This window comes from Setaria viridis, chromosome 6 (assembly GCF_005286985.2).
Source record: "Setaria viridis chromosome 6, Setaria_viridis_v4.0, whole genome shotgun sequence".
NCBI lineage: Eukaryota > Viridiplantae > Streptophyta > Magnoliopsida > Poales > Poaceae > Setaria > Setaria viridis.
Window position 1 is genome coordinate 14,205,351 of NC_048268.2, and position 72,089 is coordinate 14,277,439.

Below are 72,089 nucleotides of genomic sequence, written 5' to 3' on the forward strand. Positions count from 1 at the left end.
GCAGCATTCCCAGAACTCCACATAGTTCTACGTCGAGCATATTTTGTTTCTCCAGGCAATCGCTCCTCCAATCTTTCGCGAGTTCCACCGGTTGGTTGCAGTTCGCCCCTGTGTGCGTGGTAAGAACGGATAAGAATTTGATAACAGCACTAGTGTGAGCGCCTTGTGAGCTATTACACCCCTGTTTTGTCGTCGGTTTTGTTCTTGTATTTGCGCTAACCATGGCAGATGATGTCGACGCGGGGGATAACCAGCTGCAAGGCATACGGGCACAAGTTGAAGGGCTTGTCGCCGACATTCAGACGATTCATGAACGGCTGGACTCGACGATCTCCTCGACGACCGAGCAGTGCAATCAGCTAGACCTTGCACAGACGACCGCTAAGGCCACACTCGACACAGTTGTGGCACGACTTGATGCATTGCACACAACAGTCACAGAGTTGTAGCAGGGTTATGGTGGTGACTCGGAACAGGACGATGGCGACCGCCGAGGCCGTGCCCGCCGCGTGCCACGCCGTCCCGGTAATGATTCCTTTTCCAAGATTAAATTTAAAATTCCACCTTTTAATGGCAAATATGATCCTGCTGCATATCTTGATTGGAAATTAGAAGTTGAACAGAAATTTTCATGCCATGATATTCTTGCTAATTCTCAAGTTAAAGCTGCTATTAGTGAATTTACTGATTTTGCTTTAATTTGGTGGCGTGAATATAAACACAAACATCCCAATACCATTGCAACCATTTGGGATCAATTAAAAGCTGTTATGCGCCACAGATTTGTGCCTTCTTATTATGCCCGAGATTTGCTTAATAAAATGCAACGTTTTCAGCAAGGTTCCAAATCTGTTGAGGAATATTTCCAGGAATTACAAATAGGCATGATTCGTTGTGGGTTATTGGAGGAAAACGACGCTGCTATGGCACGTTTTCGTGGTGGTTTGAACCGCGAAATTCAGGATATACTTGATTATAAGGACTACACAGATATGACAACATTATTTGAATATGCTTGCAAAGCTGAATGTGAAGTGCAGGGACGCCGCTCGAAGACATATTCTAACTCTTTTGCAGGAAGAAGCTCGACATCCAACTCCGCATCCGCTCTCCCTGCGCCACCCACACCCACCACTACACCGCGCGAGAGAACGGCCAAACCTGCAAGCGCTGCCCCTTCCACAGGCGCCGCCCCTCCCACAGGCCGTACACGGGATATTCAGTGTCATCATTGCAAAGGATTTGGCCACGTGTTTCGGGACTGTCCGAACAAGCGCACTTTGCTTCTTCGTGATGATGGTGAGTACTCTTCCGCTAGTGATTCTGAAGATACTCAACATGCGATGCTTGCCATTGACCATGCAGCTATGGAGGTACATGTCAACCCGGGCGATGCCGATAGGTATGAAAGTCTTGTTGTGCAGTGTGTTCTTAGTACACAGGTCGCTCCATCCGAGAAGAATCAGCGACACACTCTTTTCCATACCAAGGGCGTTGTGCAGGAGCGGTCGATTCGCATCATCATCGACAGCGGCAGCTGCAACAATTTGGCGAGTACCACGCTGGTTGAAAATTTGTCTTTACCCACTTGTAAGCATCCAAATCCATATCACATTCAATGGCTTAATGATGGTGGGAAAATTAGAATTACTCGATCAGTCCGTGTTCCTTTCTCCATGGGTGCTTATTCTGATTTTGTCGATTGTGATGTTATTCCCATGGAAGAATGCTCTCTGTTACTTGGGCGACCTTGGCAATATGATACTGATAGCTGGCATCATGGTCGTTCAAATCACTATTCTTTCATGTTTAAGGGTCAGAAAATAATTATACATCCAATGACACCTGAACAAATTCTTAAAGATGATCTTGCTAGAGCTGCTAAAACTGCTAAACAACTTGAACCATCGACATTTGTTAATTCTGAAATCAAGTTGAATGCTCCTGTTTTGCTTGCTACACGTGCTGATTTTGATGAGTTACGTGATGCTCCTTTGCCATGCTATGCCCTTATACGCTCTAGTGTGCTCGTTTCACTTGATGATGCACCTTCTTTGGATATTCCCCCTGCGGTTGCTAACATTTTGCAGGAGTACGCTGATGTCTTTCCAAAAGATTTGCCACCGGGACTCCTACCACTTTGTGGCATTAAGCACCAGATCAACCTCATTCGCGGTGCACAGCTTCCGAACCGTGCCCCGTACCGTACAAATCTGGATGAGACGAAGGAAATCTAGCGCTAGGTACAGGCGTTGCTTGACAAGGGTTATATTCGTGAGTCTCTTAGCCCTTGCTCCGTTCCCATGTTACTTGTTCCAAAGAAAGATGGCTCATGGCGTATGTGTGTAGACTGTCTGCTATTAATAACATTACCATTCGCTACCGATACCCTATACCACGCCTTGATGATATGCTAGATGAGCTTAGTGGTGCCATTATTTTCACTAAGATTGATTTGCGTAGTGGCTACCATCAGATTCGCATGAAATTAGGTGATGAATGGAAAACGGCTTTTAAAATGAAATTTGGGTTATATGAATGGTTGGTTATGCCGTTTGGTTTGAAAAATTCTCCTAGCACATTTATGCGTTTGATGGATGAAGTTCTGAGGCCCTTCATAGGATTCTTTGTAGTTGTCTATTTTGATGATATCCTCATTTACAGCAAGTCTATGGAAGAGCATTTAGAACATTTGTGTGCTATTTTTGATGCGTTGCATGCGGCCCATTTATTTGCTAACATCGAAAAATGCATGTTTTGCACACAACGTGTCTCGTTTCTTGGCTATGTTGTTACTCCATAGGGCATTGAGGTGTATAGCAGCAAGATCGATGCCATTCGAGCATGGCCTACACCGATGACGGTCACACAAATTCGAAGCTTTCTTGGCCTTGCAGGTTTCTACCGCAAGTTTGTTCGTGATTTTAGCTCCATTGCAGCGCCTCTACATGAGCTTACAAAGGAGGATGTCCCCTTTGCTTGGAGTGATTCGCAAGAGGTTGCGTTCAGCACCTTGAAAGATAAGTTAACCAATGCTCCTCTCTTGCAGTTGCCTGATTTTACTAAAGTGTTTGAGCTTGAATGCGATGCTAGCGGTATTAGGCTAGGTGCTGTTTTGTTACAAGAAGGAAAACTGCTTGCTTACTTTAGCGAGAAATTAAGTGGTGCTAGCTTGAATTATTCTACTTATGATAAGGAGCTTTATGCTTTAGTGCGCACTTTGCATACTTGGCAGCACTACCTTTGGCATCGCGAGTTTATAATTCATTCTGATCATGAGGCTTTAAAACATATTCATACCCAAACAAACCTGAACCATCGTCATGCTAAATAGGTAGAATTCATTGAGTCTTTCCCTTACATTATTAAACACAAGAGCGGGAAGGAAAATGTCATTGCTGATGCTTTGTCTCGTCGCTATACCATGCTGTCACAGTTAGATTTTAAAATCTTTGGCTTGCAAACTATGAAGGATCAATATGTGGACGATGCTGATTTTAAAGATGCTTTCGCCCATTGTATTCATGGCAAACCATGGGGCAAATTTCACATACAGGACGGGTTCCTATTTTGCACTAACAAGCTGTGTGTTCTAGCTAGCTCGGTTCGTCATTTGTTGTTACAGGAAGCGCATGGAGGCGGTCTCATGGGGCACTTTGGCGTCTACAAGATGCATGAAGTGTTGGCTGCCCACTTCTTTTGGCCCCGGCTGCTCGTTGATGTTGAGCGCCTTGTTGCACGCTACACTACTTGCTAGAAAGCTAAGTCATGATTGAACAACCATGGTTTGTACATGCCTTTGCATGTTCCTACTTCCCCTTGGCTTGATATTTCTATGAACTTTGTTTTGGGATTGCCTAGAACTAAGAAGGGGAGGGACAGTATTTTTGTGGTTGTTGATCGTTTCTCTAAAATGGCTCATTTTATACCTTGTCATAAGACTGATGATGCTAGCAATGTTGCTGAATTGTTCTTTCGCGAGATTATTCGTTTCCATGGTATTCCAAATACAATAGTCTCTGATCGTGATGCTAAGTTTCTCAGTCATTTTTGGAGATCACTGTGGAATAAAATGGGAACTAAATTGCTGTTTAGCACCACTTGTCACCCTCAGACTGATGGACAAACTGAGGTGGTTAATCGAACTTTGTCAACCATGCTTCGGGCTGTTTTAGATAAACACTTGAAATATTGGGAAGATTGCTTGCCTCATGTTGAGTTTGCTTATAATCATGCAACGCATTCTTCTACAAAGATGTGTCCCTTTCAGGTTGTTTATGGTTATATTCCTCGAGCGCCTATTGATTTGTTTGCGCTTGATGCTGAGGATGCCCCACACATAGATGCCGCTGCACATGTTGATCAAATGATTAGCTTGTATGAGCAAACTCAACAAAACATTGCTGCTGCTAATGCTAAATATCAGGTTGCGGGTAGTAAAGGGAGAAAACATGTTACTTTTGAACCGGGTGATCTGGTTTGGTTGCATTTGTGTCGCTGTGAAGATTTGCGGATCAAGACTCTAGACTAGTAAATTTCTTTTATGCGCGTAAGGCTTTGGATGGTGGCGTGGGAGACACGGGGGTAGACTGGTTCGGGCCAAAGGAGGCCCTACGTCCAGTATCGGGGCTGCTCATGTTACCCACGTGGGGTTCTATAGTAGGGGTTACAGATGGGCGAGAGAGGGAACTGATCCCAGGTCTCTTGAGTATGCTTGTGCTCTAAGGGAGTGTGAGTGTGTACTGTTTGCTTGAGAGGAGGCCCCCGTCTCAGGATCCCCGGTCCTCCTTTTATAGCACAAGAGGGAGCTCGGGGTTACAGTCGAGCCGGGCGTCAGGAAAAGAGGTAGAAAGGGTAAGCCAAGTACAAAAATAATACAAGGGGAGAGCCCCAAGGCCGCCGTTCTTGCTCCTGCCTCTGGTCCCTGTTAGCGCATCTGACGAGGAAGGGCGATTCCTTCCCGATCTCGTCGATGATCTCCCTGGTCATCGTCGCCGTCGAGCATGATGATGAGCCTCAGCCTCAGCATCCGTGCCTGCCAAGGAGGAGGTCCGATTTTGTTGCCCTGCTGATTACCGTAAGACCCGAACGTCGCATCCCTGAAACTGCCGTTGGGAGCACGCGGTGCGAGAGCAAGCGGTGTGCCCTCCTGTGCCGTTCGGCGCAGCTCATGATTACTCTGTGGCAAATCAGAAGGAGCCGCGGCCACTGCAGCTCGCGCCGCACGGCCGCACATCGGTATTCGGGACCAATTACATTGGGGACGCTGCTCCCTTTTGGCTTGACAAGGCCGCGGTGCATTTATGGCGAGGTTGATAGGGGGACCCACAAGATCGTCATCCTGATCCTCCAGTCCGCGCCCGAGGCGAATATTCGTCTTGTGGACCCGAGCGAGTCCGACCCTCGCGCCCAGGGTTGGGCGAGGCGGAGTTTCCGTGGTGGGGGTCGGGCGCTCCGACCCCGGTCCCCTGGGTCGGGTGAGGCGGAGTTTAGTCTTCAAGGGGTCGGGAGCGTCCGACCCCGGGACTCCGGGTCGGGCGAGGCGGAACGTGACCTCTCCCTTCCATATTGGGCTGACGGCAATTTTGCTACCTTAGATTGGCCTGGACCTTTAAGTTCTGTTGATTTCGTGGGCTAGAGGAGATCTTTAATATTTCCCCCCAACAATTTGAGAAAGGATCGTTTTCCTTCTTTATGTCATTCTAAATTGATGCCACGTGTTGCTGGTCCTTTTAAAGTGCTAACCAAGATTAATGATAATGCTTATATCCTTGACCTGCCTGCGGAGTTTGGTGTTTCCATGAGTTTTAATGTTGCAGATTTGAAACTGTATGTGGGCGAAGATCAGGAGTTGCCGTCGAGGACGACTTCAGTTCAAGAAGGGGAGGATGATGAGGACACCACGAGTACATGTACACCAGCAGCACCTCAGGCGCCTCCAGTTGCTCCTCCACCTCAGGCGCCTACAGTTGATCATCCAGTTGGGCCAATAACTCGGGCCCATGCGAGAGAATTAAACTTCATCATGTTGTTAAGGAACAAAGGCCCAGCGGAATAAGAAGATGGCCCAACAGGGCAACCTAGGTGGGGCGCCTAGGGTTGGGAGCCACGGACCTCCCCCTAGTCGCGCGTGCCCCCCTCTTGCCGTGGCGCCTCCTCCGGACTCCAGGGGCTGTGCCCCCTTTATTTAGTCGGAGTCCCTTTTGTTTACAACTTGAGTTTTGTTTTACATCTAGCTTTAGCTCCTCTCGAACACGCGCAAATACGCGTTGTCCTTGTGTGATTCAGAACTCCACCTTCGAGTGATATTTAGATTGCTCGCCTCTTTTTCTTGTTCGTTCTTTGATTGCAGACAGGAATCGATCTTCGTGATCAGGCTGATCTTGCGCTGGCAAGGTTGGTAACCACAGGGAGTTGGTTCAGCGATTGCATTGGCGCTTCGGGTTCGCTCGTCGTAGTCGGATCGTGACGGTCTACTTCCACCAAGTCAAATTTATCTCCACTCACCGAAAGATCGGGCACTCCGACTCTATCAGAGATTCTACCCATTGCATCTCTGTTGTGAAGGATTTCGTCGAGCGGGAAGTCGGTGATGACGGATATGTTGTGTTCTTGAAAGTAATGTTGTAGCTTTCATGAAGTAAACAGGATTGCGTAGAGTAGCTTATGTACCGGTGGATACCGGGTTTTTGAGTCCGAGAGTACTTCACTGATGAAGTAGATGGGTCTCTGAACTTTGTAGACGTGACCTGGTTCAGACCTTTCGACTACTATTGCTGTGCTAACGACATGAGTAGTGGCAGCTATGTATAGGAGCAAGTCTTCATCCGAGATGGAGCTGTGAGGATTGGTGGTTTTGACAAGAAGTCCTTGAGCTGTGTCAAGGCTCTGTCTGCTTCCGCTATCCACTGAAACTTGTCGTTGTCATTTGAGTAGCTTGAAGAAGGTAATCCGCGTTCTCCAAGTCTTGAGATGAACCGATTAAGGGCTGCCATGCATCCTGTAAGCTTCTACACATCCTTGATGCCAGCTGGGGCTTGCATATTTTCCTGAAGGCACACTGAAAACGCATTTGTAGGGTTAAGTTTCCACCGGAATGCTCATAGACTTGCAAAGGTTTCTTCTAAGTCTGCAACTAGATCATCCAGATTTCTTGTTTTGACGAAAATGTCATCTACATAAGCTTCTACATTGCAGTGTAGTTTCTTCTCGAAACACATCTATATGCCAAACGGGGTGATGAAAGTTGTTTTGGCTTGATCCTCTTCTTTGAGGGCTATTGGATGATAGCCTGAGTAGCAGTCGAGAAAGCAGAGTAAAACGCACCCAGCTGTGGAGTTTACTACTTGGTCGATTATGGGTAGCCCAAAGGGGTCCTTTCAGCAATGTTTGTTGATGTCTGTGTAGTTGATGCACATCCTCCACTCTTTGTTTTTCTTGCGTACGAGTACCAAGTTGGCTAGCCAATTAGGATGTGAAACTTCTTTGATAAACCCTGCTGCAAGTAGTTTGGCTAGCTCTTTTTTGATTGCATCTCTTCTGTCTTGGGTGAATCTTCGTAGTCGTTGTCTTTTTGGGCTGGCTTTGGGGTCGACGTTTAGTGAATGCTCAATCAGCTCTTAGGGCACACCGGGCATGACAGCTGGCTTCCAAGCAAAGATGTCATGGTTAGCCCGAAGAAAGCTGACGAGCGTGTTTTCCATTTAGGGTCTAGCCCTATTCCAATCAGGGCTGTTTTTGATGAGTCACCAGTCTGGAGATCGATGGTTTTGAAGTCCTTCTCGCTTGCTAGTTTTACTTCCATTGATCCTGTCTTGTTTTCTAGGATCTCAAGTTCTGTGGGGCTGAGTTTCATTGAAGCCGAGAAGACTTGTTGCATGGGGCTGGGTGCTTGAGAAGTCGCTACGATTTCTACAACTTCTGTGTCGCACTCGTATGATCGCCTTAGGTCTCCCCATAGTGTCAACTCTCCCTTAGGTCCCAGCATCTTGAGTACCAGGTACACGTAATGTGGTATGGCCATGAATTTGGCCAGGGCTGGCCTGTCGAGTATGGCGTGGTAAGAAGTTTCAAAGTTGGCGACCTCGAATCTAATGTACTCGGTTCGGTAATGTTCCTTGGTGCCGAAAGTGACTGGTAGGACGACTTGTCCTAGTGGTATGGCCGCATTTCCTGGGATAATCCCGTTGAAGGGGGAGTCCTAGTGGTATGGCCGCACGTTAGTGATGTCGAGGCACATTTTCCTTAGTGTCTTGGCAAAAATGACATTGAGTCCACTCCCGCCATCAATTAGTACCTTGGTCAGTCTTGAGCCTGCAATGACAGGGTCGAGTACTACAGGGAAACGGCCTAGTTCTAAGAAACTTTTCCATTGGTCCTTTCTGCTGAGAGTTATGGATACCTCAGACCATTTGAGTGGTGTGGGAGCTGCTGGCTCGATAGCCATAATCTCTCTGAGTACTAGCTTATTGGACCGCTTGGATGCAGTACCCGGGATTCCACCAAAAATGACATTGACCATTTTAGAGGCAGTCTAGAACTCACCTTCACCCTCGTCATCTTTGTTGACTGTGCCCTTACCCTTGTCCTTCTTTTGACCAAAGTTGGACCAATGGCCAGGTTGAGCATGCCAATGGGATGGTACTAGAAGCTCTTAAGAAAAGGTTGCATGGTATCGAAAACGCGAAGGGAGGCAAGTGGCTCAAAGAACTATCCAATGTCCTCTAGGGGCTCCGTACCCAGCCATGCAACCCTACAAGGGCAGTCGCCCTACGTCCTAGTCTACAGATCCGAAGCTGTCCTAATTGCCAACATCATGTGGAAATCTCCAACAGTCGAGCAATACGAGAAGGGTGTAGTAGAAGAAACAAGGAGTATAGACTTAGACAGCCTCGAAGAAGCTCGCTGTGCTACACTCATCCAGTCTGCAAGATGCATTGAAGGAATCCACCACTATCATGATCGCAACGTCAAAGAACGTTCATTCAATATAGGCGATATGGTGCTCAAGCATATCCAAGACACCAAGGGGCTGCACAAGCTCAACTCACCATGGGAGGGACCATTCATCGTCTCCAAGGTCACTGGATCTAGGTCGTATAGGCTCCAACATCTCTCTGGTGAAGACATCGACAACTCGTGGAACATCGAGCAACTCTATCGATTTTACCCCTAAATTTTAATTTACATATTCATGTAGATCAGCCATCGGCCCCAGTTGTAGAATTAAAATTCAATAAGGCAGTCATATTTTTGTTGTAAGTTCGACTACTGATTTCTGCCTAAATTATGGCCTGCAAAAGCAAGCTCGCAGAGCTATTTAGCTCCTTGGGCAAAATCGCCCAAAATGCAGCTTGTAAATACAAGTCAGCACAAACCACAATAGGAGATTTAGCTCCCTGAGCAAAATTGCTCAAATGCAGCTTGCAATAACAAGTCTGCAAAACCTTAAAGAGTTATTCAACTCACTATGCAAAATTATCCAAATCCTAGCTTGCAAAAGTGAGACTGTAGTAAACTTCATTAGTTAAGTTAAGTCATAAGACAAATCTGTCCTCTTACGGCTTGCAGAATAGAAGCTATCAGTACTTCAGGGGTTAACTAAACTACCTCAGATACTATCTAATAAACAAGTCTATCTAGTCGCGGCTTATAATAACAAGTTTGCAGTTCCAGGTTTTCAAGAGCACAACATCATACAACCCAGCGAGGTTGTACAGATAGTATGAAGCCTCTGAAGAGAACTCTAAATAAAACTATCCAGATACCTTGAGTACTCGTACTCTACAGAAAGGAGTCACATTCTAAGTACTCTACATCTTGTATCTGAAGAGGCTCATCAAAGTAGCCTTATGCGTAGACACTAACATCTACCGTACGAGCAAATATTAGGGGAGATCGTGGGATGCACTATAAACAAACAAGTCAAAATCAACAAAGATTGCAACAAGACTTAGAATTATTTACATTTCAAAGCCTTCATATTATGTTTACAGTACAAGAACTAATGTTTGTAATACAAGGCTACTCAAGGACTAGATGATTTACTACTTCTTTAGCGACAAGGTCCATCTCTTGCAAATAGTGCAGAAAGAGTTCATCCAAACAGTCCTCCGCTATTCCCTTCGCAACGGGAGCCAGATCAGCTTGCAGATAGAAGGACTAGACGAAGCTCAGCAGCTGCTTGGAGACAGACTTCACCATCTTCTGAATGTAGCTGGTGGATTTCACTGGCACGTCCTTGAGTACTTCGGACAGCGGGTGAGGCTCTACACCCTCAACTGGGGCCTCCACCATGTTCGCTATCAGCTAGGCTGCTTCGAAAATCTCCTTCATAGCAAGTTTTGCAGCTTCCAGCTCGTCTTCGCGCTCTTGAATGGTATTCATGGCATTGATCAAGTCAACATTACCATCTTCGCGCATCTTTTTCTCTTTCATTAGGTGATGACCCAGGTTCCCATATAATGATACCAGCTTATCATGTTGATCTGTCATCCAGTAGTTCTTCCAGTTGGTGAGTTGACCCTGGAGATCTTCTTTCGACTTCTCGAGTGCTACACAAATAATACACAAGAGGATCAATATTAAAAACAAGAATTAGTACTCAAAATCAAAGGATGAAGAGCAATTACCTTTCATCTACTGGTTCAGCGACTTGTTACGCCCCTTGAGACGGTCTTTTTCCTCCTCCAGCTATTGGATGCAGTTCTGATATTCAGCGGCTTGTCCGTCATACTTCATCTGTAGTCTGGAGGACTACTCTCTCTCCCTGGCAAGTTCCTTTGCAAGGGCCTCAGCACGGAGTACTGAGTACCCATAGCCTTGGAGCATCTACGACTTTTAGTGGGAGCGTGTTGGCGCTAGAAATCAGTGATCGAATTCCTAGCGTCGGACACACGACCCAGGAGAATCTGCTTAGCTCCTGTTCGGGTGATCGCCCTGGTGCGGTTCGCGTGGCGTGCTAGCCAATCTAACCTGTTGATTGGCAAGGAAATAAACGTATCAGTCCCCAAGGGTTGCGATCGGCTAAAGTTCCGATCTTAAGAAAGCTTATCAGCGAATTAGCCGATTTGCGGTAATGAAGGAAATCGGCTATGGAGCAACCGATTACCAGGCGACGTTTGTAAAGAAAACTACTAGAGCAATCTAAACAATGCTAAGGTAGCAACACTAGGAACAAATCCGATCGGCTATGTGGAAAGCGGTAAATTAAGTAACAAGATATAATAAAGCCGAAGGTTCTAATTCCAAGCTGGATAACTGGTGATAAAACTAGAACAACAGGTAAAACCTAGAATTCTAGTGAATATCGATAACTAGTGAATAAATCTAAACGAAACGACAGCAATGCACCCGAAGTTAAAGCTTAGAAATTACTCGATAAACGGAACTTACAAGATCAGCCGGAGGTCAAGTTGATGCAGCCCCGCCAACCCGTACGAACTCGTGAAAAAGAAGAAAAAGTGTTGGCGAAGTCGCCTGCTTGAAAGTAAGTACGAGGAAAAAGTAGTTTGTTGTATTGAGTTGATTGTCTCGTTACAGATCCATAAGGGTGGCTATTTATAGCCCTGTACAAATGACTTCTTATCCAACTAGAATTCTATCTCTAAATTTAAACATAAAAACTTCTTATCCGACTAGAACTCTATCCCCAAATCTAAACAGAAAACGAATATTTACAAGTACGATTCGTACTATCTTTACGCGCTTCATGGGCTGACCCCCTCTTCATCTTCATAATCCTTTTTAAGCCCACATCGGCCCAACTATTCTTAGCCTCCTAATCGGCCGATCACCTCTTTAGCCAGGGGGTAACCGATCAGGACCCACACATCAAGGGCTCAGACCCATCCCGACCCTGGGCACTAAGGTCGGACGAGGCGGAGATCCTCCTTTGGAGGGGTCGGGCGCGTCCGATCCCAAGCCTCAAGGGTCGGGCGAGGCGGAGATCCTCCCTTGGAGGGTCGGGCGCGTCCGATCCCAAGCCTCAGGGGTCGGGCGAGGCGGAGATCCTCCCTTGGAGGGTCGGGCGCGTCCGACCCCAAGCCTCAGGGGTCGGGCGAGGCGGAGATCCTCCCTTGGAGGGTTGGGCGCGTCCGATCCCAAGCCTCAGGGGTCGGGCGAGGCGGAACTCCAAGGATCAATCGGCCGATCCTCGACTGTAGCATTGACCGATCCTTGACTGTAGCACCAATCGGCCGATTTCCAATCACCGCCCTTGTATCTCGCCGCATCTCCCGATCTCTTCTCCTGCTAACGCCGATTTTACACGTGTCAAAATCTGGCGTCAACACATGCCCCCCAGTTTCGGAGTAAAACACAGTCTTTACTTCGAAATTCTTTTCAACTTCCCAACCTGCTTTCGTCGGTGTGCCTTTCAGTCATGTCTTCTTCATCCTCTTCCTCTTCCTCTGTTAATCAGGTGAAAGTTTTGCCTTCATCCTTTTTCTTAGTTTTGATCTTCTGAAGGGAATCACCTTTTTGATCGTTACTTTCCGCAGCCACGGCGCCTTAGCCCTGAACTCGAATGCACCATCGAACTCATGCACTCCGACGAACTGTTGTCGCAAGAAGACAAGGACTTAATCAGGGCTCATCATGACGAACTCCAAGAGCACGTCCCTGCTGACATCCAACGGATCTGGGATTTTCTGGATGGCAACGCCCGCCGGCGACCTCAAGCCGACAGAAGTCATCTGCTTCCTCAATAAATCATCCTTGAAGATGCAGCAGCAGGAACATCATACCCGGCAATGGACCGGAGCCACCCTCTCCCCCATCAAGTCGAAGCGGAGGCTGCGGTGAAAGAGATAGAAGAAGAGTACATCCGTCTTCTGATAGAACTAGGTTGGGCTGAGAGAGAGCGTAAGAAAAAGCGTGATTAATTATTTTTTGTTCTAAGGGTGACTTGTACCTTGTCGGCCGTGTAACCCACCATCCGTAACGAATGAAATACATCGGCCGATTTGGACGATTACGTGTTTTCTCTAAACGAATACTTTTGTATCGGCTGTGTGTTGTTTATCGTGGTCGATCCTTTATGCTCTGACCCATATACTAGGGTAGTACCTTTTCAAGTATCTTCCGTTCAGAGCCCTGGTAAACTCTTCTCCTTCGATTGTTTCCAGAATATAAGCGTTTCCTGGAGCACATCTGCCAATTTTATATGGCCCTTCCCATGTAGGGGACCACTTACCGAATTTAGGATCTTTTGACCCAATCGGCAACACTAACTTCCAAACCAGGTCCCCTGGAGAGAATTGTTTGACTTTGACCTTCTTATCATACCACCTGGCCACTTTCTTCTTGTTTTCCTCGATGCTTATCAAAGCTCTCAATCGTTGGCCAGCCAAGTCATCAAGTTCCCTTTTCATGAGTGAGGAGTAGTCATCGGCCGTTAACTGGTCCTGGAGCGAAGCGCGTCTCGACCCCGCCCTTATTTCCCACGGTAGTACTGCATCGTGACCGTACACCAACTGGTAAGGGGACAACTTGGTGGCCCATGGCAAGCCATCATGTATGCCCATAGGGCTTCAGTTAGACATAGATGCCACTTTTTCGGCTGCTCCTCTATCTTCCTCTTGATTAACTTTATTATCCCTTTGTTGGAGGACTCGGCCTGGCCGTTAGCTTGGGCATAATACGGAGAGGAATTTAACAATTTGATTCCCATATCGGCCGTGAACTCCTCGAATTCTCCTGACGTAAATATCGTCCCTTGATCGCTTGTGATAGTCTGGGGAATGCCGAAGCGGTAGACGATATGGTCTCTTACGAAGTCAACCATGGCAGCCGATGTTACGGCCCTTAACGGAATTGCCTCCACCCATTTGGTGAAATAATCAGTGGCCACCAGAATGAACTTGTGCCCTTTGCTTAATGGAGGATAAATTTGGCCGATGAGGTCTATTCCCCATCCTCTAAACGGCCATGGTTTGATAATGGGATTCATGGCCGACGCGGGCGCACGTTGGACATTCCCGAATTTCTGACAATCCTGGCATCCTTTATAATATTTGAAGCAATCCTCGAGGATCGTTGGCCAGTAATACCCATTATTCCTGATCATCCATTTCATCTTATGAGCCGACTGGTGGGCTCCACACACTCCTTCATGGATTTCTCCCATCAGAGTCTTAGCCTCCTCCGTTCCCAGACACTTGAGTAGGATGCCGTCAATTGTTCGGTAGAACAAGTCGTCTTCCAGTAGTACGTATTTGGTAGCATGGAAACGCACCCGCCGATCCACTTTCTTAGATGGATCTTTCAGGTAATCGGCAATTTCTTTTCGCCAGTCATCGGCCGCGAGCTCTAGAGCCATAGCCCCTTGAATCGGCCGATACCCAGATGCGTGTTGGGCGAGCTTGTTGGCATCCTCGTTGTGATTCCTTGGGATGTGTTCGATTACTACCGATTTGAACTCTTTCAAAAGCTGCAGGCAATCTTCATAATAAATCCTCAACACATCGTCCTTGCATTCGGACTTCCCTGTTAATTGATCCATAATAAGCATGGAATCTCCAAAAATTTTGACAGAATCGGCCTTGACTTCTCTTAGCAATTGTAATCCCTTCAGTACAGCTCGGTACTCTGCTTCATTGTTAGTGGCGGTCGCTTCTATCGGCAGAGAAAAATCATAGCTTGCCCCCCGAGGCGATATGAGGACGATGCTGATTCCTGATCCGACCCCACATGACGATCCATCAAAGTATAAAGTCCAAGGTACCGGTTCCACGAAGGTAGCCTCTGGTCCGCAGTGTTGGGCGACGAAATCGGCCATGACCTGACCCTTGACGGCTTTTGCCGATTCATATCGAAGGTCAAACTCTGACAAAGCTAAGATCCATTTGCCGATTCGTCCTTTCAAAATCGGCAGTGATAGCATGTATTTTACCGCGTCGTCTTTGCACACGACCACACATTCCGCCGATAGCAAATAGTGCCTGAGTTTGGTACATGAGAAGTAAAGGCATAGGCACAACCGTTCCACTGGAGGATACCTTGTTTCGGTGTCCAGAAGTCTTCTACTGACATAATAAATTACCCATTCCTTCCTTCGAACTCCTGGACCAGAGCCAATCCAATAGCTCGTTCATCGGCTGATAAATATAGTTTAAATGGCTTACCAGTTTGAGGAGGAACCAAAACTGGAGGTGAAACCAAGTACTGCTTGATATCTTCCAATGCCTTGCGTTGCTCTTCCCCCCATATGAACTCCTGGTCGGGCTTCAACTTTAGTAATGGTGTGAAGGCTTGGATTCGCCCGGACAGGTTAGATATGAATCTTCTGATGAAATTCACCTTGCCGATTAAAGATTGCAGCTCGGTTTTATTTTGTGGGGCCACGACTTTGTTGATGGCTGCTATAGTCTTCTGATTGATTTCTATTCCTCGCTCGTGCACCATGAATCCTAAGAATTGTCCGGCGGATACGCCGAAGGCACACTTGTTCGGGTTCATCTTCAGCATATGTTTCTTAGTGCATTCCAACACTTTTCGTAAATCGGCCAAGTGCTCCTCATGTCCTTTTGACTTGACTACGACGTCGTCGATGTAGATTTCTACCAGTATGCCGATGAGTTTGTAAAATATGTAGTTCATGGCTCTCTGATATGTAGCGCCGGCGTTTTTTAAGCCGAAAGTCATTACCACCCACTCGAATAAAGCAAGGTGACCTGGGCATCTGAAGGCCGTTTTGGGTATGTCTTCTTCGGCCATAAGTATCTGATTGTACCCAGCGTTTCCATCCATGAAACTAATAACCTTGTGTCCCGCGGCGGCATCTATCAACACATCGGCCGTCGGCATGGGGTATCCGTCCATTGGTGTGGCCTGATTAAGGTTCCTGAAATCGACGCATACGCGTAGCTTTCCGTTCTTCTTGTATACTGGTACAATGTTGGAGATCCATTCGGCATAACGGCATTGCCGAATAAATTTTGCTTCGATTAGCCGTGTTATTTCGGCTTTTATATCTGGTAGGATTTTAGGATTGAACCGTCGTGCAGGCTGTTGATACGGCCGATACCCTGGTTTTATGGGTAGCCGATATTCAACAATAGATCGGTCTAATCCGGGCATCTCATGATACTCCCAAGCAAAGCAATCCTTAAATTCTCTTAACAAACTTGTCAGTTTACATTTATATTATGGATCTAAATTTGCACTAATATATGTCGGCCTTGGTTTGGTGCCATCGCCTAAGTCTATCATTTCTAATGAATCGGCCGACGTGAACCCGTGTCTCAGCTTCCCATCTTCTCGGGCAAACTGATCCATTTAATCTGAGTCTTCGGAGCCGACTGCTCGGATCGGCTGTAGGCCAAAATCGGACACCTTCAAGAAGTCAGTATCCCATACTCTCCCGGATATGCACCTGACGGTTTCGCAGCTCCACTGCTACGTGTCGGCTACTGCGATGCTGTATGCGGAATCGGCGGTGACCACCTCGATGTTGTCACCGACCCATTGTACGAGGCATTGATGCATTGTCGATGGGATGTAGCAATTTGCATGTATCTAGTCTCGGGAAAGTAGCATGTTGTAGGGCCCCTTGCCATTAATAATAAAGAAAGTAGTAGGAAGGGTCTTACTGCCGATGGTGAGGTCGACGCAGAGGGCGCCGCGAGCGGGGGATACGTTGCCCTCGAAGTCCTTGAGCATCATATCTATCTTGGTCAGGTCATCATTGCCCTTCCCAAGCTTCCGGAGCACGGCGTATGGCATGATGTTGACTGCAGCTCCTCCGTCTACCAGTAATCTGGTGAGGGGTCGGCCGTTGACATGCCCTTTAAGAAACAACGCTTTCAGGTGTTGCCGTTTGTCGTCTTCGGGCTTCTCGAATGTGGCTGTCATTGGCTCCAAAGCCAATTGCGCCATCTATTCTTCTATTGCCGATATGTCCTGTCGGTCGGCAGGAGTCATAAACTCCATCGGCAGTATGAAAACAATGCTGATGTCGGCTGCCGATTCGTCGCCTGCCGATTCGTCACCTCCTCTGTCATTTCTTTTGGGGCGCCATATCTGAGACCTGCCTTCCCTCTTGTCCGTCGTGTACTGTTGTTCTTCCTCTTGCTGTTCCCACTGGCGGAGACGTTGGATACTTCGTTTTTGAGACTTGGTCAATCCATCGGGGCACCACCTGGGGTTCACCGGTTTGGTTCGTGGTCTAGCACGTTCCCATTCCGGTCCGCATCCTAAAGGGTTCTCGTCCAATGTCCGAGCATCGGCCATCTCTTCAAGTCGCCTGTGGACGCTGACTCTGTTCTCTGGCCGATCATGTGGATCGAATCTGCCCCCCGGCCCATCATCGCGCCTACCTTCCGACCGGTCATATCGGTCACTTCTGCCCCCCAGCCGATCACGTACTGGAGGGCGCCGGTCGTCTTGGTCGCGCCAGTTCCTGCTGATCGGCTCTGGTCTCCCATCTCTGGAGCGAGACCTGCTGAACGGCCGATTGTTACGATACGGGCCGTTGCACTCTGGGTAATTATCATCTGAAGGTAACCTGAGGTTGCTTTCCCAACAGTGGATGAAGAACGGGCATCTCCAGTGATCTTCATGTCGCCTTATTGCTTCTTCCCGGGATCTTGAGCGTTCATGTTGCCGCTGATATTTGTTGAGCAGGAATTGGGAAGTAATGCGTGGTTCTCCTGATTCGCCGTCGTCGTCCTCCATCCGTCGCTTCCCCTTGACGTCTTCAGGCGCTGCTTGATTTCTGGGGTCTACGACGCCACTCTTTTTAGCCGATTCGGATGTCAGTACCTTGGTTTGGAGCGAGTTCTTTCCTGTGTCAACCATGTTGGTGGGGAAGGGGTGCTGATCGATCTTCATCAGCTTGGCTGGTTTTGTTGGCACTTCAAATTTAAGTCTGCCCTGCTCAATGGCCGTCTGTATCTGCTGCCAGAAGATTTTGCACTCATTAGTGTCATGGGAGGTAGCGTTGTGCCACTTGCAATATTTCATCTTCTTCAGCTGTTCGGCAGAAGGGATAGTGTGGTATGGCGAGAGCTTGATCTATCCTTCCTGGAGTAGGAGGTCGAAGATTTTATCGGCTTTTGATGTGTCAAATCCGAACGTTTCTGGCTCCTTCTTGCCGAACGGACATGATATCGGCTTCTTCCCTTTAACCCATTCTGCAAGACCGACTTCTGCATCTTCTTCGGCCTCAACCTCTTCTAAGTATGCCACCTTCTTCTGGAAGTTCCTTCGTGGATCGAAAGAACGTACCTCTTGACCAGACAATCGGTGGACGATTTGGCTCAAGCTCTCAAACTCCTGTGAGGCGTACTTTTCTTTGATGTGAGGCAGGAGACCTTGAAAGGCTATATCAGCTAGCTGTGCATCAGTCAGAGCTAGAGAATAGCATTTGTTCCTAATTTCCCGAAACCTCTGCACATATGAGGATATCGGCTCGTCCCTTCTCTGCCTGAGGCTGGTCAAATCGGACAGCTTCATCTCATGTACCCCGGCGTAGAAGTATTTATGAAACTGCCTCTCCAGATCAGCCCATGTAATTATCGAGTTGGGCGGTAAGGTTGTGAACCACTGGAAGGCCGACCCAGACAAGGATGATGAGAAAAGCCGCACCCGTAGAGCATCTTGCGCCGCTGCTTCTCCGCATTGGATGATGAATTTGTTCACGTGTTCTACGGTTGAGGTGTCGTCCATCCCCGAAAACTTGGTGAAGTCAGGAACTTTATACCGATGAGGAAACGGCAGTAAGTCGTATGTAGACGGGTACAACGTCTTGTAGGTGTAGGTCTGCGCCTTCGGCTTCAAGCCGAATTGTTCCTGAATCACCTCTACTATACGTGCCGACTAGTCCGGCTGTTGCTGGTAAACCATCGGCTGAGGGACTGGTACGTGCTGGTATATCAGCGGCGAGATGACTTGATGCTGAGTGAAAGTATGTGGCATTTGACGTGTTATAGACGGCTGCGTATTCAGGGTTGGCTGCTTGAATGAGCCACTCGTTTCATCATATAGTACGAGATCGGCTGCTTTGCCCATCTCTGGTGCGACAGGCTGGTACAGCGGCATAGTTGGTCGAGTGGCTGCCTGGAAAGACGCCTGGAATTGGGGGCTTCCCTGATTGGCCGATTGATCCTAAACGGCCGTCGCTGATGGTGCCCCCCAAGGCGCTGGATTAACCGGAGGGAACTGCACAGAGGACAACTGAACGGGATGTGGCTGGAGGTGTTGCGTGCCAGTAAACCCCATAGGGATCGATGATGAGGAAGCGCCTGAACCCCCAACTGGAAATTGGATCGGCTGAGAAGCCGAATTCGGATAACTCTTGTTTGGTGAAATCGGCGGAGCATATGCCGGTCCCTTGTACCCTTGAGATACTCCGCTAGCCAAGGAGCTGATGACGGTATTGTACACTGTATTCGCAAGCACCGGGGATTGATCGATGAAGGCTTGATAAACGGACTACTGAACCATCTTGGACATCTTGTCCGAGTCCTCGGTGATTGTGATCTGACGGGGAGTTGGAAACGGAGTCTTTTTGATAGTCTCCCCGCTCCTGGTGCGACTGAAGGACTGCAGGCATGCCTTCCGGTAGTATGCCGTCTGCCTCTCTAGTTCTTCCTTATGGTCGTCCCTGAGATCTGCCTCTGCACTTCGATGACATTATCTTTGAAGACTTCAGCAGCTTTCGACATGGTGGCGGTTGTATTGGTCCCACTGGGCGTGCCAAAAGTGTGTTGGCGCTAGAAATCACTGATCGAATTCCCAGCGTCGGACACACGACCCGGGAGAATCTGCTTAGCTCCTGTTCAGGTGATCGCCCTGGTGCGGTTCGCGCAGCGTGCCAGCTAATCTGACCTGTTGATTGGCAAGGAAATAAACGTATCAGTCCCCAAGGGTTGCGATCGGCTAAAGTTCCGATCTTAAGAAAGCTTATCAGCGAATCAGCCGATTTGCGGTAATGAAGGAAATCGGCTATGGAGCAACCGATTACCAGGTGACGTTTGTAAAGAAAACTACTGGAGCAATCTAAACAACGCTAAGGTAGCAACACTAGGAACAGATCCGATCGGCTATGTGGAAAGCGGTAAATTAAGTAACAAGATATAATAAAGCTGAAGGTTCTAATTCCAAGCTGGATAACTGGTGATAAAACTAGAACAACAGGTAAAACCTAGAATTCTAGTGAATATCGATGACTAGTGAATAAATCTAAACGAAACGACAGCGATGCGCCCGAAGTTAAAGCTTAGAAATTACTCGATAAACGGAACTTACAAGATCAGCCGGAGGTCAAGTTGATGCAGCCACGCCAACCCGTACGAACTCGTGAAAAAGAAGAAAAAGTGTTGGCGAAGTCGCCTGCTTGAAAGTAAGTACGAGGAAAAAGTAGTTTGTTGTATTGAGTTGATTGTCTCGTTACAGATCCATAAGGGTGTCTATTTATAGCCCCGTACAAACGACTTCTTATCCAACTAGAATTTTATCTCTAAATTTAAACAGAAAAACTTCTTATTCGACTAGAACTCTATCCCCAAATCTAAACAGAAAACGAATATTTACAAGTACGATTCGTACTATCTTTACGCGCTTCATGGGCTGACCCCCTCTTCATCTTCATAATCCTTTTTAAGCCCACATCGGCCCAACTATTCTTAGCCTCCTAATCGGCTGATCACCTCTTTAGCAAGGGGGTAACTGATCAGGACCCACACGTCAAGGGCTCAGACCCATCCCAACCCTGGGCACTAAGGTCGGACGAGGCGGAGATCCTCCTTTGGAGGGGTCGGGCACGTCCAATCCCAAGCCTCAGGGGTCGAGCGAGGCGGAGATCCTCCCTTGGAGGGTCGGGCACGTCCGACCCCAAGCCTCAGGGGTCGGGCGAGGCGGAGATCCTCCCTTGGAGGGTCGGGCGCGTCCAATCCTAAGCCTCAGGGGTTGGGCGAGGCGGAACTCCAAGGATCAATCGGCCGATCCTCGACTGTAGCATCTATTGACCGATCCTTGACTGTAGCACCAATCGGCCGATTTCCAATCACCGCCCTTGTATCTCGCCGCATCTCCCGATCTCTTCTCCTGCTAACGCCGATTTTACACGTGTCAAAATCTGCCGTCAACAAAGCGTTTGATGACATCTTGTGACACAGAGTAAGTAATCATATCAGGGCATAGGTACTAATTACTAATTACAAGTTCTGGAAGAAGCTGGAATAAGCATACCTCTGCATAAGTATCAATACGATGGTGCATCTCCATCATTCCGGCTACCATATCAATGTTCAATAGCGGGTCGTTGATCAGTTGGATATCTACAAGAGTAATTTCCCCAGGTGCCAGTGCATCTACACGAGCTTCAGAATCTGATGTATTGAGTGGAACCATGACAAGTCTTGTCGATGGACCTAGCTCGAAAGATGGGTCTACTGCCATGACTTCCAGCACTTTCGCTGCTTCAATCTCTACCTTTGGCTTAAGGGCTACGAGAATAGCCATGGTGCTAGAGGTAGCAGCCACCACGTCGTCGAGCACTTGTTGCTCGGGGGCTGGCATTATGACATCAATCAAGGATGATATAACATCCTACATCAACGTTCCAACAAGAGATACAACACATGGATTGCTTATCGTTGCAGGGTGTTCCTCTCGCTACGGGCTTGCTTGAGCTAGGGAAACGTCCTGGATCGAGTGGCTACTACCATCAATCCTAGGCTTCAGGCTAGGCCCTCCAAGTTCCATGTCAAAGGATTTTCTACATACGACAAAGTTTTAGCAGATATAAGACAAGTCATTCATGAGCTACAATTAGTACTCAAACGAGTAGCAAGGCATACCTTGTAGATCTCCTCAATTTCAGAGAAGGTTCCCCTGTTAGGCGTAGTGGCTTAATGGTCAAAGATGGCTTCTTTGGTGTGGCTTGTAGGGTCGTAGCACGATCATTGCCAGCCTTTGTCACCGCCTCTGTTCTTTCAGTACTTCTTGCACCAGTAGGGTCCGCCTTAGAGACAAGAGGCTCTAGATCATCTTCGATTTTGATCACCTCCTTGATGACTGGCAGTTTGTGTTGAGCGGCCTCAGCAGCCGCCTTCTCTGCCTCGGTCACCTCTTCGAGTACCTGCAAACCACCAATGCCATCTTGAGTAGACATTGTGGTATTGGAATTACCTACTGGGAGTACTCGATCCTCAGGATCTTATCCTTCCTCATAAGTTATTACTGTGGGAGGTACATCTTCTATGGTGATAGACTTCTTTACAGCCCGCTTCACAGCAATGGACCGCTTCTTCCTCGGTGGCGGAGGATTGCAGCTTCAAGATTTTTCGCAGCTGCTCGCTTCGTCAATCTAGAGGATGACCCGACCTTATCAGATAGCCGGGCCTTAACTTTGAAATCCTCCACAGCATTAGAACTAGAGCTGCTAGAGGCCTCGAGTATTTTTTCCTCCTTGTCATCACTTTCCACGCTCTCCACTGTATGAATGTGGGGAGCAGCTTTGAAATGTCTTCCGATCCGAGAGGAGGAGTAGAGCAGTATAAATGGACATCTTCCTGCACAGACAGACAAGTTAGGACACCCAAACATTAACAAAATAAGTACTTAGGGGCTACGGCAATGGGTAGTTATAGCCTTTGGCAGGTTGGCAGCGCATAATTCTCGCACAATGGTGGGGATCTCGCCCACATTCTTGAACAGCCACTTCAACTTTACCATAATTCTCCTCAGGAGATAATCTTGATGGGTCATTGACACCTGAGTACTCGTAACCCCAGTGGCATCGCTACTGCAGGGGCTAAATTTGACGCTTCGTGAAGCTGAACGTTACTCTAACTCCAGTCAATCCTTCTTGCTTCAACTTGGATATCTTGGCTAGGAGCTTGGGTAGTTGCAGGCAGTCTCCATGGGTTGGCTCACTACTAGATTTTTGGTCTAATGCAACGGTGGAAAAACGTTGCAATATGCCCAAAATCGATGCAATATCTAGCAATTGCAATGGTGACGGGTTGGTTGATAGGCGTGGCAAGTACTGGCATGGCAATAGCTCTTTGCAATGTTTTTTGTGGGCCGTTGCAACTTATGGTAATTGCCACACACATTTTTGTTGCATTATAGAGTATGGCAACGGAGGATTTTGTTCCATTAGCATGTATTGCAACGCAAGCAGTCATTGCTATAGTACGTAGTTGCAACGTACAAACTCTGTGGTAATATGGTATTTCACAATGATTTACATGGTGGTAATAGAATATATTGCCATGGAAATTTGACGTTGTGACATATCCTATGGCAACTAAATTTCTTTCGTGAAAATAAACTATATTGCAAAGAAACCATTTTCGGTGGCAATAATTAGTTTTGCAACGGAAACTATTACGTGGGGACTGTTTCTATGGCAACACAACTGCTTTCGTGGCAATAACTTATATTGCCACGGAAACATGTTTGGTGGCGATAATTCAGTTTGCAACGGAAAATATTACTTTGTGACAGATCATATGGCAACACAATTGGTTTCATGGAAATAAACTATATTGCCATGGAAACATATGTGGTGGCAATAACTCATTTTACAATGGACAATATTTAGAAGCAAGATGATATGTTGCAACGAATTAGCGGTGAAGGTTATTATGTATTATTGCAACTTTTATCTTCCATGGCAATAAGTTGTTGTGCAATTGAAAGTATATAGATGCAATAAAAGATGTTGCAACGAACTGGGGTTGCTGCAATTATTTGTTTTTGCAACAGGTGGATGTATTTATTTTCACAACTGGAAGACGTTTTTCGCAACAGATTACATTTTATATATTTGTATATCGAATCGTTTGTGCAACGAAATGGTTTCACCAAAATATGAATTGCATCATCATGAATATAAAACCAAGCCATCTCGACATTCATAAAGTCAAAGTGCCAAATACATATTCCAAATCGAAAATAGTTCGTAACTAGTGTTGGTATATCAATAATACAAAATCCTTGTAATGTAGGCTACAAGAATCATGCAGTACATTGATTTTCCTTGAGTCAACCATGTCATGACTCTGAGCCCATGCGATCCATTGAACAAGAATGTTCCTATCCAAAAAAAAAAGAATGCAGTGCATCAGCAAAAGGGTCTCATAGTGCAGTAGTATGTACTAAACAAACATGATCTTGGTAATTTGTCTTGTGCTTGTGGACACGTGGTCTGGCATAGAGCATATTATTCGCACACAGGAGACTACTCTAAGTTTACTGATGCACTTGAACATAGATTATAATCAGGTTTACTTCTGCATACCTGTTGGCTTCTTGTGCGCACACGTTTTGTAGCAGCATTCAGTAGTTGCCGTGTACTAATATATGCTCCTGCAACATTGTTGCTTTTGCTATTTTGAAAAAGACCTCGAGACACTGTACTAGTTCTATGTTTGCTAGCATTTTTCTCAACTGTTGGCGTAGCATCACTTGGGATGATGCTCCTTGGGTCAGTCTGCGTAGGAAAAATAGGTGGAAGTAATTTAGGGAACAAACACGTTCCAATATGCTAATTTGTGTAACAAATATCCAAATTGCCTTTACCTGTAGTAATGGGGTTTCTCTCTGTTTAGCAAACTTTGATAGCATCTCTTTCATGATATCTCCCTAAGTGCTTGCCTTTTGTTATTTTCCTCTTCTTGAATCTGTAGCAATTTTTCTTTGAATATCCTTTCCCTTTCAGCCTTTTCATTTGCAAGTTGTTCTTCTAACTTGTCAACCTTTTGTTGGAGCGCATTATTTTTCTGGTTGGCCACTTCTGTAGCATGGGCTTGCTCTTGGATTTGAGCTTTCAGCAATTCACTGCGTGATGGAGTTTTAGACAAGTAACCATGACCATGGGTTCTGTGGGTTTTGCATCCTGTACTTTGCTTGTAGCATATTTGGAAAACATTGTTTTCCTCTGCAGTGGAGATGAGATTTGTATCATCATTGCGATCTCTCTCGGAAGCCTTAGGAATGCATTGTCCTAATTTAAACAACAGCATTGGTGTCGGTATTGGACATTAAAAATAATAAGAATAATGTTGTTAACAGTGTACTATGTAGATTACTTACATAAACAGCCTTAGATGCTTCATCTGACCATTGTCCATTCTTCATATGAGTACTCAACCAAAGATTTAAATCACTTGGTTCTTCTCCCGTATCCGGGTCTCTCTAAAGATGGCATGAATGAAGCACATTAGCTTGACATGTATGCAAAAAGACCATACAACAAGTCTAAGCATTACCTGCTCATGGCTCATGTTGGAAAATAATCTGGACCCCATGACATGGTTCGTCTTTGCTTCTTTACGGTTCTTGGAGTTCTGGTTGCTAGCTTTCTGTACAGGGTGTAAGTAAAAAAGTACATCAGTAGTGCATTGATCGAACTAGTAATAAATACATGGGATATATGGAATGCCGAAAAGGAAATGCTATGAGACCTTGAAATCTGGAGATCCAAAATACAAGATAAGGTAGTGCCATTCTGCAATGTCAAGGTCTTCTGGCTTGTGTTTCATTCTTGCTGCGTAACTGTCATACGCCTTGTACGTGGCACTGAGTTGATCTCCATCCTTTGTATCACGCCATCGCGATGGCCCAAATCTTTTCCTTTTCATCATCAACGTCTACAAGCTCCCACCTATTCTGTTTATGTGAGAACACATTCAGACGGAGAAGTATTTGGCTATTTGAGGATTATTATAGCAATCATGCAACAGAATTAAACATCGTACGTACTAGTATGTCAAATGCTATAGAATTTTTCACATTTTCATGTATGTCTTTCCATTTGTTGACTCCAATAAGAGGAGCCCTTTTCCTTGTAAACATTACAATTTCATCCATAAATGACCGAGCGTTAGGGCCTATGGGACCTCCCAGCTTTGTGGAAAATTCGATTTTAAGTTTCTGTGAGCCGCTCCTTATCCTCTTTATGGCTGCTGATAAACCCTTAAGGGCACCACGTCCTCCTTTTATTGCTTTTTTGTCACCCCGAGCATGAGTTGGCCTATCTGATGGTGGTGATTGCATGGCTGCAAGACCTTCATCATCAAGAAGGTTTTCAACTTTGTCATTGTCATCTTGATCTAAATAAGATACTGCATATCATACAATGGATCCACATCAGTCTATACATTTTTTGTTCGCAAGTAATATTAACTTTAATTGCTTAATGAATGAATAGAAATTACTAATGTCTTGAAGATACTCTTTACGCCTTAACCATTCTTTATATGTCTCAATGGTTTCATCCCTGTAATCATCTTTAAACTCTGCACGTAACGAATATGTAAGTGCAATGGATAATACAACACATAGCTTATATAAATTGTGACTGGAGGAATTGTACCTACCTGTGTCCGGTTCATCCTGCTGCAGGTTTTGAAGCCATATCTTGTAAGCATCTATTTGTTCTCATGTCCGTCATCCTTCTGTAGTTGTTTCCCTTCGTCGCTTCAAGGGAGTTATGGTTACCTACAAGTTAGTCTGTTGATCCCTTGTTAGGAGGATCCTGATTTTCCTATCTTTTGAATTGGTTTGTAACATGGCTGGGATTTGGTGGTCATAATCAAGAGGGACGAGGGCTGCTGTGTTCCTACCACATCGCTCCTTATAGTACAAGAAGGCACGTCCACAGTAGCTGAGCATTGACTTCAAACAAACCAAGTTAAAAAATGTGATATTAGCCCTATCACAAGTGAACTGGGCAGTTTCATGACCCGAAGGTGCCCCGACGCAATCGATAATTACACACCACCTCTCACTAGTGAGTCTGCAATCAAACTCATATGCAATCATTCACTGACCAAGGTAATGTCCTTACTCTTACACAAGAATATTTATCTATAAATTCAATAGAGGACTATATGTAACCCTACCACTAGAAACTAGGCATGTATCGAGATCTTCCAATTTGAGATAGGAATATAACCCTAGGCAAGTATCAAGATCATCCAATATCACATAGGACTATAACCCTATGCGAATTTTTGATTGGATTTGCAATAGCCTGAGAAAACATACCTGGTTTGGGGAGGTTCAAACAAAAACTCATCAGGACCATCTTCTTCAGTCCCCATCTCTTGGTCGCCGGTGGTGTGGGGCGGAGTCGGCCTCCTGCCGTCAAATCCAGTTGCCATCTGTTGGTCGCCAGCGGTGTGGGGCGGACTCGGCCTCTTGTCATCATCTTCAGTCGCCATCTCTACAAGGAACCGAGAGTCATCGGGTCGCGTCACCCCCCTCTCCCCCACGAACGTCAAGGAAACGTGATTAATGGCGCCGGAATTTTTGTAGATGGGGATTGGTAAAAATATATGGAAGGGTTATTTCGGCGGGGCTAGGGTGGAAATTTGGGCAGGGCAAGTAGGAAAAAATTGGCTGGGGAGGAGGAGGAGGTGTTTTGGTATATATCGACACGTTATGTTTCATGCGTGTTTAATTGGAACATTTGAGCAATGCGTTCAATATTGAAATCACTATGCACATTGCTGCATCTGTACATGTATATATTCATGTGGCACACAATAAGCTCCCCTTTGGCATGGCTCACCCAAATAAAATAGCTTCATCGGTGAAGCCAATGCCTGTGAAGCCAATAAACATAAGGCATATCCCTTAGTGAGAGAGGAAGCATTAGGATTGCATTGGAAAGTATATATCGATTAGCGTGGAATAGAGATGAACAATCTAATGAAACTAAGTTGACACCATAAAGTTGAGATATTTGACTCTCCAATATTCTTGGAATGACTTACAATTAGGTACTTTGAAACTCCAAGTTTCTTGTAATGACTTATAATTTGGTCAAAGTAGAGATACTTGACTCTCCAAGATTCTTGGAATGACTTACAATTTGGTCAAAATTGAGATACTTGACTCTCCAAGATGGAATTATCTTCTAGTAGAAAAACAAGCATAAGCACTTAAGGTCGAGAACAAGGGATCGACTAATGCATATGAAACTACACCATGAAATTTTCATCTAGATAAAACCATGTATGCACAGTTACCAACACAGTTTGTGTCTTGCATGTACTAATGCATATGAAACTACACCATGAAATTTTGCATTGTAGAGGTAGTTTCAAACACAATTTCATTTTCATGTTGCTTATGTGGCTATCTTGGAAACATCAAAATGAAACTCTCCATTGGGATTAGCCTAGATTTTCATTGCCTCGCCATCACATTAACCGTCAAGAACAAGGGAGGTTCACAGTTCACACCACCGTACCGACCAACTTCAGAGGTTGCATGGGCCGCAAGGCCATCGTGCAGCTCCTCCTAGTCGTTGCAGGTGTGCAGCCCCTGTCTTGTCTCCTGACGAAAGCTTGAAGTGCTACAGATTACAAGAGGCGACATCCACTTAGCCTGTCTTGTCTCACGACATCAGCACAACTAAGTGGTGAGCAAGGCTCGATGTGTCAGGATACGAGGTAGGCTACACTAGCGCAAATCAAAATTTCTACCGCGTAAAAGGAAGAACTGTCGTATAAGGATCACGGGATTACCACTCGACGCACTACTGGTGCGGAAGATGTAGATTTGCGTCGATGCAGTGAAGATGATCAACGTAGTCATACGTAGTCGATCAACATAGTCGATCACGTCAACGTCCAGCAGCTCCTCAGCAGCTGGTCCACGTGCAGCAAGATCGCCCTCGTGCCGCGGCTCGTCGTCGGCTTGTCGTGGCTCGTCGGCGGCTCGTCCAAGTGCTGCAGGCGCAACACCTCCAAGGTATCCACACGTGCAGGGAGGAAGCGTCGCAAGCCGGACTGCTAGATCCGCGAGTTGCAACAGGCGAGGGCGTGGGAGGCGCGACAAATGTGTTTCGCCAAAAGGTGTAAACCCTAGGGCACCCCCACCCCTCTATTTATAGAGGTTCCTAACGGGCCTCTGGGTCCGAGGCCCATTAGTACTTCTAAACCTAATCCAACTCGGATCAGATCCGAATTGGGCTTCCAGCCCCTTAAGTGTGTGACCCTATGGGTTCGGATACGTATAGACATGGCCCGAGTACTCCTACTCGGCCCAATAGTCGGTAGCGGCCTCTAGCAAGACGTGCCAACTCCTATACGCACACGAAGATCATATCAGATGAACCATCACAACATGATATACATGCTATTCCCTTTGCCTCACGATATTTGGTCTAGCTTCAAGCCGACCGCTCTTTCTCGATCCTGTGATTCGGAATCCCTTTGTAGGTTAACTCTTAACCGTACGTAGCATGGCCATGCATTTTCGGATCCGATCACTCAAGGGGCCGAGAGATATCACTCTCAATCAGAGAGGGGCAAATCCCATCTTGATTGACCATGTCTCATAGCATGCTTCTTGACAAACCCGAAAGCTACCTTTATAACTATCCTGTTACGGAGTAGCGTTTGATAGCTCCTAAGTAGGTCGATCCACATCTTGAATACATGCGACAATCTCAGGTCTAAGGACAAAGCGTATATGTTGTTTAAAGAGAGAACTACTTCTCATGTTGGGTCAGTCCTAACACATGTCTCCACATGTGTCCACATTATTAGTTCAACATCTCCATGTCCATGACTTGTGAAACATAGTCATCAACTAATACATGTGCTAGTCTAATATTCATGTGTGTCCTCACATGAACTCCGACTAGGGACAACTTTAGAATAACCATACAAGTAAAGAGTTTCACATACAATTCACATAATTGCAAATCAATTCAAGTAGCCTTTAATGGATATTCAATGAACACAATATACAAATCATGGATACAAATGGAATATCATCATCTCTATGATTGCCTCTAGGGCATACCTCCAACAGTCTCCCACTTGCACTAGAGTCAATCTAGAAGGTACCTAATACTCATAGCTCTTACATGCGCATCATGCTTAGCCTGCGGGAGTGGTTTTGTCAACGGATCAGAAATGTTCAGATCCGTGTGTATTTTGCATATCTTGATCTCACCCCGGTTAACGAAGTCTCGAATGAGATGAAATCGCCGCATTACGTGTTTGTTCTTCTGGTGGTTCCTTGGCTCCTTTGCTTGCGCAATTGCCCTATTATTATCACAGTAGAGATTCAATGGGCTGGATGCATTCGGGAACACACCAAGCTCAATGAGGAAATTCCTTATCCAAACACCTTCCTTCACGGCTTCCGAAGCCGCGATGTATTCGGCTTCTGTCGTAGAATCGGCCACCGTATCCTGCTTGGAACTCTTCCAACTAACAGCATCACCATTTAGCGTGAACACAAATCCTGATTGTGACTTTGAATCATCTCAGTCGGTTTGGAAACTAGCATCGGTGTAACCTATTACAACGAGCTCCTCCTCACCTCCATAGACGAGGAACATATCTTTAGTCCTTCTCAAGTACTTAAGAATGTTTTTCACCGCTGTCTAGTGACTCTCACCTGGATCAGATTGGTGTCTGCTTGTCATACTTAGCGCATATGAAACATCTGAGCGAGTACTTATCATTGCATACATGATAGATCCAATAGCCGAGGCATATGGCACTCTACTCATGCGATCCCGCTCATCAGCAGTCGAAGGACACTGAGTCTTGCTGAGATGTATGCCATGTGACATAGGCAAGAACCCTTTCTTTGCCTCTTCCATGCTGAACCGCTTCAACACTTTATCAATGTAAGTATCTTGGCTTAAACCTATAAGCCTTCTCGATCTATCTCTATAGATCTTAATGCCCAGAATATATGCCGCTTCCCCTAAGTTCTTCATCGAAAAACTATTTTTCAGTGAAGTCTTTACGGACTCAAGCATAGGAATGTTATTTCCAATCAGTAATATGTCATCCACATATAAGATTAGAAATACTATAGAGCTCCCACTAACCTTCTTGTAAACACAAGACTCTTCTTCGTTCTTGGTGAAGTCAAACCCTTTGATCACTTCATCAAAACGAATGTTCCAACTCCTAGATGCTTGCTTCAATCCATAAATGGATCTCTGAAGCTTGCATACCTTTCTAGCATTTTTCGGATCGACAAAACCCTCGAGCTGTATCATATACACGTCCTCAACTAGGTTTCCATTCAGAAAAGCTGTCTTGACATCCATCTGCCATATCTCATAATCGAAATATGCAGCTATAGCTAGAATAATCCGAATGGACTGAAGCATCACTACGGGTGAGAAGGTCTCATCGTAGTCAACTCCTTGAACTTGTCGAAAACCTTTTGCGACAAGTCGTGCTTTATAGATGTGAACATTTCCATCCATGTCCTTTTTCTTCTTATAGATCCACTTGCACTCTATGGCTTTAACACCATCAGGCGGGTCAACCAAGTTCCAAACTTGATTGTCTCCCATGGACTCTATTTCGGATTGCATGGCGCTCTGCCATTTTTCGGAGTCTGGGTCCATCATTGCTTCTGCATATGTCGCAGGCTCATCATTGTCCAACAATAATATTTCCTGCATTTCGCGGAGCCTTGCCGACCTTCGTGGTTGTGGCGGTGCTTCTCTTGCCATGGGTATCTCAACTTGTTCTGCTACGTTAGCATCACTCATTGATTCTTGCCCGATCGGCTCATCTTGAACTTCTTCAAGATGCACTGTCTTTACACTCTTTTCTCCTTTGAGAAACTCTTTCTCTAGGAAAACCCCGTTCCGAGTGACAAACGCTTTACCTTCTGATCGGTTGTAGAAATAATATCCCAAAGTTTCCTTTGGATATCCCACGAAAATGCACTTATCCGACTTGGGTGTGATCTTGTCCGACTAAAGTTGCTTGACAAACACTTCACATCCCCAAATCTTTAGAAAAGACAAACTAGGAACCTTTCCAGTCCATATCTCATATGGTGTCTTAACTACGGACTTAGATGGTACCCTATTAAGTGTGAAAGCTGCTGTTTCTAGAGCGTATCCCCAAAATGACAATGGTAGGTCCGACTGGCTCATCATTGATCGAACCATGTCAAACAAAGTTCGATTACGTCGCTCGGATACACCATTTCTCTGAGGTGTTCCAGGCGGCGTAAGTTGTGGAACAATTCCGCAACTCTTTAGATGATTGCTAAACTCGTGGCTCAAATACTCGCCTCCACGATCAGATAGTAAGGCCTTAATTTTCTTGCCACACTGATTTTCAACTTCATTCTGAAATTCCTTGAACTTTTCAAAGGTTTCAGACTTGTGCCTCATCAAGTAGACATAGCCATATCTACTAAAATCATCAGTGAAAGTTATGAAGTATTGGAATCCTCCTCTAGTCGTCGTGCTCATTGGTCCGCATACATCACTATGTACGAGTTCCAACAAGTCTACTACTCTCTCAGGAAATCCTGTGAAAGGCGTCTTGGTCATCTTGCCTAGCAAGCAAGCCTCACATGTATCGTATGATTCAAAATCAAACGAAGTTAGAAGTCCATCAGAATGGAGCTTCTTCATGCGCTTTTCACTTATATGACCCAAACGACAATGCCACAAGTAGGTAGGACTCAAATCATTAGGCCGAGGCCTTTTAGCACTCACGTTACAGATAGGTGAACTATCAAGATTTAAAACAAATAATCCATTCACAATGGGTGCAAAAGCCATAAACATATCATTCTTAGAGATCACACAACCATTGTTTTCACTCGCAAATGAATAACCATCCTTCATCAAGCATGAAGGAGACAAAATGTTTCGACTTAAACTAGGAACGAAATAACAATTATTCAACTCCATAATAAATCCTGACGGGAGGTGGAGTTGCATCGTCCCGACGGTCAACGCAGCAACTCTTACATTATTGCCCACGCAGAAATCAACTTCTCCTCTTTCCACGCTTCTACTTCTTATCATTCCCTGCATCGAATTGCAAATATGAGCAACCGATCCGGTAGCAAATACCCAAGAATTAATAATTGTATCAGCGAGAAAAATGTTGTCTATAACATTAACAACAAGCGTACCTGAGGTAGAAGTACTCTTACTTCCGCCATTCTTCAACGAAGCTAGGTACTGCTTGCAGTTTCTCTTCCAGTGACCAAGTTCATGACAGTAAAAGCACTATTTGTCTGGAGCAGGTCCAGGTCCAGCTTTAACCTTGGGCGTTGGGTTTGGCTTGGACGTTCCAGCCTTGCCCTTCTTCTTCCAAGAATTGCCCTTCTTCTTAAAGCTAGGCTTGTTCTGTATAGCCATCACATGGCTGGTACTAGCGCTTTTCTTAATGTCTACCTCTACTGTCTTGAGCATACCACACAGTTCATTCAGACCCTTCTCCGTCCCATGCATATGGTAGTTCGAGATGAAGTTCCCATAGCTAGGCGGAAGAGATGAAAGAATGAAGTCAGTGGCCAACACATTGCCCATTGGGAAGCCCAGCTTCTCCAATCGCTGAGTGTAACCAACCATCTTGATCACATGTGGTCCTACTGTTGTGCCTTCTGCTAGCTTGCACTCCAGAAAGGCTTTGGACACATTGAACCTTTCAGTCCTAGCCTGTGTCTGGAACATGTCTTTGAGCGCCACGATCATATCGTGTGCCTCATGATTTGTTTCGAACTGCATCTGCAGCTCGGGTTCCATGCAAGCAAGCATAAGGTAGCTTACCTCAAGATTAGCATCAAATGCCTTCTTGTAAGCAGCCTTAACGGCAGCAGATGCATCATCAGCAGGTACTGGTGGTAGTGGGGTGTCTAAAACATCTTCCTTTTTATCGGCCCTGAGAACAATTCTCAGGTTACGGATCCAATCCGAGTAGTTTGTTCCATTCAACTTGTCCTTCTCAAGGACCGAACGCAAAGCAAACGATGTGGTGGTGTTGCTAGGTGCCATTTAATCTACAACAAAAGTAATGCAAAATACACTAAGACAAATGTATCCATGATAGAGCAAATCACATTAAACTATTTTAACAGAATCTACTCCCACTAAAATCAATATCCCTCTATTGAAACTTAGTGATTCAGGATCCATAACTAACAAGTCTACTAGTGAGCTTTAGCATCACCGCTAGCAAACAAGGTAGATAGGTGCAAGTTAAGATAACCTTGTTAAGCAAACCAACCCTTATGCGCGTAAGTGTCCGACACAAACCCGTCTAGTCAAGGAAAACTAGTGGTACCCTAATTTCATAGACCCACCACTAATTGTACAAGACATGGGATGGTGCAAGTTTTAGTTGGGAGGGCATACTAACTTAAACTTTGTGTGGGATCATTCTACTTCTAACATCACAGCATGCAGAAAGTAAAACATAAAAGAATAGCATTCACACAGTTATGACACAGTATGGCCCGTTTTTCTTATGGTGATCTCCATCTCCATAGAATCTGTTCACCATGGTGATCTCCATCTCCATGTTCCATGTGCGCCATCCTCCTAGTGATGAATCCTCCAAGAACTAGAACATGCTATTACACCTAATAGCTAGTAAAGAAGCTAGTAATGAAGATTACATAGTTGCTTGGATCATCACAGATTGGTACGCAGACCATTAAATACAATAAAGTTACAACACATATGGCTCCTGCCGTGTTGCCGTACGCGCAACACGCAGGTCATGAATGAGTTACACACATGCATCACATACACAAAGGGCCATACTGATCACAAGATACATACATCTTGCAAAACAGAGTTAAGCATCTTAACGTTCCAAACTTCGGAGGCCCGAAACTCCATCTTCCAAGCCGAATTTTGGAAATCTAATTTCGCCAAAAACGGCAACGCCGTTGAATTTCATGTGTAACTTTTTCTAAAGATTAATTTTCATATAAAATTCGCCCTGATCCGAGATTGTACCGAAAAGTTACGGCTGATTTACCGAAGCATATGCACACGGCAAAAATCCCAACCCCGGTAGTAGATCCCATCTACTTTTGCACATCTAATGCGCCTGGCGTATGACCCTGGATTTCGATTCGACCAATCATATTGATCTTCGCTCACTGCAACTAGATTTACGTGTATCACTTAACTCCGATGGCGGAAAACGACCGGTAGGAGTATGTCGTTACACTACCATTGCAGCAAGAGCACGAAACCAGGACATAGATCAAACTGAAAACTCGCATATCTCCATATGCACACATCCTGAATCCAAAACTAAACAGCTACGGCTCATGATACCACTGTCGGGATACGAGGTAGGCTACACTAGCCCAAATCAAAATTTCTACCGCGTAAAACTAGGAAGAACTGTCGTATAAGGATCATGGGATTACCACTCGACGCACTACTGGTGCGGAAGATGTAGATTTGCGTCGATGCAGTGAAGATAATCAACATAGTTGTACGTAGTCGATCAACATAGTCGATCACGTCAACGTCCAGCAGCTCCTAAGCAGCTCGTCCACGTGCAGCAAGATTGCCCTCGTGCCGCGGCTCGTCGTCGGCTCGTCGTGGCTCGGCGGCGGCTCATCCAAGTGCTGCAGGTGCAACACCTCCAAGGTATCCACACGTGCAGGAAGGAAGCATCGCAAGCCGGACTGCTAGATCGGCGAGTTGCAACAGGCGAGGGCGTAGGAGGCGCGGCAGATGTGTTTCGCCAAAAGGTGTAAACCCTAGGGCGCCCCCACCCCTCTATTTATAGAGGTTCCTAACGGGCCTCTGTGTCCGAGGCCCACTAGTACTTCTAAACCTAATCCAAGTCGGATCAGATCCGAATTGGGCTTCCAGCCCCTTAAGTGTGTGACCCTATGGGTTTGGATACGTATAGACATGGCCCGAGTACTCCTACTCGGCCCAATAGTCGGTAGCGGCCTCTAGCAAGATGTGCCAACTCCTATACGCACACGAAGATCATATCAGACGAACCATCACAACATGATATACATGCTATTCCCTTTGCCTCACGATATTTGGTCTAGCTTCAAGCCGACCGCTCTTTTTCTCGATCCTGTGATTCGGAATCCCTTTGTAGGTTAACTTTTAACCGCACGTAGCATGGCCATGCATTTTTGGATCCGATCATTTGAGAGGCCCAGAGATATCACTCTCAATCAGAGAGGGGCAAATCCCATCTTGATTGACCATGTCTCATAGCATGCTTCTTGAGAAACCCGAAAGCTACCTTAATAACTACCCTGTTACATGTGCTAGTCTAATATTCATGTGTGTCCTCACATGAACTCCGACTAGGGACAACTTTAGAATAACCATACAAGTAAAGAGTTTCACATACAATTCACATAATTGCAAATCAATTCAAGTAGCCTTTAATGGATATTCAATGAACACAATATACAAATCATGGATACAAATGGAATATCATCATCTCTATGATTGCCTCTAGGGCATACCTCCAACACGATGTGTAGACAGTCGTGGTGTCCTCGCCATGCATGCACCACAGTGGCAGCAAGAGTGGAGCGCAGGCTTGAGTTGGAGTCGTGGGGCCATGTTTAGAAGCTAACTTTGCAATTGTATATTTTTAACTAGCCGTGCATCCTAATTTTGTGAGGTAATACACGAGTTCTGCGTGTCTGTCAACACTGCAAAAGCAAGCTTGAAATCCGGCACCGTGCAAACAAGAGTCGGTCAATCAGATATGATTGACTTAGTAATCACACGTCCCATCCTTCTTGAGAGAGGGAGAGAGGGCAATCACAATCACGTTAAATTCTACTTCTATCCTTTTTTTTGCCGTGCTCCGTGCTGTTGCTTGGTGTTACGCGCTAGCAAGGATTGGCTGCCCTGCGGGCGGCGAACAGTGCCTGCGAGGCACAGTTGGTGAGCGGGTGGCGAACGGAGCCTGGGAGGAAGCGCCTGCGATGAAAGGGGCAAGCAGGCGGGCTCAGCCTTTGACACACGGTGAGTAAATGAGTGAGGAATGGTGCGACATGCGAAGCGGCTGGGTGGCACGGCATGCGAAGCGGGCGACACACGGTGAGTCCAAAAAGCTCGTTGTGGGTCTAGCTCAACCTTTCACTGCCTACTATAGCGTGCTAGTAGCTCCAAGGAGTTGTTGGCACTGTGCCATTGCGCCGCATGTGCCAGCGGCTCTGCGGTACTGCGCCCGTGCCATGATTATGTCGCCCGCGTAGGTTCCCAAAGAATACCCCATTTTAACACAGCAGTTGATGCCCTGCCTCGCACCATTTTGCGGTGCCCAGCCACCCTTTAACCGGTCCTTCGGCTACTTTGTCCCTTCGTTTCCCCAGTCAAGAGGCGTCTCCTCTCCCAACGTGCGCGGTTGCGTTAATGCTCTGTCTCTCATGCACGCACGCATATATAAGGGACCTCCCGCGTGCAACAAGCCCTCGCCATGCCTCGCTGCTTGAAGACTACTTGGGCAATGCTCAGCCCTTCCTTCTCCGCTCCTCACTCCTTGACGACGCAGCCTTCCCCGCCGTTGTCCGACGATTTGGACCGCTCCTCCTCCCCACGTCGCTTGCCGATGCCACCGCCTCCCCTGCCATCATCCGACTCATTGGACCTCGAGGTCAACCTCAAGGATGATCCAGATCTGGAGACCGATTCGGAAGAGGAGGATTTGGCGATGGCTCAGCAGGGGCCATGTCTGGAGGACGTTGCCGTCCTCCACTCCTTGGAGACGGCGCGCCAAGAAGAGGAGGACCGGCGCTTGTGTGCCATCACACAAAAGGAGATTGAGGACTACATCCTCAGGCGCACACTCGAGATCTCCGCCGTAGAAGCAGAGCAGGCCACTCGGTGGGAGGAGCAACGGGTAGCGATGGAGGTGGAACGCCGCCGGCGCGTGGTTGCAAGGAATGAACGGGAGGAGGCGGCAGCGGTAAAGGAGCGGAAGGTGCACCAGAACTAGTTTATATGTAAATGTTGTCAATGTAATGAACTGGTCTTTTGTTTCGGTTGTCAAACTTGTTCTTTTTATGTTTTAACGATAGTGGTAATGGTAACCAGTTAGTAGTTTTATCTTGTTCTTGGAGTTTTTGCCAATGTTACCAGTTAGCATAGTAACCTAAAAACACGGTGCAAAGGATCCAACACTCACTTGAGTAGGCGATCAACATCAAGTCACAACAGTGTAAATGTGGCGATCAACATCAAGTCACATCAGTCGCCCAACCCATTTTCATGTACACATCTTCTACTCCATAGTACTCACTTACTGCTGAAGTGGCACATCTACACAAGCGGCTTAAAACCAAATGCGCATCTACACACAAGAAGAGACCTCGGAGACAGTGGCATGTTATCATGCGTAGTCACATGTAATCATATGTTTCACAAGTCTTAACTAAAATTATTGGGAATTTGGTAGGTTCTACAATGTTCGTTAATCTAAAAAAAATGCACAATGTATGTAGTAAAAAAAATGAAAGGTAAAAAAAGAACCACTGCTGAAGTGGGCCTGATGAGGCTCCACCTCATAGGGAGCCCAATAGAAGGCTCAACCACAGAGGGAGCCCAACTGAGCCCACCAAGAGCAAGCAGTCAGGTAGCGAATTAGGTGGCGTATCAGATGGTAAGTCAGAGGATTTTGATGCTGCTTGTGTGCCTCCCTTTTTAAGTATGGCAAGGAGCTTCTTCGTGAGCGAGGTGGTACTAAAAATTGTGGCCATGAACTCTAGCGCAATAGATTTCGTACGTGGGCTAGCCGATTACGAATTCTTCCCCGTTCCCCCATCTCGATCACTTCTTCCCACATAAGGCCCCAAATCACTCCGCCCCGAGCTCCTGCGCCGGCCGCCGCTCTTCCGCCGCACCGAGATCAAGCGCCGCCTTCCGAAGAACTTGGGATTTGACGCCGCCTTCTGGTCAACGGGTAGGTTGCCGGCCGGCGGGGAACAGGTAGGTCACCATATCCCAAATCTTCAGTTTATTATATTGTCAGATTCACTATCAATTGCAATGAACTACAAATTATGACATTTAAACAAAAAACACATCTTCCGCTCCATCCATAGTAGAATTCACAGGCGCAATGTATCCATCATCGATGTAGTCATCCGGGTCGTCTTCTTCATCTTCATTTGCTAAGTCAATAGTTGTTGGTTCGGGTACTGTTGGGGGGAAATATTAGCGACCTCCTTATGCCTCTTAAAACAACAATCATAAAGGCCCAAGCCCACCTGCGGTAATAGCGATCTCCGCCGACCCGGCATGGGCAAGGAGCATCCCACTCCGCCTCGCCTGACCAAGGGCCCTGGGGTCGGACACGCCTGACCCCTCACCGGCGAAACTCCGCCTCACCCGACCCCGGGCGTAGGGGGTTGGACTCATCCACAAGTACCCATGCAGTACGCTGTATCCACGACCGCACAGTCTATAGCAGTCGCAGCCTCCCCTGATTCACCGTAGGGTACTCATTGCATGCATCGCCCGGTGCAGGAGGGAGCGCCGCCCGTTCTCGCGCTCAACCTATCCGGCGATAGGGATGCGACATCCGTGTTCCAGGGGCCGTAAGCAGGACAACATGGGTCAGCCGTCTCTCCCAACGTGCACAGTTGCCACGGCCGAACACCATCATCATGCTCGGCAGCGACGGTCATCCAGACGATCGTCGACAGGATCCAGCGACATCCACCCTCCTCCGATGGCCACGCTGACAGGAGACAAAGGCCGGGGCAAAAGGTGGCGACCCGGTGACTTGGTCCTCTTCCTTGTTTTTTACTTCACTTAGCTTATCTCTTTTACTTCTCCACACACCTGGCTCACCTGTAACCCCGGTACCCTCCTTGCGCTATAAAAGGAGAACTAGGGGCCCCAAGACCAGAAGGACTCTCAAGCCAACAAAACCCACACACTCACCTCATGAGCATCAGTGCACACCCAAGAGACTTGGGACCAACTCCCTCTCTCGCCTGCTTGTAACCCCTACTATAGACCACGCGTGAGTAACACGAGCAGCTCCTCATATTGGATGTTGGGCTTTCCTTGCCCGAACTAGTCTAACCCCATGTCCTCTCGCACCACCATCTGAAGCCTTACGTGCATAAAAGAAATTTACTAGCCGTACTCTTGATCCGCTAATCTCCACAACGATAGTTGGCGCGTCAGGTAGGGGACCTTTGCGCGTACATCACCGGCTTCAAATGGCCAGCCGTGATGCCAGCTTTGCTCCGGGCTCCCTCGTCCACTTCAGGAGCTTGGATTTCCTCGCCACGGGGGAGGGAATCGAGCTGATCCCTCTCCTTGTCCTGCCCGCTCGCCCCGTCATCCCTGGCTCCACTGCCAGGATAGTGGTGAGCGGCCAAGCGCGCGCCCCGAGGCCCCATTCGGAGGAGTGGCCCTTCAGGTTGCGCAATGCTACGGTGACCTACGGTCGCCTCCTGGTGCAGTCCATGACTATGCCACCCGTGAGAAATGAGCTCATGGGCGTGGGGAGGACAATGTCCGATGCCGGCTCCAACAACGGGAGCCACCACCCCTCGCGCGAGTGCTTCATGGCCGACGTGCACTCTGAGGGGTCCAACGATGACAGCGCCGTAGGAAGGCAGCGCACTCCCCCACCGCGCGCAGCAGCTACGACTGGGGCCCTCGGTAGGGTCCTGGTGCGGCCACGCCTGCCGGAGGCACGCGTGGCGCACCACCAGGAGGTTGAGCGCCCCCGCAACGAAGGCGGGCCACAACAATGGGCACGTGACGTCCAGCGGCGCATTTGCGTGGACGAAAATCACCCGCGCCAACCAAAACATCGCCACGGTGGCGGCCCTGCTCCGATGACTCCCCGAGCCGGCGATGCTCGAGGAGCGTCAGGCGCACCAAGTGGTGCGCAACCTGCTCGAGTGCGCTGCCGTCCAGCAGGCGGAAAGCTCCGCGTCCTGACAACACGGGCACAACGCCAGCAGGGTAGCGCCCACCGTGCCTCCCGAGAGGCGGGGAGAGTCTATCCACCAGCCTCCCCCAGGGGGAACTGGGTCGCACCCGCTCGACGGACACCGTCACCCGCAGGAGGCGGAGCCCAGTCTGTCCACCAGCATGTCGGCCCCGTCCGTGATGCCCGCGACACTCTGGATGCGTGGAGGCGCTCCCGCTCAGATAGAGAGGATGGAGTAGACCGCGGCTATCACGTCCACCGTGGTGGCCGCTACGACAGCGAAGAAGATCGCTGCCCGAGCCCCGACCCAGCAGGGCCTAGGGCTTTATCCACATGCATCCTGAACGCTCCATTCCCGGCAAGCTTCAGGCAGCCCATGAACGTGGCCAAGTACTCTAGGGAGATGAACCCTGAGCTATGGCTCAGCGACTACCAGCTTGCATGTCAGGCCGGTGGGGCGGATGATGACCTGTTCATCATTTGCAATCTCCCTCTGTTTCTGGCCGACTCGGCGCGAGCCTGGCTGGAGCACATCCCCTCAGGTCGGATCCGTAACTGGAACGACCTGAAGGAGATCTTTGTGGGGAACTTCCAGGGCACGTACATGCGCCCTGGCAATTCCTGGGACCTTCGGAGCTGCCACCAGGGGTCAGATGAGTCCCTTCGAGATGTTTCTCCTGGAAGTGCACTGAGCTCTCCAACATCACGGACGCTGACGTCATTGGAGCCTTCCTGGCAAGAACTTCCTGCCGGCCCCTGGTCCATGAGCTGGTACGCCGGGGCCCGTGGACCACGGAGGAGCTCCTCAACATCACCACCAGCTTCGCCTCAGGTGAAGAGGCTGTCGGGGCAATCTTCGATCGTTCCAAGGGCAAGGCAAAGTGGGAGGAGGATGCTGACGAGGGCACCTCCAACCGCTAGCAGAAGAAGAAGAACAAGCAGCGGCACGAAGCTCCCCTCGTGGCTGTTGCTGAGCGCAAGCGGGGACAGCCGCCCCCTGAGGGCACCCCCGGCTTCTTTGACAAGCTGCTCGAGGGACCGCGCCTGAACCACGAGTTACCCGCAAAGCACACCTACAAGGACTGCAATCTCATGAAGAGGTATTTTGTAGGCAACCTAGTGAAGGGTGACCAGATACGGAAGCCCGAAGAGGAGAAGAAGGAGAGCGAGGAGAAGGAAGACGGCTTCCCCAACGTGGACGGCTGCTTCATGATCTTCGGCGGGCTGGCGGCTTACAACTCCAAGCGTCGCCGGAAGCTGGAACGCTATGAGGTCTATGCGGCCGAACCCGCTACCCCGACTTTCCTCGACTGGTCCAGATCCGCCATCACCTTCGACCAGTCCGACCACCCGGGGCGTGTCCTGCAGCTAGGATGCTACCCGCTCGTTGTTGACCCCATCGTCGGCACAACGCGCCTCACCAAGGTGCTCATGGACGGAGGCAGCAGCCTCAACATCCTCTACTCCCAGACTCTCGACGCCATGGGGATCGACCGCTCCCGCCTCCGACCCAGCGAGGCGCCGTTCCACAACATCGTGCTGGGGAAACGGGCGATGCCTCTCGGGCAAATCGACCTGCCCATCACTTTTGGGACTCCTTCCAACTACAGGAAGGAGATCCTCACCTTCGAAGTGGTGGGCTTCCGCGGGACCTACCACGCCATCTTGGGGTGGCCATGTTACGCCAAGTTCATGGCCATCCCCAACTACACCTACCTCAAGCTCAAGTTGCCGGGGCCCAACGGGGCCATCACCGTCGGCACGTCTTTTCAGAAGGCGTACGAGTGCGACGTAGAGTGCTGCGAGTACGCTGAAGCCATCACCTGCATGGAGGACCCAGCGGTCCAGCTCGCGGAGAGCGCCGAGGACCCGCCCAACTCCAAGCAGTCCGCCACCTCCTTCGAGGCCACCGAAGGCGTCAAGGAGGTCCCCCTCGACCCCAGCAGTTCAGATGGCAGGATCATGCGGATAGGCGCTACCGTATCTCCCAAATAGAAAAGCACGCTCGTCGACTTCCTCCACGCGAACAGCGACGTCTTCGCGTGGAAACCCTCGGACATGCCAGGCATCCCGAGGGAAGTCGCCGAGCACCCCTTGAACATCAAGGCTGGCTCCAAACCGGTGAAACAAGGCTTGCGTCTCTTTGATGAGGAGAGGCGCAAGGCCATCGGAGAGGAGCTCCAGAAGCTTTTGGCGGCCGGATTCATCAAGGAAGTGTACCACCCCGAGTGGTTAGCTAATCTTGTTCTTGTACGAAAGAAGAATGGGAAATGGAGGATGTGTGTTGATTATACGGGTCTCAACAAGGCATGTCCAAAGGATCTGTTTCCTTTGCCATGCATAGATAAGATAGTTGACTCAACCGCAGGGTGCAAAACCCTTAGGTTCCTTGACGCGTATTCCGGCTACCATCAAATTGCAACGAAGGAGTCCGACCAGCTCGCGACCTCCTTCATCACCCCTTGTTGGAGGTATGCCCTAGAGGCAATCATAAAGATGATGATATTCCATTTGTATCCATGATTTGTATGTTGTGTTCATTGAATATCCATGAAAATTGAAAATTGATCTACAGAAAAAGTTACACATGAAATTCAACCGCTATGCCGTTTTCAGCGAAATTAGATTTTCCAAATTCGGCTTGGAAGATGGAGTTTCGGGCATCCGAAGTTTGGAACGTTAGGACGCCTAACTCTATTTTGCAGGATGTATGTATGTATCTTGTGATCAGTATGGCCCCCTTGTGTATGTGATGCATGTGTGTAACTCATTCGTGACCTGCGTGTCGCGCGTACGGCAACACGGCAGGAGCCATATGTGTTGTCACTTTATTGTATTTAATGGTCTGCGTACCAATCTGTGATGATCCAAGCAACTATGTAATCTTTATTACTAGATTCTTTACTAGCTATTAGGCGTAATAGCATGTTCTAGTTCTTGGAGGACTCATCACCAGGAGGATGGCGCACATGGAACATGAAGATGGAGATCACCATGGTGAACAGGTTCTATGGAGATGGAGATCACCATATGAAAACGGGCCATACTGTGTCACAACTGTGTGAATGCTATTTTGTTTATGATTTACTTTCTGCATGCTGTGATGTTAGAAGTAGAACGATCCCTCACAAAGTTTAAGTTAGTATGCCCTCCCAACTAAAACTTGCACCGTCCCATGTCTTGTACAATTAGTGGTGGGTCTATGAAATTAGGGTGCCACTAGTTTTCCTTGACTAGACGGGTTTGTGTCGGACACTTACACGCATAAGGATCGGTTTGCTTAACAAGGTTATCTTAACGGTTAAGGACCTTGGGGCAGAAAGGTTGGGCGCCAAGACATAGAGATGTCACCCAACAACAGGAGTCATATGTGATATGATTAGCAAAAGTTGCTTACCGATCTACCTTGTTTGCTAGCGGTGATGCTAAAGCTCACTAGTGGACTTGTTAGTTGTGGATCCTGAATCACTAAGTTTCAATAGAGGGATATTGATTTTTGTGGGAGTAGATTCTGTTAAAATAGTTTAATGTGATTTACTCTATCATGGATACGTTTGTCTTAGTGTATTTTGCATTATTTTGTTGTAGATTAAATGGCACCTAGCAGCACTACACCGTTTGCTTTGCGTTCGGTCCTTGAGAAGGACAAGTTGAATGGAACAAATTACTCGGATTGGATCCGTAACTTGAGAATTGTTCTCAGGGCTGAGAAAAAGGAAGATGTTCTAGACAACCCACTACCAGAAGAACCTGCTGATGATGCACCCGCTGCTGCTAAGAATGCTTACAAGAAAGCATGTGATGCTAACCTTGAAGTAAGCTGCCTTATGCTTGCTTGCATGGAACCTGAGCTGCAGATGCAGTTCGAAACAAACCATGAGGCGCACGATATGATCGTGGCGCTTAGAGACATGTTCCAAACACAGGCCAGGACTGAAAGGTTCAATGTGTCTAAGGCCTTTGTTGAGAGCAAGGTAGCAGAAGGCGCAACAGTAGGACCACACGTAATCAAGATGGTTGGTTACACTCAATGGTTGGAGAAGCTAGGCTTCCCACTGGGCCAAGAGTTGGCCACTGATTTCATTCTTTCGTCTCTTCCTCCTAGCTATGGGAACTTCATCTCGAACTACCATATGCATGGGACGGAGAAGGGTTTGAATAAGCTGTGTGGCATGCTTAAAACAGCAGAGGCTGACATCAAGAAAAGCGCTAGTACCAACCATGTGATGGCTATACAGAACAAGCCTAGCTTTAAGAAGAAGGGCAATTCTTGGAAGAAGAAGGGCAAGGCTGGAACGTCCAAGCCAAACCCAGCACCCAAGGTTAAAACTGGACCTGGACCTGCTCCAGACAAAGAGTGCTTTTACTGTCATGAACTTGGTACTGGAAGAGAAACTGCAAGCAGTACCTAGCTTCCTTGAAGAATGGCGGAAGTAAGAGTACTTCTACCTCAGGTACGCTTGTTGTTAATGTTATAGACAACATATTTCTCGCTGATACAATTATTAATTCTTGGGTATTTGATACCGGATCGGTTGCTCATATTTGCAATTCGATGCAGGGAATGATAAGAAGTAGAAGCGTGGAAAGAGGAGAAGTTGATTTCCGCGTGGGCAATAATCATCGCACTTCCATATAAAATTCAAGGTTGAAGGATACAAGACTAATTTAAATGAGACTTGACCACATTCTAGCCGCATGGTAGTGCTCACGTATGTTTGAAGACTCAACCCGATGAAGTACTGTGGCGGAACACTCGGATTATCTTGACTAAAGCCCGGTTAAGTTGCTTGACATGTGACACTCATGCCTTAATCAAGTTAACTCGATGTGCCGTTGGATTTCATCCGATTTAACCACTTAACAGGACCGAGTTAGCATAGCTCACACGAAGGTGAGTGGTTCCAGAGAATGCAACAGATCCACAATTTGATTAACAAGTTGTTACACACTGGTTAAAATCAGAGTTTTACAAGGTTTGAAAGAAAACAACAGAAGGTAAAGCATAGCAGAAGCTAATTGTCGGGGTCGGATATCCCTGGTGAGGCCAACCAGGACATCAGTGATCCTATTCCCCGCCATCCGAGGAAGGATCCCACTCGACCATCCAACCTGGAGGGAGCTGGGGCGGCCAAGTGCCAGCAGCAAGCTCTGAAGTTGCAACTTCACCTGAAAAGAGAAGCCACAACCAAGGCTGAGCTTCTAAGCTCAACAAGACTTAACCGAACGGTGGGAAGAACTACTCCACCACTTCTAGACATGCAAGGCTCTTTTGGCTGAGGAGTTTGTTTGCCAAAAGCATCGATGTTAGATCCTTATTTTCAAGGTTTTAGCTCAGATTCTAAGTTCATTAACCAGTCTACATTTGCAGCTTACTCTAAGCAAGCATTGATCCAACTTTATGTATATAAGCTCATCATCAAGACCATGTCATCATCAGACTCCTTCATTACTCAGTGCAGCATTGCGATCAAGCAGTCTCAAACTGTGAGAGGCAGACGAATCGATTTGAGTTCTTTAACCATGCATGGTGAACCTAACCTCACGACATCCGCGCACCACCGAGGGTCGCTTCCTGTGTCGGCCTTCCCCATCAATTCCCTGACCCGTGTCGAGTCCACTTCCTTTGGTGCAAGGTTCCACAGACCCGGCCTCCGCCGCTGTGTGACCACACTAGCCACCACGTGCGGCTGCAGGGGAACTTCGTTCCAAGAACAGTGGAGCGACCGCTCACGTCCAGGTTCAATCAGGTACTAGGCTTCCCCATCCCATACTGGGTATGAGATTAGTACTTTCAAACACTTGATCACGAACACCACCACTGTCGGGCCCTCATAGATTAAAAGAAATAGACGGGGCGATTAGCCGACCACCAAAAGAGTTAACCATAACCCTACCCCATCCATCGTCCTTATAGTTGTAACAGAAGGAAAACAACCAACTCCTATAACTCGCGAGTGACAGGAAATCACTCGGCTTTTACCGATTCCTATCTAAGCATTGCAACTACTCGACCCAATAGACTAGTGTTCATATCAAAGGAACTATGTCATGCATCTATGGTTGCAAACAACTCCTATATGTAAATGCACAATCATGAGAAGCAAGGCATGCGCAAGTTTGGAAAGATGGGTTCATGCTCCGGGGCTTGCCTTCAAGCGGAGGGGAGGGAAACTGGTCTTCAGCTGGGGCTACTTTGGCTTCTAGGATTGGCAGCTCTGCTACAGCTCTGTCTTCAGGTGCCGGGTGTAGCTCGTAGATGCCGTCGGTGAGATGTAACTCTATACGAATGCAAATGTAGGAGTTAGCACATAAACGGTTATTTCAACAAAACTTGCAAGTCAAAGCTCGAACACTTGTAGCAAGGCTAAAGAAAAGATGGGGGAAGTTCACTTTAGTTGGTGGAGAACAGGATAAAAAGGTTCGGAGGGGGATAAACTTGTGATCTGACCCTTAAACTTGAGGAATAACAGTGTCGGGGGTCCTTAGATTTAACACCAGGGAGTCCCCAATATTTTACACAGATGCCCTCGGGTCAAGGAAAAAGATACAGCCGAGCCCTCGGGCGAGGTGGGTAGGGGTCGGCGAACAGACAAGATCGGGCGAGATGGAAAAAGGGGTCGGGCGAACTGGAAAGGGGTTGGCAGCTTACCTTCAGGTTTATAGGTGAAGCTTGGGGTCGGGAAGGAGCAGACTTGGGTGGAAAGACTAAAGCACTAAGGCTTGGGCGGCGGTGAGGTTTGACGGTGCTCCGGTAGCAGCGGAGGTTCTTGTGGGCGACAAGGAAGCTGTAGCACAACACGGAGGAGCAGACAGCTGGGTGGATTGGGGGGAAGCGGACTTGAGCGGAGAGGGGAACTTCTTAAGAGTTTCAACAGGATTGCTCAAGTGCGCTCAGAGTAGGGGCGGTGAAACAGCAATGGCGAAGGAACTCCGGTGGGACTCTGGCATTCCCTTTTATAGCTGTGCGGAAGAGAGAGATTTCGAGTAGCAGGAAGACCGAGAAGAGAAAAGATGAAGTGCGCTACCATGGTGGCGATTGAGCGGCGATGGGTGGCGGAACAGAGCTTCGGAGACAGGGTCTTCGGCCATTGGGCATTGGAGACAAGGCGGCGCAGGCACGGTTTTGCTGGGATTTAGATTTGGCGAAGGCGGGCGTAGTCAGGTCGCGTCGAGTGGCGGATTTAAGGGCATGTGACCGGAAGGAAGGCGCTGTAAGCGAGGTCGCAGCAGGCGAAGTGACAGGACGAGCGGTGGCACGGGCGAGCGCGAAACAGCGGCTTGCCGGGGCTCATTACTGGCGAGGCGGAAAAAGGAGCTGTCGCGGCCGGAGTCGTGGTTGGCGAGAGCGGAATCGTCGTGGAGCGAGTTCGTGGGCGGCGCGACTATGGAGAGGTGGAAAAAGTCGGAGGGCATCAAGTGTTGCAGCCAGGGATCCGGCGAGATGATGGGCACGGGTCGCGAGGTGGTCTGACGCAGCAGCGGCAAAACTCTACCATGGCAACAACGGGGCACCTTGGCGCGATCGGCGAGGGCACGAGCGAGACGAGGCGAAGGAGAAAGGGTTGTAGGGGGCTTCCGCTGCGATTGGGGAGGAGGGCGCGCTGATCCATTCTGTCGCGACCGGTGACTGGGCGAGGCGGCGGGCATCGGAGGAAACAAGCCATGTGGCGGGGAAGCTCTGAAGCGGGCACATGGTGCTCGGCGCGTCTACCTCAGGAGATTCGGGGAAAGATTTCAGGTCCACCAGTCAGTCTTGATTTCTCCACAGCTCCACGATTAGAAGGAACACTGACTCTGGACTTAGAAAGGACCGGCGGTTTTGGTTGGGTTTTTCAGGGGTCGGGACTAAGAACCAGATTTGGAGCGCTTGAGCCCAGGAGAGCTGAGACAGCGGGATTAGGGACTTTCGGTTGAAGATTAACTCGGCTGATTAAACCAAGGTCGTTACAGCCTACCCCCCTTAAAAAGAATCTGGTCCTGAGATTCGGGTGTAAGGGTAACCAGTGGGGGTGTGTAGTCCTTACCTCCTTGGTTGGAAAGATAACCTCGGAAGTGTTTGTTCAGATACTCTTCTGTTTCCCAGGTTGCTTCTTCCTTTGTATGGTTGCTCCACAGTGTATTGTACATTTTCACAGTTTGCCGTCGGGTATGTCTTTCCTTTCGGTCAAGGACCTTGGCTGGATACTCGATGTAAGTCAGGTCGGGCTCGATTTGAAGTTGCTCCTATTCCAAGATCTCAGTTGGAACTTGGACACACTTCTTCAGTTGGGATACATGGAAAACATCATGTATGGCCGAAAGCTGTTCTGGGAGTTGGATCCGGTAAGCAACGGGTCCACAGATTTCCACAATTTCATAGGGACCAATGTAACGGGGAGCCAATTTTCCCTTTACTCCAAACCGTTGCACTCCTTTGGTCAGGGAGACTCGAAGATATACGTGATCACCAATGTCAAACTGCAGAGGTCTTCTTCTCTTGTCGGAGTAACTCTTCTGTCGAGATTGGGCAGCCTTGAGATATGCTTGGATTATCTTCACTTGTTCTTCTGCTTCTACTACTAAGTTAGGGCTATAGCTCTATCTTTCTCCAACTTGTGACCAATTCAATGGTGTCCGACATTTCCGACCATATAGGGCTTCAAACGGTGCCATCTTCAAGCTAGTCTGGTAGCTATTGTTATAGGAGAACTCTGCCAAGGGTAAGCACTTATCCCCATTCTTGTCATAATGAATGACACAGGCTCGTAGCATATCCTCCAAGATCTGATTTACTCTTTCGGTCTGACCATCGGTTTGAGGGTGATAAGTAGAGCTATGAATGAGCTTGGTGCCAAGCGATGCTTGTAGTTGTTCCCAAAAACGCACCACAAACTGAACACCTCGATCAGAGATGATCGTCCTAGGCACACCGTGCAGGGAAACAATGCGGTCAAGATACAACTCCGCGTATTTCTTGGTCAGGTAGGTGGTGTGAACCAGAAGAAAGTGGGCAGACTTGGTAAGGCGATCCACAATAACCCAAATGGAGTCATGTCACTGCGATGTAAGGGCAGTCCAACAATGAAGTCCATGCGGATGTCTTCCCATTTCCAAGAGGGAATATGTAGTGGTTGCAGGGTACCTGCTACCTTTAAATGGCTGGCTTTGACACGTTGGCAAGTGTCACATTCCAAAACATAGCGGGCAATCTCTGGCTTCATTCCACTCCACCAGAAAGTTCGACAGAGATCATGATACATCTTATTGCTGCCAGGATGGATTGAGAACTTTGAGAGATGAGCTTCATCTATGATTTGCTTCTTGAGGTTGGGGTCGGATGGTACAACAAGTTGGGTTCCATAGTACACTCTCCCATTCTCATCCTATCGGAATTGCTTATACTCTTCATCCTTCCATGAAATCTTCCTTTTGATTCGCCTTACTCTCTCATCCTCTAACTGGGCTGACCCAATTTGGTCCTCTAAAACAGACTCAAGGGATATATGGCCGAGGGTTCCATGGGAAACAATTTCCAAACTGAGCTTTCCCATCTCCCGGCATAGGGTCTCTGTGAAGTTGTTTGCCGTCAAGCAATTGCAATAAGTCTTGCAGCTAAGAGCATCTACCACCACGTTGGCCTTGCCGAGGTGATAATGCACTTCCAAATCATAATCCTTTATCAATTCCAACCATCTTCTTTGGCGCATGTTGAGGTCAGCCTAAGTGAAGATGTACTTGAGACTCTTGTGGTCGGTGTAGCTGTTACAGTGGGTGCCCATCAGATAGTGCCTCCATATCTTTAAGGCATGAATCACTGCTGCCAACTCAAGATCATGGGTCAGATAGTTCAGCTCATGAGGTCGTAACGCCCGCAAGGCATAGGCAATGGCTCGGTTGTCTTGCATAAGAACACACCCAAGTCCAGTGCCAGAGGCGTCGCAGTATACGTCAAACGGTCTGAAAGGTTCGGGTTGAGCCAAAACCGGGGCTGAGGTCAGCAAGTGTTTTAAGGTGTTGAAAGCTTCTTCACATTTGTTGCTCCACACAAACTTGACTTCCTTCTTCAGCAGTTCAGTCATCGGCTTAGCTATCTTGGAGAAATCTGAAATGAAACGCCGATAGTAGTCTGCTAGTCCAAGAAAACTTCGGATCTGGTGAACTGAAGTGGGTGGCTTCCAGTCCATGACTTCCTGTACCTTGCTGGGGTCAACTGCTATGCCATTCCTAGAGATGGTGTGTCCCAAGAACTTGACACTTTCCAACCAGAATTCACACTTGGAGAATTTGGCATAAAGCTGATGATCTCTCAACCATTGAAGAACCACATGAAGATGTTCGACATGTTCTTCTTCACTCTTAGAGTACACCAGAATATCATCAATGAACACCACCATGAACTTATCTAGTTCGAGCATGAACACCAAATTCATGAGATACATGAAATAGGTGGGTGCATTGGTGAGTCCAAAAGACATAACCCGCTACTCGTAGAGTCTGTATCTTGTGGAAAAAGTAGTTTTGGGAATGTCACAGGGTTTGATCTTGATTTGGTGATAACCGGAATGAAGGTCAATCTTGGAGAACACTCTGGCTCCAGCCAATTGATCAAACAGGACATCGATGCGGGGAAGTGGATACTTGTTATTGACAGTGACCGCATTGAGGGGTCGGTAGTCCACACACATATGTAGACTTTCATCCTTCTTCTTCACAAACAAGGCTGGGCAACCCCAGGGTGAAGTACTGGGTCGAATAAAGCCTTTCTCCAACAGACCATGCAACTGGGTCTTTAACTCGGCTAGCTCGGTAGGTGGCATCCGATAAGGTCTCTTCGATATCGGGGTGGTGCCTGGCTACAGTTCAATGGCGAACTCGATATCTCTGTCTTGCGGCATGCCAGGTAAGTCATCTGGAAACACATCCGGGTACTCATGGACAATAGGAAGGTTTTCTACCTGGGCTTCTGATACAGGATACGCACAAGGAGTTGCGTACTCAGGGCAGGTCAAGGATAGGTAAGAGTTACCATGAAAGGGTGAGTTGATGTGGAGAGCTCGGGCAGCTACATCTAGAACCACTTGGTGTCAGATCATCCAATCCATCCCAAGGATGATATCTATTCCTTCCAGGTCAAGGATGATGAGATTCTCCCTAAAAAGAGTTTGGCCTAGCTTGATAGGTACAAGGGTAACTATCTTGTCTGAGGCTATCTTCCTTCTCGGAGTGGAGATCACATATGACCCTTTTGTGCGACCAACACTCAGCTTACATCTCTCACCAGTCTTATTCCCGATGAAGCTATGGGAGGCTCCTGAATCAAACAAAACAACAATAGATTGATTATGGACAAGGAAGGTACCCGTCATTACTGGCGCACCTTCGGGGAGGTCGGTCAAGTTGGTGTAGTTGAGCCATCCTTGGCGAACCTGCACCTTGGGCCTTCTTCCCCTGTTGGCCATGGGGTTTTGGCCAGGCTGATGATTCTTGTTCCTGGGGTAGTCCTTGGCAAAGTGCCCTTCCACACCGCAGGTGAAACAGCGGTTACCATTTACAGGGCGTGGCGGCGGTAAGGTCGGCCGGGGCGCCTGCGGTTGGAAACCGGGGAAACGAGGTGCCGCTGGTGGTGGAGGGCGAGCAATCCACTGTCCTGATTGTGGTGGCTTGTGGGGCACTTGAGGGGGAACCATCCTGAATCTTCGAGTGGGCGGGCTCTGTAATGCCACTGAGGCTTTCCGCTTCTGGTCAGCCTTGAGAGCCTGCATGCAGTCCTCTTGAGAGATGGCCAGATTCACCAACTCGTTGTAGGTATCCACCTTGATGGGATTCAACCTTTCCTTTAGCTCTAGGCTTAATCCTCTGCGGAACCTGTCCCTCTTCTTCTCATCGGTATCCGCATGATAGCCGGCGTAACGACACAGGTCGTTGAAGGCTTGTGCATAGTGTAGGACGTCACGACTTCCTTGGGTAAGGGCCAAGAACTAATTGAGTTTGCGCTCCAGGAGACCTTCTGGAACGTGATGCCCTCTGAAAGCGGTCTTGAACTCGTTCTAGCTGACAGCATGGTCGGCCGGTAGCATGGCATGGTAGTGATCCCACCAAAGTCGGGTGGAACCACGCAGCTGTTGAGCCGTGAACTGGGCTTTGTTCTGGTTGGGGCACGGGGCGGTGAGGAGTTCGAACTGGGATTCGATCGTACGAACCCATGCATCGGCATCGAGCAGGTCTTCCGTCTTGTGGAAGGTCGGGGGTTGCGTGCTCAAGAAGTCTTCATAACGAGCAACTTGAGGTTGCTGATGAGCCCTCCCTCCATGGGGCTGCTACTGTTGCCCTTGTACAATGTGCCTTAGCAGCTCAATCTGAGCTGCTAGGATGGCTTCTAGCGAAGGTGGGGGCGGAGGCGGAGGAAGATCCTGCCTTTGCTCGCTGCCGCTAGGCACAGAGCCAGATCGAGTGCGGTGCGCCATCTGCAAGAGCCAACGTTCTATTAATTCCATAACCTCAGAAGTATTCCAATCAGGCGAGAACGTATACTTTAAATCCCCAATTACGACTCTTGCCGATAGTGCAACACAACAGCATTTCTCATTAAGGAGATATACACTTCTTCTTGCCATCTCAGTTAGCAACTATCTCGGTTCCACACACAACCTCGGGTGAACCAAAATTGTATCCCATAGGTTCCTCTACATCCGTCCTTAGGCACTCGGGTCGGGCAAAGTGAAACCGGGCGACAAGGGGTCGGGCGAAGCGGATACCTACTTCAAGGGGTCGAGCGCATCCGACCTTGTGACTCGGGGTCGGCCAAGCTTTGGTTAGACCCACAGAAAACTTGTGTGTGGTCACAACACAAAATTCATACAACTTGGCCTCCAAGGCATGTCACAAAGGGTCAGAAGTCAAGTCAAGATCTGATTTCACTAAGATCATTTCATTGCTATTCCCAAAACACAGGAGGAAAACTCAACTCAAGGCTAACCTATTACATCACTATCCAAAACTTAGGTTGCCGAGGGGTACAACAAAAGATTAGATTCCTATAGTCTTCAACCTACAAGTTATCTAGATTGTCGACTGAGGGAACACTAAGAGTCGGAGAAGGGGTGTCATCATCTTCAATGTCCATACTAGACACTCCTACTACCTCAGCAGGGTCTTCTTGTTCGTCCAGCTGCATCTCCAGGGCATGGATAGCATCAAGCTCAGCGTGGTGCTCGTCCAAATGAGCATTAGCAACTGCGAGCTCCATCTCAACTTCCATCTTCTCTTCGGCAAGCTAGATCATGCCATCCTCCATGTCTGTCACTTCTTCCTCGAGCTCGGAGATCCTGGCCTGCATGTCATGGATCTGTATGCCTCTCTGGATGAGCTGATATGACCATCCCACCAAGTCTCTCTTGGCAGCATTGAAATGTGCTTGGGTGTCCACGGCTATTCGAGCCAAGACAGCCATAGCTCGGCCTTGAAGCTCAATCAGCCGGTACAGTGCTGACATGCACCGGGTGGTGGTAGAGATGGTGACCAGCGAATGGGAGGTTGCCAACGCCTCCATGTTGTTGATGTGGTCAAGCCGGGCTGGGTCCAGCCGATCCCTGGCGGGAAACAAGCCGATTGGGTCTAAGGTGACCTCAAGCGGGTGTAGCCGGCAGAACTAGGTGAGGGCCTGCAGGGCAACCGACTCCCAAGTGTCCTCCAAAGCGTGTCCGTATGTTGAGACCTCGAGCTGGGGCCACTCGGGCTGCACAGGGGGTGGAGGTACAACCACCTGCACGTTGCATCTCTGCACTCCGTGCTCATGGTACGCCCATCCCACGTACAGAGGCGGGGACTGGTACTGAAACCACCTTATGGTATCCCACAGAATAGCAGGAAAACCCTCAAAGTGTAGGCACGTAGAGTGGGAAATGCCGTCAGCGCCGTAAAACATGTGTCCGGGGGCAGCAATCTGGAACCAAGAACCGAAACAACATGAGATGGAAACCCCAAAAGAGGAACAGATCGGGTAGGAAAAATCACTCGGATTTAAACCAGAGCGCAAGCTGGAAAGGTAGCTAGAAATCCTTATATCGAAGAAGAGCTTTTTCCCAAGCAAGGTTGTCTTAGGGAGGTGATTTCACAGATTTTAGTTCATGACGCATGCATGACCTACTTCGTCCTCTTAACCAAAACAACTGCCAAAACTTGGTCTTACGCAGTCAGTGCCGGTGGCAAGGCAACCAGTACGTCTCTCCCTATAATAGCTAGTCGATTTCTAGCAGCGTCTCCCTAAGCTAACGCGGTTAGTGTGCCTGCAGAAAAACACAACCACATGAACCTTTCGTGCCAGCACCCACGAAAGCGTCCCCAAGCATTACCGTTCACTATAGAAACAGCACCCATGCGTTTAAGGCTGCATGGACAGCACAACAACCGTGGAAATAGGTCCCCTTCGAATGGAACTGCATAACCCTTCGCATACTCGAGATGCGAAATCTACGCACGTATAATAGACATGGGTGAAAACACCGTGATGATATGCTCGTTGGAATCGAACCATACCACCCTTCGTATGAGTTAACATACGGAACCTGCGCACGTATGATAAACATGGGCGAAACAACCGTGATGATAGGATCCTTTGAATAGAACTCCCTATCAACCCTCGCATACTCGTGATGTGGAACTCGGCACACGTATGATACACGTGGCGAAGTGCTGGGGGTTAGCAAAATAACCAATAACTAATAGCCACCTAAAACAAACCCAAAGTCCCCTAGGGCCTCTCGTACTAAAGCCATCCTTAATGATCGTACGAGATTTTTCAACATTTTTCTTGCAAATTTTTATTCAAAAAGAACGTGTTTTAGGACCCATCGTGTTCTCTGTCCTGCTAAACCAGCTCTGGTACCAGCTGTGGCGGAACACTCGGATTATCTTGACTAAAGCCCGGTTAAGTTGCTTGACATGAGACACTCATGCCTTAATCAAGTTAACTCGATGTGCCGTCGGATTTCATCCAATTTAACCACTTAACAGGACCGAGTTAGCATAGCTCACACGAAGGTGAGTGGTTCTAGAGAATACAACAGATCCACAATTTGATTAACAAGTTGTTACACACTGGTTAAAATCAGAGTTTTACAAGGTTCGAAAGAAAACAACAGAAGGTAAAGCATAGCAGAAGCTAAACGTCGGGGTCGGATATCCCTGGTGAGGCTAGCCAGGACATCAGTGATTCCATTCCCCGTCGTCCGAGGAAGTATCCCACTCGACCGTCCAACCTGGAGGGAGCTGGGGTGGCCAAGTGCCAGCAGCAAGCTCTGAAGTTGCAACTTCACTTGAAAAGAGAAGCCACAACCAAGGCTGAGCTTCTAAGCTCACCAAGACTTAACCGACCGGTGGGAAGAACTACTCCACCACTTCTAGACATGCAAGGCTCTTTTGGCTGAGGAGTTTGTTTGCCAAAAGCATCTATGTTAGATCCTTATTTTCAAGGTTTTAGCTCAGATTCTAAGTTCCTTAACCAGTCTACATTTGCAGCTTACTCTAAGCAAGCATTGATCTAACTTTATGTATATAAGCTCATCATCAAGACCATGTCATCATCAGACTCCTTCATTACTCAGTGTAGCATTGCGATCAAGCAGTCTCAAACTGTGAGAGGCACACGAATCGATTCGAATTCTTTAACCATGCATGGTGAACCTAACCTCACGACATCCGCACACCATCGAGGGTCGCTTCCTGTGTCGGCCTTCCCCATCAATTCCCTGACCCATGTCGGGTCCACTTCCTTTGGTGCAAGGTTCCACAGACCCGGCCTCTGCCGTTCTATGACCACACTTGCCACCACGTGCGGCCGCAGGGGAACTTCGTTCCAAGGATAGTGGAGCGACCGCTCACATCCAGGTTCAATCAGGTACTAGGCTTCCCCATCCCATACTGGGTATGGGATTAGTACTTTCAAACACTTGATCACGAACACCACCACTGTCGGGCCTTAAAAGATTAAAATAAACATACGGAGCGATCAGCCGACCACCAAAAGAATTAACCATAACTCTGCCCCGTCCATCGTCCTTATAGTTGTAACAGAAGGAAAACAACCAACTCCTATAACTCGCGAGTGATAGGAAATCACTCAGCTTTTACCGATTCCTATTTAAGCATTGCAACTACTCGACCCAACAGACTAGTGTTCATATCAAAGGAACTATGTCATGCATCTATGGTTGCAAACAACTCCTATAGGTAAATGCACAATCTGCTTTCAAGGACGCAAGCAAGAAAAATAGGGTATATGTAATAAAAATAATTTGTGTTAGTACAAAAAATTAGATAGATCACCCCAGGGTTTGAGTTGCTGATCCCCGGCAACGGCGCCAGAAAATCTTGTTGATGGCAGTTAACACGCCAAATTGTGAACCGCAAGCGCACGGGTTAGTTGTAGCTTTTCTCTTAGAGTATTCATCCAAGGTTTGTCAATTCGTGGATCAGCAGCGAACTGACTAGGGTTTCTCATCTAATCTAACGGATCTATCCTAACATGAAGCATGGATTGCATATAATGGTAAACTTGAAATATATGAATGGTAGAGCATAGGTTGATCACATCCATAGATACATATGAGATAGGAACCAAGGGTAACAAGTGTCGTACATACATCTATGGGCCCACCAGAAGGTTTGGACAGTTCTAAACATGGGGCTGGACACCGAGACATATCTAACATGGAGACTATGGCGCAGGACTGTGTAGTCTACGTGGCAAGACAAGAACTAGTCAAGGATTAGGAAAAGTACTCTTAGCAATAGGAGTAGAACTCATCTAGTCGAATCCGACTAGTATTCTTGTAAACAACCGGCCTGTAACCCTACCCTCAACAATATAAGGCGAGGCAGGCACCCCCTCCAAAGCAATTCAATCCAACCAACACATAGGATGTAGGGTATTACGCAATCTAGCGGCCCGAACCTATCTAAATCATGTGTCTGCGTTTAACTTCGAGTTTCTGATCTCAACGAGCCCCACTAACCAAAACACTACCTCGAGCACCCCCCCTCGTTAGGTTGCCGGGTCTAAACACTGACAACAAGAGCTATTATCTTCTAGTTGTAGATCTAGCTAATAAGCAAGCACATCATGCATCTCATCCAAAGCAATCTTTAAACTACTACCTCCGGTCAACCTCCTGAAGGCCCCCCACCCTACACGGAAATAGCCCCGTCACGATCCCCCTATCGGCGCAGGCAGTTTACGGGCACGAACATAGATGAACATGTCTAAATATCATGAAGGATCGACATACTAGATCTAATCACCATGGTTACACCAACCATGCTAGATAGTCTCATCCAAAACTAGACTAAGGAACAAGCATATGCATAACAGACAGAAAGCATAGAATGAGGCATTGGGTCGCTAATAGATCGGATGACAAGAAGAACATTGCTTATATTATAGATATATTTAGATCATCACCTCCGATTACATACCATCGATGATCTACTCCTGCTCTTGATCTTCACCATGGTACAACCACACAGGGAGGCCATGAGGGCTAGGGTCATCCTAAGGCATCTTCCCTAGACAACTTCGAAGACTTGCAACGGCCCTGAGCTCCCTCTGGTGTATGCCTTTGGTTTTGTCAAGTTCTGGTGATTGATCCCATGTGTCGATGAATTTTGAGCATATTTATAGTCTGGAGGACCCGTGATTTAAATTGGAAAGCGAACGGGCAAAGGAAAGGGGTCGGCCAATCGGCTTGGAGGGTCCAGGCCGATCGGCTTGGCCCTTCCTTTTACCCCCTCGTGTCCAGCTTCATCGCCATGTCTTCTTCAATGTTTTGAAATTTTATTTGTGTATGCTGTTGGGCACCGCCCCACAGCGCACCCTGAACGAAGCTGACGCGGACCTCTCCCCGACATCAGCGCTGACTTCGTCATTATAATCTTTTACGAAGCTAACAATTAACCGAAGTTAACTAGTCCGAAGATGCCCATTCTGTGATTTTGTAGGCGAAGATTCCCGAAGTTGAAGCCCCTACGGAACTCCCGACAACTTGACTTCGAGGAGGTCCTGTGACCAAGGCCCGAGGTTAGCTGATTTCGACCAATGAAGGTGGAGAGCATATGAAGGTTAGCTGATTACTATGGGTCAATTTTTTAATAACGAACTTGGAAAGGGTTAGAAATGTAATCCCACTTTGAAAGCGACATCTTGAGTAGGGATGAAGTTATTGTCTTGTACGGGATATGCCCGGGATGTAGTTGTTGGGTATGGGTATAACGGGTATACAGAAATATAACTTTATGGCCCTATAGAGGGAGGTGAACCGTCCCCCCTAGGACGGACACTATTCATTGATAGGATAACTACAGTTACACTTGCTTGAGTCTTCATTGTCTTCTTATACTGTTTATCTTCTATTTGGTCGCGACCCAACATTTGGCGCCCACCGTGGTATAACTTGACAAACAACCTACGATGCCACCACAACAGAAAAGGAGACTTACAACACAGAGAGAAGTCAGCACAGTGGAGGCCGGTCAGCTTACAACTCCCGAAGCCACAGACCAGGTTCTTTCGCATAAGGAGGAATGGCTTGCAAGAGTCGAGCAAACCTTAAGGGAAAAAGTAATGAATAAGAGACCCATACCCGAGGTCAACCACCAAAGCCAACAACCCACAGCAAATGAAGCTACCAACCGCACTGACGGTCAACAGAGCCAGCAGCCCGCAACGCTCGAAGCTACTGGCCCCTCTGACCTGGACAATGAGCTAGACTCAGTCCTCCGAGAGATAGAGGAGGTCAAAAGCAAAAAGGAGCAGTTAGCACGATAGGTGCAACAATAGAGGGAAGCCTCGAGCAGACTATCAAAATTGAACGAAGCTAGACGGCAGCTGGAAGCATTCCAAAAAGAAATTGCAGAGCTTGAAAGCCCACACGAGAATACAAACCAAATCACAGCTTATTTTCACCCAAGTCCCACCGTTGATCAGACTCAATTCCAACCCAGTCTCAACTTCGGCCAAGGCTCCCAACATCACTCACCAGGGGTGTCTCTCGTGGTCGACGCCATATCACCGCTCTCAATCGGGCTCCAAGCCGCACCATGGCCAGCAACATACAAGCCAACCACCTTGCCTAAATTCAATGGACGGATAGATCCACAACAATTCTTAATGAGTTATGAAGCCACCATAGCTTCGGTCAGGGGAGATGATGTCGTCCTTGCCAAGTCCTTCATAATTGCTTGCGAAGGCACGGCACTGAACTGGTACTCACTACTCCCTCCACACACGGTGATTAGCTGGCATGACCTCAAGGCAAAGGTCACACAAAACTTTCAGGGCTTCCATTACCCTCAAACGGCCCAAGTAGATCTCTTCCAATGCAAACAAAAAGACAAGGAGCCACTCGCAGAATATGTAAGAAGATATGTCCAGCTTCGTTCTCAAGCGCCGCAGATTGAGGAATCCATAGCAATATCCACGTGCATCGTGGGCCTCACCCCTGGCCCAACAACGTCGAAGCTACCAAGGAAAGAGCCCAAAATGATGAGTGCTCTCTTCAGCAAACTCAATGAATACATCAAGTCCGATGAGGACCACCGCAGAAGAGTGGCGGAACGTAACAAGGAAAGGCAAACAAACCAGAACCGAAGCTGGCAACCTTCGCCTTACAACAAGCCTCGAAACAAAAACCAAAACCGTGTCATGAACATTGAGGGAAACCAAAACCAAAGCTAGAGCCAAAACCAAAACAACAATACCCAAAGAGGGGGCCACTCTGGTAGGGGACGAGGTCGAGGAAGACAGCAAAAATCATTCTACTGCATCAACCATGGCCATTAGAACCATCATAATACAGAGTGATGCCCCAAAAAGAAAGAAGAAGAGAGGAAAGCTACAGAAGAACCCGCGAAAGAAGCCGCACAAGCACCCAAAACAATGCACCACACAGCTTTTTACCCGCACCCAAGCTTTTACTCCAACCAGCCTAGCTTCACCAACTTCCAGCAACCAATGACCTAGCCTCTTCCGCCCCACATACAACCGTACCACCAAACAATCCCGCAACATGCCAACCCAAATCCACCTCAGAAGCCTCAAGAAACACTACTTCCTCCCCCAAGCATGCCAGCCATAATGCCCAAACCAGAGCCCAGCACGCAAAAAAAAAACCAAAACTCCTTACCTACCTTCGGCATGATAATGCCAATCAACGGAGGCTCCTCTTTAGAGTTCGAGAACAAGAGGCAGAGGCGAAACTATTTCAGAGAAGTTAATGTAATCATACCCGACGGACCCCCAACGAAGCCAGAATGGGCACACATGCCCATAATCTTCACGGGGGAAGACTTCAAGCTCAAGACAACCTCGCACAACGATGCGATGGTCATCAAAGAGCTGATAGCAGGCTGGACAGTTGGAAAGGTCCTAGTTAACACGGGCAGCTCCACGAACATCCTCTTCACAAATGCATTCAAAGAAATGAACATTGACATGAACACACTCGACCTAGCCGGCATCCCACTTCTCGGCTTCGGTGGAAAGCCGGTGAAGGCCTTGGGAAAAATTGCTCTCCCGGTCTCGTTTGGGGATCGCGACAATGCGAGAACAGAGCACATCACCTTCGATGTGGTGGAGATGCACTATCCCTATAATGCAATACTTGGCCGCGGTTTCATCACCAAGATTGATGCAATAATTAGGCAAATATACCTATGCATGAAAATACCTGCACATAAGAGGGTCATAACAGTGTACAGTGACCAGCAAATGCCAAGAAACATAGAAAGGGGTTGCTCTGGGCCAAAAGAATGTCCACCACCTAGCCTCATCAAACGAAGCCAAAAGCTTAGCAAAGCAAAAGACCCATGATGAGCCCAAGAGGGACAAAGAAAAAATAAAGATTAGTGCTGATGGTGAAACAAAGTGGGTACTCCTAGACGGGTACATTGCAGACAGGTTCATAACAATTGGAGCCAACCTCGACCCCGAAGAAGAACCAACCTCATCGAGTGCCTCAACAAGAACAAAGACATCTTCGCTTGGTCTGCAGGTGATCTCAAAGGAGTGGACAGGGAAATCATCGAGCACAGCCTCGACATTAGGCAAGGAGCTAGGCCAAAGAAGCAAAAGCTAAGAAAAATGTCCGACGAAAAGGTCCAAGCCGTAAAGGCCGAAGTTGACAGGCTCCTCGAAGCTAACATAATCAGGCCAATCTAGTACCTTGACTGGCTAGCTAACATAGTGCCAGTAAAAAAGAAAAATGGCAAATGGAGAATGTGTATAGACTTCACAGACCTCAACAAGGCCTGCCCAAAAGATGATTACCCTCTCGAGAGGATTAACAAGGTAGTGGATGATGCTGCAAACAGTGAAATGCTCTCGCTACTTGACCTTTTCTTGGGGTACCACCAGATCCGAATCAAGAAGGAGGACGAAGGCAAAACAAGCTTCGTGACACCTTTTGGAACGTTTTGCTTCGTGCGCATGCCAGAGGGGCTAAAGAATGCAGGCCAAACATTTTCAAGGATGACGGCAACAATCCTCGGCGTAACATCCTAGCTTACGTAGACGATATCATCATCAAAAGCATCAAGCGAACCGACCACATTCTGGACCTCACAGAAACATTTGCTAACCTGAGGTCAGCCAATCTAAAGCTAAACCTAGAAAAGTGTGTATTCGGCGTTCAAAGAGGAAAGGTCCTAGGCTGCCTGGTAATGACAAAAGGCATTGAAGCCAACTCAGATAAAATCAAGGTGTTGGCTAACATGTCAGAACCAACTATAGGGATACGAGGTAGGCTACACTAGCGCAAATCAAAATTTTTCTACCGCGTAAACCAGGAAAACTGTCGTATAAGGATCATGGGATTACCACTCTACACACTGATGCGGAAGATGTAGATTTGTGTCGTTGCAGCGAAGTCGATCAGCGTAGTCGAACACGTAGTCAATCACGTCGACGTCCAGCAACTCCTCAGCAGCTCATCCACGTGCAGCAAGATCGCCCTCGCGCCGCAGCTCGTCGTCGGCTCGTCGTGGCTCGGCGGCGGCTTGTGGGAGGAAGCGTCGCAAGCCGGACTGCTAGGTCCACGAGTTTCAATAGGCAAGGGCGTGGGAGGCGTGGCAGATGTGTTTCTCCAAAAAGGTGTAAACCCTAAGGCGCCCCCACCCCTCTATTTATAGAGGTTCCTAACGGGCCTCTGGGTTGAGCCTATTAGTACTTCTAAACCTAATCCAACTCGGATCACATCCGAATTGGGCTTCCAGCCCCTTAAGTGTGTGACCCTATGGGTTCGGATACGTATAGACATGGCCCGAGTACTCCTACTCGGTCCAATAGTCGGTAGCGGCCTCTAGCAAGACGTGCCAACTCCTATACGCACACGAAGATCATATAAGACGAACCATCACAACATTATATACATGTTATTCCCTTTGCCTCACGATATTTGGTCTAGCTTCAAGCTGACCGCTCTTTCTCGATCCTGTGATTCGGAATCCCTTTGTAGGTTAACTCTTAATCGTACATTGCATGGCCATGCATTTTCGAATCTGGTCACTCAAGGGGCTTAGAGATATCACTCTCAATCAGAGAGGGGCAAATCCCATCTTGATTGACCATGTCTCATAGCATGCTTCTTGACAAACCCGAAAGCTACCATTTTAACAACCCGGTCACGGTGTAGCGTTTGATAGCCCCTAAGTAAGTCGATCCACATCTTGAGTACATGCAACAATCTCAGGTCTAAGGACAAAGCGTACATGTTGTGTAAAGAGAGAACTACTTCTCGTGTTGGGTCAGTCCTAGCACATGTCTCCACATGTGCCCACATTATTAGTTTAACATCTCCATGTCCATGACTTGTGAAACTAGTCATCAACTAATACATGTGCTAGTCTAATATTCATGTGTGTCCTCACATGAACTCCGACTAGGGACAACTTTAGAATAACCATACAAGTAAAGAGTTTCACATACAATTCACATAATTGCAAATCAATTCAAGTAGCCTTTAATGGATATTCAAGGAACACAATATAAATCATGGATACAAATGGAATATCATCATCTCTATGATTGCCTCTAGGGCATACCTCCAACAGTCTCCCACTTGCACTAGAGTCAATCTAGAAGGTACCTAATACCTATAGCTCTTACATGCGCATCATGCTTAGCCTGCAAGAGTGGTTTTGTCAACAAATCAGAAATGTTCAGATCCATGTGTATTTTGCATATCTTGATCTCACCCCGGTTAGCGAAGTCTCGAATGAGATGAAATCGCCGCATTATGTGTTTGTTCTTCTAGTGGTTCCTTGGCTCCTTTGCTTGCGCAATTGCCCCATTGTTATCAGAGTAGAGATTCAATGGGCTGGACGCATTCGGGAACACACCAAGCTCAATGAGGAAAGTCCTTATCCAAACACCCTCCTTCGTGGCTTCCGAAGCCGCGATGTACTCGTCTTCTGTCGTAGAATCAGCCACCGTCTCCGGCTTAGAACTCTTCCAACTAATAGCACCACCATTTAGCGTGAACACAAATCCTGATTGTGACTTTGAATCATCTTTGTGGGTTTGGAAACTAGCATCGGTGTAACCTGTTACAACGAGCTCCTCCTCACCTCCATAGACGAGGAACATATCTTTAGTCCTTCTCAAGTACTTAAGAATGTTTTTCACCACTTTCTAGTGACTCTCACCTTGATCAGACTGGTCTCTTCTTGTCATACTTAGCGCATATGAAACATCTAGGCAGGTACTTATCATTGCATACATGATAGATCCAATAGCCGAGGCATATGGCATTCTACTCATGCGATCCCGCTCATCAGCAGTCGAAGGACACTGAGTCTTGCTGAGATGTATGCCATGTGACATAGGCAAGAACCCTTTCTTCACCTCTTCCATGCTGAACCGCTTCAACACTTTGTCAATGTAAGTATCTTGGCTTAATCCTATAAGCCTTCTCGATCTATATCTATAGATCTTAGTGCCCAGAATATATGCCGCTTCCCCTAAGTCCTTCATCGAAAAACTACTTTTCAGTGAAGTCTTGACGGACTCAAGCATAGGAATGTTATTTCAATCAGCAATATGTCATCCACATATAAGATTAGAAATACTACAGAGCTCCCACCAACCTTCTTGTAAACACAAGACTCTTCTTCATTCTTGGTGAAGTCAAACCCTTTGACCACTTCATCAAAACGAATGTTCCAACTCCTAGATGCTTGCTTTAATCCATAAATAGATCTCTGAAGCTTGCATACTTTTCTAGCATTTTTTGGATTGACAAAACCCTCGGCCTGTATCATATACACGTCCTCGGCTAGGTTTCCATTCAGGAAAGCTATCTTGACGTCCATCTACCATATCTCATAATCGAAATATGCAGCTATAGCTAGAATAATCCGAATGGACTTAAGCATCACTACGGGCGAGAAGGTCTCATCGTACTCAACTCCTTGAACTTGTCAAAAACCTTTTGCGACAAGTCGTGCTTTATAGATGTGAACATTTCTATCCATGTCCTTTTTCTTCTTATAGATCCACCTGCACTCTATGGCTTTAACACCTTCAGGTGGGTCAATCAAGTTCATAACTTGATTGTCTCCCATGGACTCTATTTCAGATTGCATGGCACTCTGCCATTTTTTGGAGTCTGGGTCCATCATTGCTTCTGCATATGTCGCAGGCTCATCATTGTCCAACAAAAATATTTTCCTGCATTTCGCGGAGCCTTGCCGACCTTCGTGGTTGTGGTGGTGCTTCTCTTGCCATGGGTATCTCAACATGTTCTGCTACGTTAACATCACTCATTGATTCTTGCCCGATCAGCTCATCTTGAACTTCTTCAAGATGCACTGCCTTTCCACTCTTTTCTCCTTTGAGAAACTCTTTCTCTAGGAAAACCCCGTTCCGAGCGACAAGCACTTTGCCCTCTGACCGGTTGTAGAAATAATATCCCAAAGTTTCCTTTGGATATCCCATGAAAATGTACTTATCTGACTTGTGATCTTGTCCAACTGAAGTTGCTTGACAAACACTTCACATCCCCAAATCTTTAGAAAAGATAAACTAGGAAATTTTCCAGTCCACATCTCATATGGTGTCTTAACTACGGATTTAGATGGTACCCTATTAAGTGTGAAAGCTGCTGTTTGTAGAGCATATCCCCAAAATGACAACGGTAGGTCCGACTGGCTCATCATTGATCGAACCATGTCTAACAAAGTTTGATTACGTCACTCGGATACACCGTTTCTATGAGGTGTTCCAGGCGGCATAAGTTGTGGAACAATTCTGCAACTCTTTAGATGATAGCTAAACTCATGGCTCAAATACTCGCCTCCATGATCAGATCGTAAGGCCTTAATTTTCTTGCCACGCTGATTTTCAACTTCATTCTGAAATTCCTTGAAATTTTCAATGGTTTCAGACATGTGCCTCATCAAGTAGACATAGCCATATCTACTAAAATCATTAGTGAAAATTATGAAGTATTGGAATCCTCCTCTAGCCGTCGTGCTCATTGGTCCGCATACATCGCTATGTACGAGTTCCAACGAGTCTACTGCTCTCTTAGGAAAACCTGTGAAAGGCGTCTTGGTCATCTTGCCTAGCAAGCAAGCCTCACTTGTCTCGTATGATTCAAAATCAAACAAAGTTAGAAGTCCATCAGAATGGAGCTTCTTCATGCGCTTTTCACTTATATGACCCAAACGACAATGCCACAAGTAGGTAGGGCTCAAATCATTAGGCTGTGGCCTTTTAGCACTTACGTTACAAACAGGTGAACCATCAAGATTTAAAACAAACAATCCATTCACAATGGGTGCAAAAGCCATAAACATATCATTCTTAGAGATCACACAACCATTATTTTCACTCGCAAATGAATAACCATCCTTCATCAAGCATGAAGGAGACAAAATGTTTCGACTTAAACTAGGAATGAAATAACAATTATTCAACTCCATAATAAATCCTGACGGGAGGTGGAGTTGCATCGTCCCGATGGTCAATGCAACAACTCTTGCATTATTGCCCATGCAAAAATCAACTTCTCCTCTTTCCACGCTTCTACTTCTTATCATTCCCTGCATCGAATTGCAAATATGACCAAACGATCCGGTATCAAATACCCAAGAATTAATAATTGTATCAGCGAGAAATATGTTGTCTATAACATTAATAACAAGTGTACCTGAGGTGGAAGTACTCTTACTTCCGCCATTCTTCAACGAAACTAGGTACTGCTTCCAATTTCTCTTCCAGTGACCAAGTTCATGACAGTAAAAGCACTCTTTGTCTGGACCAGGTCTAGGTGCAGCTTTAAACTTAGGCGCTGGGTTTGGCTTGGACATTCCAGTCTTGCCCTTCTTCTTCCAAGAATTGTCCTTCTTCTTAAAGCTAGGCTTGTTCTGTATAGCCATCACATGGTTGCTCCTAGCGCTTTTCTTGATGTCAGCCTCTGCTGTTTTAAGCATGCCACACAGTTCATTCAGACCCTTCTCCGTCCCATGCATATGGTAGTTTGAGATAAAGTTCCCATAGCTAGACGGAAGAGACAAAAGAATGAAATCAGTGGCCAACTCATGGCCCAATGGGAAGCCTAGCTTCTCCAACTGTTGAGTGTAACCAACCATCTTGATTACGTGTGGTCCTACTGCTGCGCCTTCCGCTAGCTTGCTCTCCACAAAGGCCTTAGACACATTGAACCTTTCAATCCTGACCTGTGTTTGGAACATGTCTCTAAGCGCCACGATCATATCGTGCGCCTCATGGTTTGTTTCGAACTGCATCTGCAGCTCGGGTTCCATGCAAGCAAGCATAAGGCAGCTTACTTCGAGATTAGCATCACATGCTTTCTTGTAAGCATTCTTAACAGCAGCAGGTGCATCATCAGCAGGTTCTTCTAGTAGTGGGTTGTCTAGAACATCTTCCTTTTTCTCAGCCCTGAGAACAATTCTCAGGTTACAGATCTAATCCGAGTAGTTTGTTCCATTCAACTTGTCCTTCTCAAGGACCGAACGCAAAGCAAACGGTGTTGTGCTGCTAGGTGCCATTTAATCTACAACAAAAGTAATGCAAAATACACTAAGACAAACATATCCATGGTAGAGCAAATGACATTAAACTATTTAACAAAATCTACTCCCACTAAAATCAATATCCCTCTATTGATACTTAGTGATTCAGGATCCACAACTAACAAGTCTACTAGTGAGCTTTAGCATCACTGCTAGCAAACAAGGTAGATGGGTAAGCAACTCTTTGCTAATCATATCACATATGACTCCTGTTGTTGGGTGACATCTCCATGTCTCGGCTCCCAACCTTTATGCCCCAAGGTCCTTAACCGTTAAGATAACCTTGTTAAGCAAACCAACCCTTATGCGTGTGAGTGTCCGACACAAACCCGTCTAGTCAAGGAAAACTAGTGGCATCCTAATTTCATAGACCCAGCACCAATTGTACAAGACATGGGATGGTGCAAGTTTTAGTTGGGAGGGCATACGAACTTAAACTCTATGAGGGATTGTTCTACTTCTAACATCACATCATGCAGGAAGTAAAACATAAAGAACATCATGCACACAGTTGTGACACAGTATGGCCCGTTTTCTTATGGTGATCTCCATCTCCACAGAACCTATTCACCATGGTGATCTCCATCTCCATGTTCCATGTGCGCCATCCTCCTAGTGATGAGTCCTCCAAGAACTAGTACATGCTATTGCTCCTAATAGCTAGTAATGAAGATTACATAGTTGCTTGGATCATCACAGATTAGTACGCAGACCATTAAATACATTAAAGTGACAACACATATGGCTCTAGCCGTGTTGCCGTACGTGCGACACGCAGGTCACGAATGAGTTACACACATGCATCACATACACAAGGGGGGCATACTGATCACAAGATCCATACATCCTGCAAAACAGAGTTAGGCGTTCTAACATTCCAAACTTCCGAGGCCCGAAACTCCATCTTCCAAGCTGAATTTGGGAAATCTAATTTTGCCCCAAAATGGTAAAGTGGTTGAATTTCATGTGTAACTTTTTCTGTAGATAAATTTTCATATAAAATTCACCCCGATCCGAGATCGTACCGCAAAGTTACGGCTGATTTATCGAAGCACACGCACACGGCAAAATCTCAACCCGGTAGTAGATCCAATCTACTATTGCACATCTCATGTGCTTGGCGTATAAACCTGGATCTCGATTCGACCAATCACATTGATCTTCACTCGCTACAACTAGCATTACGTGTATCACTTAACTCCGATGGCGGAAACCCGACCGGTAGGAGTATGTCGTTACACAACCATTGCAGCAAGAACACAAAACCAGGACATATATCAAACTGAAAACTCGCATATCTCCATATGCACACATCCCGAATCAAACACTAAACAGCTATAACTCTGATACCACTGTAGGGATACAAGGTAGGCCATACTAGCGCAAATCAAAATTTTTCTACCGCGTAAACCAGGAAAACTGCCGTATAAGGATCATGGGATTACCACTCAACGCACTGATGCGGAAGATGTAGATTCGCGTTGATGCAGCGAAGTCGATCAGCGTAGTCGAACACGTAGTCGATCACATCGACGTCCAGCAGCTCCTCAGCAGCTCGTCCACGTGTAGCAAGATCGCCCTCGCGCCGCGGCTCGTCGTCAGCTCGTCGTGGCTCGTCGGCGGCTCGTCCAAGTGCTGCAAGCGCAACACCTCCAAGGTATCCACACGTGCAGGGAGGAAGCGTCGCAAGCTGGACTGCTAGGTCCGTGAGTTGCAACAGGCGACAGCATGGGAGGCGTGGCAGATGTGTTTCGCCAAAAAGGAGTAAACCCTAGGGCGCCCCCACCCCTCTATTTATAGAGGTTCCTAACGGGCCTCTGTTTCTAGGCCCATTAGTACTTCTAAACCTAATCCAACTCGGATCACATCCGGATTGGGCTTCCAGCCCCTTAAGTGTGTGACCCTATGGGTTCGGATACGTATATACATGACCTGAGTACTCCTACTCGGCCCAATAGTTGGTAGCGACCTCTAGCAAGACGTGCCAACTCCTATACGCACACGAAGATCATATCAGACGAACCATCACAACATTATATACATGCTATTATCTTTGCCTCACGATATTTGGTCTAGCTTCAAGCTGACTGCTCTTTATTGATCCTGTGATTTGGAATCCCTTTGTAGGTTAACTCTTAACTGTACGTAGCATGGCCATGCATTTTCGAATTCGATCACTCGAGGGGCCCAGAGATATCACTCTCAATCAGAGAGGGGCAAATCCCATCTTGATTGACCATGTCTCATAGCATGCTTCTTGACAAACCCGAAAGATACCTTTATAACTACCCTGTTACGGTGTAGCATTTGATAGCCCCTAAGTGAGTCGATTCACATCTCGAGTACATGTGACAATCTCAGGTCTAAGGATGAAGCGTACTTGTTGTGTAAAGCGAGAACTACTTCTCGTGTTGGGTCAGTCCTAGCACATGTCTTCACATGTGCCCACATTATTAGTTTAACATCTCCATGTCCATGACTTGTGAAACATAGTCATCAACTAATACATGTGCTATTCTAATATTCATGTGTGTCCTCACATGAATTCCGACTAGGGACAACTTTAGAATAACCATACAAGTAAAGAGTTTCACATACAATTCACATAATTGCAAATCAATTCAAGTAGCCTTTAATGGATATTCAAGGAACACAATATAAATCATGGATACAAATGGAATATCATCATCTCTATGATTGCCTCTAGGGCATACCTCCAACACCAACTTTGCTCAAACAAGTCTAACGACTCATTGGTAGGGTTACTGCGCTAAACCGTTTCATTCCAAGAGCGGCGGAGCGAAGCCTCCCTTTATTCAAAACACTCCAAAGCTCCAAAACACTTGAATGGGGACCTGAGCAAAGCAAAGCATTTCAAGAGCTCAAAGAGTACCTGCAATCTATGATGAAGCTATGCCCGCTAGAGCCCAAATCACCACTGCTACTGTACATCTCGGCCTCAGCAACAGCCGTAAGCGCTGCGTTGATTCAAGAAAAAGAAATCGAAGCCAAAATGAGGCAAATACCAGTTTACTTCTATTGATGCCAGATTTCGTCACAAGTGAAATCGGTGCTAGGAGAAGAGGAAATGGGAAAGTACAGTTGGAAATCGGCCGAATGATGCTACAGTACGGGATCGGCCGATGACTTCCACCTCGCTGAACCCTTGGAGTTCGGATCGGACACGCCGGGTTCTCGATCGGTTACCCTTTGCCGATGAGGAATCGGCCGATTAGGAGGTTGGAATAATTGGGCCGGTATGGGCTTGGAAAGGAATAGAAGGATGAAGGGGAGATCAGCCCGTGAAGCGTATAATAACCAACCTAGTACAAATCGTACTTGTAAATATTCATTTTCTATTTGAATTAGGGATAGAGTTCTAGTCAAATAGGGAGTCGTCTGTACGGGGCTATAAATAGCTACCTTTGTAGATCTGTAATCATCAACTACTCAATACAACCAATTACTATTTCATCATACTTACTTTCAAGCAGGCGACTTCGCCAAATACTTTCTTCTTTTTCACGAGTTCGTACGGGTTGGCAAGGCTGCATCGACTTGATCTCCGGCCGATCTTGTAAGTTCCGTTTACCGAGTAAATTCTAAGCTTTAACTTCGGGCGCATCGCTGTTGTTTCGTTTAGATTTATTCACTAGTTATCGATATTTACTAGAATTGTAGGTTTTACCTATTTTTCTAGTTTTTATCACCAGTTATCCAGCTAGGAATCGGCAGTTTCAGCTTTTCTCATATTCTGTTGTTTAAATTACTTATTCCACGCATAGCCGATTAGATCTGTTCCTAGTGTTGCCACTGTAGCGTTGTACCGATTACTTCAATTAGTCATCGATTCACGTTGCCTGATAGTCGGCTGCTTCATAGCCGATTTCTTTATTACAGCAAATCGGCCGATTCGCTGATAAGCTTTCTCGAGATTGGAAATCTAGCCGATCGCGACTTCTGGATCTGACACGTATTCTTCCTTGCCAATCAATAGGTCAGATTGGCTGGCACGCCGCACGAACCGCACCAGGGCAATCACCCGAACAGGAGTTAAGCAGATTCTTCCAGGTCGTGTGTCAGACGCTGGGGATTCGGTTGACCTATTTCTAGCGCCAACAACATCGCATCCGAAGCCCTGAGCGGCTCAAAGCTACACTACCTCAGCTCAAGAAATCGCATATGCAGTCATTATGGCAGCGCGGAAACTGCGATACTACTTCGAGGGGCATAAAATAGTCGTTGTAACCAGCCAACCTCTTCATGATCATTTCTCAAACAGGGAAGCTTCTAGCCATATCGCCAAATGGGCATCTAAACTCTCAGAGTTCGTTGTCGACTTCGAAAGGTGCACGG